Source organism: Aegilops tauschii, chromosome 4, assembly GCF_002575655.3.
Source record: "Aegilops tauschii subsp. strangulata cultivar AL8/78 chromosome 4, Aet v6.0, whole genome shotgun sequence".
In the NCBI taxonomy this organism is placed as follows: domain Eukaryota; kingdom Viridiplantae; phylum Streptophyta; class Magnoliopsida; order Poales; family Poaceae; genus Aegilops; species Aegilops tauschii.
Genome location: NC_053038.3, coordinates 274,369,153 through 274,441,241, shown reverse-complemented (window position 1 = coordinate 274,441,241; position 72,089 = coordinate 274,369,153). Strand labels below are relative to the sequence as shown.

The following is a 72,089-nucleotide window of genomic DNA, read 5'->3' as shown; positions in this document are numbered from 1 at the left end:
CAATCATCCACAGGCACTAACCTAAAGTTGCAAAGACCTTCAACATGAATGAAGGCTCAATATTCGTCTTCCGCTTCAGCAGTTTTCCAAATGAGATGCATCTCTCTATATACCGTCTATGATGCTAATTTCGAAAGGTTCTAGATGTTGCATGTGAAACTTGCTGTTGGTGCAGTTGTGTAATGGGGTAGCTGAGTGCTGAAGCTATATCATGTTGTACTCTGATGTATTTCACCTATGAAATCTTGCTTCCTTAATATGGAAATGGAATATATTATGTGCTTAATATGAATGTCAATTAGATTAGTAAATGAATTATTAATAATAGGGCAATTAGCCCGCTAATTGGCCAATTAGCTTGCTAATTGGGTTTTCCTATTGCAAACGGTTATTGAGAAAACACCATGGGTGATGACCTTAGGCAACGCACACAGTTTCTAGGAATAAACAGTGTTGGATCAATGAACAATCACACACGACATTCTGTTAAAAACTGTTTGCGTTACGCCACCGTGCGCAAACATTTTCCTTGGAGTGACTGTGTGGGATGTATATACGAACAAAAACGTTTAGCGGTGACTGGCTGTGTGGGATGTACTTGCGACCGGAAACAATTTCGCTGTATAATTGTATTTTTTTAGCTCTACTGTATGTATTTCCGTATTTGAGCGCTCGCCGGTCGCACACGACCTCATTTTGCCAAGCGTGTGTGCCAGGAGGGCATATCCCCGACGGTTTCTGGGTCGTGTGGGAAGGACCCCCCTATCGCCCACACTCACTAGGCGACGGTTCCAAATGCCGTCACGAAAAGGGGTTAAAAACCATTTGTATAGGACCGACGCGTACCAGTGTAAGGTTGTCACGTTATAACAGTACCATAATCACATTAGGTTGATCTCAAACTAATGTACTCCATCTTACTTTAGGCAGAACTAATGTAGAACTATAGACTTTATTCTTGCAAAGTACTCCCTCCATACTAAATCAGCGACACTTGATATGGGTAGTAAACTATGTTAACAAAAGATGTGAAAAACACGGATGCAACCAGTAAATAAATAAATGGATAAATAATCACAATTGGCACATGATATACATGTGTTAACAATGTATAGTTGCATCAGAGGAAAATACCCTCCACATTATAACTACAAACCAACAAAGGAGTATATTTAAGAGAAATAATTATTGTTAAAATGGCCATGCTCATACTGTGTCATGGGTTGAATACAAATTGAGAAGTCTTCCGCAAGCTCCATGTCTCAAGTTTTGAAAATGTGCAATTCTTTTTTTCTTTGGCAAGCAAAGAAATCGATGTCGTGCTACTCCATCCACCACAGCAACCCATTTAGAATACACAACGGACAACATCATGCCTTTCTCAACCTAGTTTGCCAGAAAATGGAGCGGATAAGATAAAGTTAGTAGCTGTAAGCCTGTAAGTTAAAAAAACAAACTGAACTATGTTCAATTGTGATGGACTTCATACGAGGCAAAGCACAGGCATACGCTAATATCTCAGAGCACTTGGATAAGCTAGTGTAGTCCACCATGGCATATTATCCTGTTATCCTGTTTATACACCCTCATATTCTTATCTTGAACCACTTGTAAGTTGGCAGAGATTGAAATTCACATATACACAGAATACGGTGGTTGTAGGTAAACATCATCATATCTATGCAATATTGCTTTTAAAGACCACTGCTCTGCGTCCTCTTTTTCTTATGTTTATCACAAGTTTTTAATTCCCTCTCTTGGTTTCTCATGGCATCTTACATTGACTTACGAAAGGAGCGTCGTGGGGTGTGGTTGCACGAAAGGAGACTCGTAGAAGCCCATCAGGTCCAATTTCACACCAGGCGTCCAAAATAGTCACCAGAGCAGCGGCCCAACAAGGAAACACTCGGTTTTAGCAAACACAATGATTCCAGGCGGGATTAAGAGTAAATCTGACGGCCGAAAACGCCCAAAACTGATGATCCAAAGGCTGAAAGTGCTAATAGCCTGAGAGGGTTGGAAAGGTGCTCAGTTTTAATGTATCTAAATATTCTTCTAGTATGTCTTACAATAGTTCGTGCAAAAATGTGTACTACATTATATCAGGTAAAATCATTTGTAAAATGAGCAAAGAGTGTCTAGTTCCATTGTAAAAGGTGGCTACTATTTTAATGGCCAAAAAACATGAGATTACAATGTAATGAAGCCAAAAAATAAAGAACTTAATGTAGCACACATCTTACATGAAAATATGAAATGAAAATGCAAAAAGTTACATAAATCAAGTAGCCAAGATGTGCAAGAAGCAATGAAATATTTTGGAGGTGAAGCCGAAATGAAATGGAAGTGAAAAGGCACCTCTCGACGGATCAGAACATAGATTATCTTCCATACATGCTAACTACTTACATGGATGATTCATAAGCATCGAAAATTTAAAGAAAGAAAAGCATACATGTAATATCCGCATATTCATGTAGTGCAGCTTCTTAAGAGCCTTCTTTCTAGGGTCGGAAGCTTCTGAAAAGCCTACGATTATCTAAATTTCCCATAAGTAGCAGACTTGAAATTTGCTTCAAAAATTCACAATTAAGAGTCTATAGTACAGCTCGAGCAACAAACCAGTGGTTCAGTATAGCGTCATGCAATAAGAGTACCCTTGCTGAAGATACAGTCAAACAAAAAGTAGTTTTCTTGAATCAATTGTCCAGTTTAGAGTTAACATATGTACTGCAATAACCAAGCATCAACTACAGCAGCTGAAGGTTTGTGAACAGATAACTTATAACTACACATGAGGAAGCAAATCTGCATGAACTCCCAGTGGGCACCGTCAAATTTTAAAGATTAAGTGATCATCTCCCAGCGAATACGTATAGAAAGAACACATCAGCTCCACCATAACTCAGTGCTCTGAATCTGTTTCAACCCTCCGGACTTGGTATTTAATTAACTAAGTACCACTTAAATTTATTCTTTGCCTACCATGAAGATTTGTACCTACTTGTAAACCTTCGTTGGCCTAACATGTAGAGAAACAAAAGAAAAAAATTGGGAGAAACTTAATAAACATCAATACCAGGGCAACTTGTTAACCAACTGAGAGAGACAAAGAGAGATATGAGGTTGTGAGATTCGATTCAAATTTCTTGAAGTCTCTAATATACTGACCACCTTCTGTTGACATCTAGTACAAAGGATCTATAAAAAAAGAAGTCAGATGTAGAATAAATTAGAAGTTGCACTTGAAGGAACCTATCTTTACAGCCATTCCAGACCCTCGAAGTGACGCACACCCTGAGCCCCTCCCAACCGAGAGGTCCCCAATTGAAACTGGTCAGATATCTGTACGTACCTCCGGCTGGTTGCTCGACATGGTGGATCTGGCGACGACACGCCCGAGAACTCCAGATATGGCTTGAAAACTCGGACACATGCTTCAGGGATGTAGTGCGCCACTGATGTGGGGATGGAGCTCATCGACGAAAAGAAAAAGATGCTCCCTGCTTCACCTTTAGGGAATACCAGAGAAAGAGGATAGCAGCGAGTAGGCGTAGACAGAGACGCCGCTCCCACGGGGCGGTTGAGGGGCTGCGAGATGAAGACATGGCGGCGGCACACCTAGGGTTGGCGAGGATAGGTCGTGTGCGAGAGTCAGAGAGACGAAAGGAGGGTCGTGGGTTGTGGTTGCACGGAAGGAGACTCGTAGAAGCCCATCAGACCCAATTTCACACCAGGCGTCCAAAATAGCCGCTGGAGCAGCAGCCCAGCAAGGAAACATTCGGTTTTAGTGAACACAATGATTCCAGGCGGGATTAAGAGTAAATCCGACGGCCGAAAACGCCCAAAACTAATGATTCAAAGGCTGAAAGTGCTAATAGCCTGAGAAGGCTGGAAAGGTGCTCAGTTTCAATGTATCTAAATTACTCTACATTCATGTCAATCCATTAGGACTATTTTGGTTCAAAGAAAAAACTGAAGGAAAAAACATAGCAATAGGAAATTTTTTCTATGGCACTCTACTATTCAATTATTCATGCATTTTGTTGAAAGGAATGGAGCAAAACATCCACCAGGACCTACTTTTCAAAATCCTATGCATGAAAACAAGACCAGGTGCATTAGTGCCAGAATAACATTCTAACTGTGCACGCTTTCATATAGTTTCACTTTTAATTTGGCCATGTTTCTTTGCATTCCTATGCTCTTCCAATTCCTGTGAACCAAACACCCAAGTTGACAGAAATCATGTGTTTACAAATGCTTTGTTTCCCACGTGCATTCCTATCCTATTTCAGTGTTTTTCCTATCCCTGCGTTTTTAGAATCCTGCAAGCCAAAGGAGCCCTTACAGAATTACTTCAGTTACAGGTAGGTGCTGAAGAAAACTTTGTGTGGTTTGTCCTGCTTCTGTCGCGACGTCGTCCACTTCACCTGAGCTGCTCCATCGACAGAAGCATCCACCGAACCAGACATCACAACTCCTGACCATCTTTCGCTGCCTCAGATCTCCTTCCCTACCGCCGACACCCACCGCAATGGCATCACCATCATCGACTCAGCAGATGAACTTGAGGAGTACACGAGTCCACAAGAGAGGTCGCACTCTTTTGTTTCTGCTTATATTATGCATTGCTTAATATTACCTGCTACTTTATTATCCTGTTCACCTCTTAGACTCCAAGTCAGGTCCAAATTAATGTTCAAACTTGAGTTTTAAAATTAGTTGTGGGGCACATATCGAGGCAGCAATGAATAGTATCGTTGTCTATTATCTGGTTCACCTAGAGTATGCCTATGTTGTTCATCTTGGGTGGGAAACAAATAGTAAAGCAATTATCATCTGTCTTTTTTACTAAATTAAAGCTATCATCAGCCTGCTATCATTATTTTTGGATCCATCCACTGGTTGTTACCATCACTCTAGATTTATGCATGCTCTCCTTACATAATCTCGCTATATTTTTTTCGTATGCATGTCAGATATTGTACACAGTCATGCTGAACATGTAGAGAAAAAGAGAAGAGTTTTGCGTGGCAATACAATGTCATGCAGACATCGCTCCATGGTGGGTACAATGGCAAACCCTCCCCCCCTTCCAAATTGTAATCCAGAGGAAGATATCTGTTTTGAGGCGGATTCAGACGTAGCTGACCACTCTTATTTACCCTCCAAGGTGTTTGCTCTAACTTAGCATGCTGATGTTAGTCATATCATGCATATGTTTCCTTGCAGTGCCTACTTTCGACATCATATGTGTCATCCACTCAGTTTAGACAGGTTTTGTAATGCCACCTGTTTAGTTTCTGTATCATATATGGGAATTATGCAGTCTCATCTCTTTCAGCCAGCCATAATATATGTGAAATATGCAATGCCATCCTGTTTAACCAGGCATCATATATTTGAATGATATCATGCCCATCCTTTTCTTCATTACATTTCAATTTGTCGACAATGTTTGTACATTAAACTACTCTTCTTGTGAATCAGCCATTTGAGTGGGTGATGGAAAAATCTAGAGTGAAAACAAGGTCTTCAGAGCAGACACTGCTACTTGTCGAAGCAGATCGCTTGCTAGGTCCCGATAGCTCCTCGGAGATGGATTCAGAGACAGATGACCAGTCCTATTCTCCCACCGAGGTGTATGCTCCAACTTGGCATGGTTATACTGCTCATATCATGCATATGGTGTCTTGCATTGCATAGTTTAGACATCATATACACAATATTCAACACCATGTTCTTAGTTCAGACATCATATATGTGAATGCCCTCTGCTTAGCATATAAATCACATATGTGAATTAAATCATGTGATCCTGATTACTTAGATAGCATGTATGTGAATTATGTCATGCGAACTTGTTTACTAAAGGCATCATATAATTATCTCATGCCATACTGTTTAGTTAGTCATCATATCTTTGAATTATGTCATGCTATGCTATCCAGTTTAGATAGACATCATATATGTGAAATTATGTCATGATATCCCTTTTAGTTAAACAATATACATGTCAACTATTTCATGCCCTCTTTTTTCCACACTATCTATTGCATCTGTCTCTCATACAATGTCTGTACATTCAACTATGTTTCCTATTTATCAGCCATTTGAATTGGAGCGGGTGATGGCAGTATCTAGCGGAGTAAAAACACGATCTTCAAATAAAATAGTGCTACCTTTTGGTGGAGATAGCACCCCGGTTGTACATGCACGAGAACCAGCCCTACCACACATAACCCATACTCTCGCACATTACCCCTACTGCGATGGACAGAGAACCAGCTTCACCCAATCTAACTCCAACCCCAGCAGATAGTAACCCAGTTCCTGTTGATACAGCACCATCTCCACCACAGAGCTCCCAAACAAGAGCAGTTTGTTAGGCAGCTCCAGTGCCCAAAGAGCCAGTACTACCACAGCGAACCCCAACTCCACCAGTTAGTACACCTATTCCTGTGGAGGAAGCACAACCAGCCATTCGTAGTTTAGCATCTATCGCATTTGATGTTGTTAAATCCTATGTGTGTATCTTCCCATCATGGAAATATTATACTGATGATGAAGGAAAATGCCAGTTGCAGGTGTTTTCCCAGGAGTTATGTTTAAGTAATGTTATTCATGGCAATGACTTTGCTTTGTCCCATACATTCTACCTTCATGATGGTTATAATACAACAAATTTTCCCATTTTTCTCTATAGAAAAGGACCGATTTGAAAACTCAGGATGAGGTAACCTGTGCTAATACCTCTGCTATCTTCAAGAATGCTTGGTGGCAGTATCGGAATTACCTGAAGAAAATGTACTTCACTGGCAAAGAAACTCATCAAATTCCCTTACGTTCTCCTGAACACATTTACTAGACGATGACTGGGAACGCCTTGTTCTGTACTGGTCCTGAACAAAGAATGTGGTAAGGTCTATAAGCTCATTTTTTATTTTTAAGTACTATATGCTTGCATCTTACTGTACTCTGTTCATGTAGAACAAGTGCTTAAACCTGAAGAACAGTTGTTCTCATTTAAGATTCCATTGCTATCGTGCATACTGCTTTGCTCTTGTATCACTGTATTTACTCATACAAACTTATTTTTAAATTGAAGGATTCAATCGAAACTCCAATGGCACAATAGGTATGTTTACGCATGTTTCTTTAACAGGTTTGCTCTTATAAATAACTCTGTTGATTTCAATTTCAATTGTGTATACAGTTGACTTCTCATATCATGCACACTACTAGCATCACAACAGAGCCAATAGTGTTGTTGTACATGTAGACCCGTGGTGCCCATCTGAAATCTTGTTGTGCCGTGTAGTTTCCAACGCTTTGTATTCTTTCAGTGCTGCTTTATCTTGAACTGATATGATTTGAACCGTGTCTCTATTTTGATTTGGTAAGACAATGCAGTGACCATAGGACATAGATATATGTTTGTATGATGCTTTTATAATGTACTACTTGGCAATAGAAGACTTGGTAGTTTAATCATGTCCACCTTACTAATGAACGGGTTCACCGAAATGAGTTTCATATACTAGTACATGCTAAACCTGTTATGTGTCTGCTTGTTTCTTCTTTTAGAGTGCTGACGGAATATTGGGGAAGAGTGCCTTATTAAGCAATGGTAAAGGAAGTAATGCAGATAAGGTTCAGGATAGTGAGACATCCTTGTTGCTCTCCAACAAAGCTGATAAAACAACTAAGGAAAACTATCTTGAAGACAGTGAGACAACCCCAAAGTCCTGTCTTCGTTTAGTGTTCGAGTTACTAGCCACTACCGCTGGCACAAGCTATTCAAACTCATTGTCTGAATCAGTTCGGTTTCTTGATTCTCAACTACAAGCTGAAAGACATCGATCAGCTATGCTGCGACAAGAAGCGGAAGGACTGCGGAAGTCCCTGGAGCATTCAGATGCATACTTTCTGGTGCAATAGCAAGCGTTGGAGGATTTTAGCGCCAAATAGGACAAAGCTAATAAGCTTGCTAAGCTTATTGCCAGCATGGTGGATACCCAGGATAACGTTTCTTGAACTCTTCTGAAGTTGTTTTAGTTATGGACTTGTTTTGCTGCCGCATTTATTTGTACTGGTGGCCAATTTAGACGGCCAGTGTATGTAATATGCTGCTTTGTTCCCTATATTTGCACTGGTGGCGAACTTTGATGCCCAGTGGATGTAATATGTGTAATAGCCGTAATAGCCTAGCGTTAGTTGCTTTCTTATTTATTTCCTTATTGTCTTGTTTAGTTATTTTCTTGTAGTCACTGCAGTTCTTTTTCCGCGTTTTTCTAGTGGCCACAATAACCTATTTTTTATAACTAGGCCACAATAACCATGGCAACACACGGACTGTTGTAACCATGGTCTTGCTACCTGCTGTAGTGACCATGGGCCTCCTACGGGCCGTAGGATCCATGGGCCTTCTACAGACCGTAGGATCCATGGGCCTTCTATAGGCCATATGATCCATGGGCCTTCTACGGGCCGTAGGATCCATGGGCCTTCCACGAGTCATCTAATCAATGGGCCTTCTATGGGCCGTAAAATCATTTCGCCAAACATGGGTTGTACTATTCGTGGACCAATAACGGTCTGCAAAATGGGTCGTAAATGGGCTAGAGTGGAAATCGTCTGTTTATGGCCCGACCATAACGGGTCGTTAATATGTCGTATTTGATGACACTATGAAAACAGCCCAACAGGTTAAGGGGCCGACTGTAACCATTGGCTGAATTTGGCCCACAAGCGGAACAGGTCAGTAACGAACCGTAACTAACCGAATTCTAGAAATGAGCCCAAGATTAAATGGGCTCTTAGAAGGCCCAAAGTTAACACTGGCTATTTCATCTCGGACCATTAATGGGTATAAAGTTCATTATGGGCCAATTTCATCTCGGACCTTTAATGGGCCCAGAGTTACAAAGGGCCTCCTATGGGCCGAAAGACGTCATGGGCCATACATGGGCCAGAAGTTACAACGGGCTGGAATCATATTGGGTGGCCCAGATGACGCTACTGGGCCAAATTCCTGTAGGCCGTGACGGGCCGTGAGTTAGCGGGCTGTAAATGGGCTATATGCAAATAGGCCATTAACAGGCTTTCCGTGGGTCGGCCCGCTACCTTTTGACCAAGTCAAACGGGCCAGCCTTTTCACTAGAATGGGCCTCTATTGGGGCCGTGCCACGTGTCGACGTATCATAGGTGCCTTCGGTCCAATGAGTGGATGACATCTGTCCCAACGGTGAGCCGACACGTGGTTCCTTTGGCCATTGAGAATTTTACATGTGGAAAATCCCCATTGATCCGGGCTATTAACGGGTTATCGGATCCAAACCGGAACCCTATAGCGTAACGGCGACCCGTTATGGTGGATGCCACGTGTTGGTCACCCTTGACAAACACTTCTATGACGCACGATTTATTGTCTTGGAAGTGGACACTTCCGTGATGATAATTTTGGTAATGTCATGGAACACTTCTACGATAGCACATGTATGACTATCTTGATTATGTCATAAAATTGTCATGGATGTACATGCATTACAGAAAACGTGACCTACTGTGACAAACATGTATCATCACAGAAGTGTATTTTTTGTAGTTGATGCCACTGTTGGGAAACGTTGAAGAAAACAAAAAAGTCGCCCTATGATCACCCAGGAACACTATGAAGATGCGATAAGCAGTTTGGATCAGATCGTTACCGACTCCGAGTTGCGACGGAAGAAGACGATTCGGTGTAGGTTGTACTTGGAGTCCCTCGAACCGTACATGAACGATCCCGCGAACCGCCAGTGAACAGTCCCTCGAATGGAAGACCGAAAGCGCGGCCTTTCTATGAGTTGCCAGCGTGCGGTCTTCAAGATCCGGCAGCGCCTCGCCATCTATAGCTAATCGTCGCCAGAGAATTAGAGAGAGGAGATTAGAACCACATTGGGCTTCTAATTATGATGATTACAAGATCTAGGTGTAGCTCTAATTGATCAACTATGACCAACTAGAACTAGAGAACTAGAGGAGGCTCCAAAACTTGTGTAGAGAATATGCAATGTTGAATGTTTAAGCAGCCTCAGCATGTATGTACGCATACACTGGCACAAGGATTCCTGAAGGAGAAGCTATCTATCTGAAGGCATGAAGATTTGCATGGCTGAAAAGCGAAGATGAAAAGAAGAGCCATCCAGTTATTCACCGAGAGACAATGCCCACGTGAAAAAAGCAATGACTTGAAAGATTCCTGAAGATTGAAGTTTGTCGGGGCACTATCTCTCGCTCTTATCCATACCCTAGAAGGACATGCATGCATCCTACCACGATAAAATAAAGAGGTGCATTCTCCCGGAAACCATCCAGAGAGCTGCTCTCTCGCCTATAAAAGGAGGCGTTTGCTGCGAAGAGAGACACCAGACGGAGAAGAACCACCATCCACCGATAGAGCAAAGAGCTGCGACCCAGCTAGCAAGCTCGTTGCTCAGTAGTAGTAGTACTAGTAGTTCTTCATCCTGCAATAAGAGCCACAATATCCAGAGCATTGTAAGGCTCAAGAAGGTAGTTAGAAGGTAATTTTCTTTAGCTTGTGTAATCCCTTCAGGGCCTCCCGAAAGGGAAAGCCATATGTAAATTATGTTGTGGCAATGATGTAGTTTCTTGGTTTCACTTGGTATTTTTATTTATGAATTTATGGGACGATTTCTTATGCTAGGGATCCTATAGGAGAAACCTCTGCGTGTGTAGTTCTTTGTGTAGCCCAGAGTGGCGTTTGAATGAGAACCTTGTGGCCGTAGAGAAGTGTTCCCTTCGAGTGGAACTGCCTGGGAAGACGATAGGAATTTACCCCGTAAATTTGCAATTAAAACTACTAAGTGAACGTAACTAGCTACATCTGATACAACATAATGAAAAATATGGTGAGTACTAAGTAGGATTTTACACCACTGCGCACACCGTCGGTCGAATTGTTGGCCTTGCCAGCCCATAATAGATCCTGCATCAAAAAAATCGAGTTAGAACATGAAGGTAATCACATTGAATTAAATATTACTATGAATAGTGAAGTGCTATTCCAAATAGTACATTAAATAGTAAACACTACTGTGAATAGTATCCTACCTAGTGAATAGTATATACTATTCAAGATAAAAAGCATACATGTCTATCACTTTCATCTAATCACATATTAAGCTATTGTAATTAATTAATTATTATATTGTTGGTATCAGGTCCAGCGTTTAATCATTGAAAGGTTAAAATATTTAAACTTGGAAGTTAGCGCAGGTAAAGTAATAAATACTAAGGAAAATCTAAATATAAGGTGTAGAGTAAATCCCTCTGAAGAGCATATCTGGCATACATCTCATAGCCAGTTAAATATAGTCGTCGATTTGATGTATAACTTTTACATGTCTTGAGGAAAAAGACAAAATAATCTAGACCAGAAATTTGAAAGTCTATTTAAGGAATACCAAAAACTTGCAGATAAGTATTCAAGGTTGAATAATAAAATTGATCTAGCTTTACATAAGCTAGAGGAAGCAAAAGCAAGACATAATACAGTTTGCAAGAATAACGATTATATTAAAGAGGAAGTGTTATCAATAGGCCATTACCTAAGTAAAGGCAAAGAGCCACTCCCACGCACTGAATCAAGACAAGATATACTTGAAATAAAGAAGTTGGTGCAAGAGGTTAAAACTTTGATTATCTCATAATTATATGACTGAATATACTCAAGCATTAAACGAAGTAGCAAACTATCTGTCACCTCCCATCGGATTCTCCGATCACGACTCCCCAAAAGAAGATTCCAAAGTAATAATAAGACAAAATAACACCATCCTCCATCTATTAATCCAGATTTTAGATAAACTAAATAGTGTTCAAAACAACAAAGAAATTGTGCTTTCATCATCTGGAATAGTTGCCTCTGCTAGAAATATTAATTCAAGAAAAATGGACATATCTAAAGGCTTCCTTAGAAGAGAAAAAAAACCTCCAATTAGTAAGGCAAATTCAAGACCTCTAGCCATGAAGCATAGATTATCATGCAAAGCTAATGATATTGATAGTATTGAAGAAGTTATAGATATACAAAGAGATCTAGAAAGATATCAGAAAGATACTCTAAGAAAAATAAAGCCGCTATGTTTGAGAGTAAAAGTGGGCTATACAGGATATCCAGAGAAGTAGAGTTAAGTGTGTTAACACATCCGGTAGATTTAAGAATTGTAAGCAAAAATATTGAAAATGAGCTAAAATATTGTGGTTATAAATATATTCATCAAGGTATGTATATCATAGGAGTCAAAGTTATGACAAGGAAGAAATTAGGTGCAAAGGTTCTAATAACGCTATTAGACAGAAGATGGGAATCAGTAGACAAAGCAGCATTAGGATTTTTGGAAGGAGACATGAATGAAAATAGATTAATAACCTATATAGCTCCAGACCTAATGATGCCTCTAAAAGAATTTATTGAAAAAATGAGTTTTGGTTTCCAAACTAAAGGGTACGAAGATTTTAAAGGAACAAACTTGTTAGTAAGTATAGAATTTATAGGAAGGCTCACTAATAGAAGTAGCTCCAGATATAGAGTGAATGTGAATGACGTAATTGATAGTATGCAATCAAAAGGTATTAAATTTATGAATCCTCTTAAAATTGGCTCTAAAGAAAGAGCGGGAGAAGAATGGAAGATAGGAGAATTAATAGAGAAAAAAGAATTAAGGCAACCTGAAAACTACATAAGCTATCAAAATTGTGAAGGAAGTAGTAGTATTCGATTTATGAACTATAAATCTGCATCAATAGAAGACTCTGAATCTTTGATGTCAGAATCAGAAATTAATGATGATAAGAATAAAGGTATATCTGAATGCATGGAAAAGGCTAATTTAGATGATGAAATAAATCATTGGGAAAAGAAACTAAAGCATATTGAATGGGAATATAGTCATTCTATGACAAATGATTGGCCTAAAATAAGAGAAAGAGAACTATTTATTATTAGAGAAATTGCAAGGTTAAAGAAACTAAAAAATGATAAAAAGTTTGCCACTAGTAGTTCAACCATGGAAGATAAAATTATAGCATCAGCAGAAAGAAAAGTAAATGCTAGTATTAATAAAAATGATATCATTAATAATAATAATAAAGATAAGAATATTGTTCAAAAACAAGAAGTTGTTAGTGAAGAAGAGCAATGGGATATCAATAATAAGTTATTATTAGAAAGGTATGAGGAGGAGGAGGAATTAATCAAAGAAATGTGGTTAGAAGATGAAAGATATGATGATTCAGAACAAAATAGTGATTATATAACTCACTAGATGATGTGGGACTGCATAATTTAGAGAATGCAATGGAAGACATGGAAGTAGAAAATAGTGGTAAAAGAAGAAGGGGATATGGGGAATCGTCTGTAAAAAGAGAAGGAGAAAGAGAGAGACCTACCAGGTCAGCTGGACAATGGCCTCCAGAAAAAGATGACTATCAACCTACGTATATCCCTGGACAATATAGATATATGGGTACTAAAAGAAGAGATTTTGAAAAACCAGTGCAATTTCAAAATTATAAGAATGATGACGCTATATTAAACCTAGCAACTCATGATCCAATAGATTGGTTGAATATAATCAGCATATGGAAAGGATTAATAGTACAAAAATATATACAAAATGAGTATAATATAGTCACTAAGGTAGAAGATATGTTAACATATCTTGAAACATATTTAGGAGAATCTGTAAAAGTTCTATGGAAACAATGGGTAGAGTCATACCCTAGTCAATATGAAGAACTAAAAAGGGCAGGAAGTAACCCAAATAACTTTGCGAATGTTATCTCAAATATGATCATAGCAGAAGATCCAGAATTAGGACATACCCCATTGCAAAATGAAAGATTAACAGAAATAGAAAAATTAACATTAACTAGCTGGAAAGGTATAAAGGACTTTTCCCAGCATTATTTGTATAATGCTACTACTGCTAACCAAGGTTTTAATGTAGGTGTAGTAGAAAGATGTTTTAATAAATTGCCCGATCCTCTAGGTTCCATAATATTTGAGGAGTATAAAAAATAAACAGGAGGAAATGTGGTAAATATATCCCAAGCCATAGCATTTGTTTTCAAACAACTTAGAAAGGTATGTACTAGTATTCAAGCCCAAAGATCTATGAAGAAATCATATTACAATTTTTGCAATAACATTGTCCAAATACCACTAACATATGTAGAAGAAAGGCATAGGAAAAACAAATAGTATAAGCCACAAAGGAGAGATGATAATTTTATAACAAAGAAAAGATGTTTCTTAAGAAGGTCAGACAATAGAGCCCCATTCTTGCATAAAAGAAATGTAAGAAGATATAATCCTAAGAAAACCTACGATAAAACATGCAGGTGTTTCATATGTAACTCTCCTGATCATCTAAGTAGAACTTGCCCTAATAAAGACCAGAAAAGATACTCTAGCAAATATGAACAGCAAGAGAGAGTGTTAATTATAGATAGCGTTAATGAGAATATATTAGTATGTGATGATGAAATAAAAGATGATGAGTCAATATATTCAATTATAGAAACAGATGAAGTAGAAAATGAGGCTCCAGAATGTGAATGAAGTGAAGATGAAATAGACCTAATAGATGAATTAGCCGGTTTAAAAATTGAAATGATGAACCAAGTAGATTGTGAACATGATTGGATTAGAGGAAAAGGTGATTATAACATAAAATGTGCTTTTTGTATATATTATCCAAGCCAAGATAATAGGTTCACATGTAGCTTGTGCTTAAAACAAGCCTCTACCTCATGTTTAAGAGCCAATAATCAAAAGTGGACACTGGAGATAGAACTGGAACCAGAAGAGCGAATATTATCCAGTAAGGCTAGAAATTTAGAGAATAGAATAAATAAGCTAGAAGCAGAGCTAGAAAAACTTAAAGATGAGTTAGAAAATAGTAAAGAGCAAAATAATAATGTTGCAAAAAACACGGAAATGAAAGAGCAAATGGTAACAGTAAGGGATAAAAAAGGAGACAAATTAATACAATTGAAAGATGCAATTACTAGTTTTGGAAACAAATATATTGTTCGATTACCATTCAAAGAAGTGCTAGGGATAAGAATCCCAGTTAGGATTGTTCTGAAGCCAAATATTTCATATAAAATACTGGCACTATTAGATACTGGTTGCACTAAGAACATCATCCATGATAAATATTTTATGAGATGTCCCGAAATAGTTGAAACTATAGATGATAATAAAGCTGAAGTATCAACCGATATGTCAGGAATAAAGAAGATCCATAATCAGCTAGCATATAATATTGAAGCTTACATAAATGGCACAAAATATATAATAGATGAAATTACAATAAGAGATTTGTCAGTAATAAATGATGACATGATAATAGGGTTAAGATTTTTGCAACAATGTTTACAAACCACAATCATACATGAAGAAGGGGTAACATTCGTCCCTTATCAAGATAATGTTCCATACATATCTGAAGTGCGAAAACAAAGAAAGTCCTTGCAAAATGTAGAAATATCTAATTTAGATGATGAATATAGCATAGGTCCATATCCCCTTTAATTCTGTAAAGACGAAGAACTTAGTGAGACCATAGAAGAATATCATATAGAAAATACATGTACAAAATGCATTGGGTTACAATCATTTTCGCAAATTGGTATAGAGATCTAAAAATGATATAGTAGCAGTAGCAGTAGCAGTAGTAGTCACACCGAGAGGGCCCTAAGAATATCTCTCCATCGTCGGAGGAGCAATCCCACTCTCGAGCTATCTAGTCCTAGTCATGCTTTACGATGAACCTGTAAGTTGTTGTTATGATCACCGTGTTATAGATGAAGTTTGAAAAATCACAAATCCCACCGTAAGGTAAGAAGTGACTACGATAGTCTCATGGTCTAAGGAAATAAAACACACGCTAACATTCCATATTATAATAGTTGACTTCTGACGATATAACCTTAAAGTATAACAAACAAGTTTGGGTCGATACAATATGATCGTTCTTCCTCTCAATGTTGTTTTAGGACCATCGTTACACTTAATGATATCCTAAAATCCGAAAAACATGATCACCAACAACACTTGCGCCCATCTTAGAGGCAAGACTAAGAACCTAATTTTATCGTTTGTCATTCTACAATGCATACGAGTTTTTCACTGAATCGCATATTGCAGGATCATAGCAGTTATAGCATAGAATATAAACTCTTAATTATGAACATGAAAATATAATAATACAATATTATTACCTCTAGGGCATATTTCCAACACATGTGTCCTAGAAAACACACCAACACGAGATTACAAAATACTCCCTCCATTTCTTTTTAGTCCGCATATAAGGTTTGGTCAAAGTCAAGCTTTGTAGAGGTTGACTAACTTAATATTAAAAAAATAAACATGAAATCAATATTATCAGATGCACCATGAAAAGTATTTTCATATTATATAGTTTTAGTATTGTAGATGTTCATATTTTTTATATAAATTAGGTCAAACTTCGTGTAGTTTGAGTTTGACCAAATCTTATATGCGGAGTAAAAAGAAAGGGAGGGAGTAATAACTACTTGTTCTGTTGTGGACTTGGTGGAGATATAATGGGCGCGCTTGCACTCTTCATGGCTTACATGGGAAACTAGCAGCGTCTTATTCAGGAGTTCTATCGAAGCATCTACAGCTGAACCTAGCTAATCTGCCCCCTAAACGTCTGCGGACGCGTTGACTACCAAAAATTGGCATGTTCTAAATACTAGAGCTATGGAGATTGTTCAGCCGCAACTGCCCTTTCCCTTGTATCTTTATCACCAAAGTAGCGGCCGAAGACGCAAAATGGATCAATCCGGATCTGCTCATTGCCGTCATTGGCTTCCTGCTTCTCCTCATGGGGGGCAGTCAGCCATGGCACGGACCGCCCCGCTTTGCTCCCTTGCGAGGGTGTGTATCGTCCTTCTTTGCTGCTTCTTGGGGATGTAGGCACGGGGGGCTTCATTGTTATTGTGTCCAAGGCGATGTGCGACATCACCTCTGCGGCCTCGACCTTTGGGGCTGCTTTGGCTTGTCATGCCACTTCCTCCCACGACGGGCATGCTGGTCCTTTGCACCAGTTGGGCCGTGGCGCATGCCGATGTTGAACTTCAGCTCAGACCCCGATGCCACGGGGGACAAGCCGCCACCAGCCATTAGTCGATGCATCCAGTGAGGCGACGGTCACATGCCTCGAGCCACCGACGTCGCCGGATCCAAGCGACATTTGCACAGACGCAATTGATTCACGCCGGTGCAACTCCGACTATGGAGGTGGGATTTCCTCCGAGACTGATGGTCAGCCAGCCAGACGGCTAAATCCTCATCCCCGCATGGGATGAGGTCGACGGGTCAGGAGATTTCATAATCAAATCTGTTGTTTGCCATGCAGAAGAAGGCCAAATAGGAGTTTGGGTGCAGAGTGAAGTAGAGTGGCTAGGGTTTGGTCTGGGATGATAGGGACAAACATATGCGGGGTCAAGGTGGGCCAGCAAGGGTTGTATCCGGCGTCCAAGCCTCCCCTATATCCGCCTTAGATATGGGCTGGATATGAAGAATGCCGGTCAGGCCCGACGTACAGGGCCAATAAGAGGGGTGCGGCTAAATCACAATTTCTTGACCGGATACTGACCGGGCCGTCCACCAGGATGTATAAGGGAGCCCGGCTGCAAATGCTCCGATGTAAGGGCTTTTTTTTAGAAACTCTAATGCAACTGCTTCACCAATGACGCAAATTATAACGGACCACTTCACCAATGAAGCAAATTAGGAAAACGCCTGGCCATGCTTCCAATCAGAGGCCTATGACAAGTTCAATATTATGCAAAAGTGAGCCCTCTCTTATTTTCAGATCACGACAGGAAAAAAAATCTGTTATGAAAAGCAGGTTCACATAATTTACAGATGGCCAATCCATAAATATTGCCCAAGGAGCATATAAAAAAAGTACAGGAAGAGCTCCTAAAATCCAGATTTGTTGAGCACAAGAACAAGGCCATGCATCTAAATGATGACTATCATTTGGAAGCAGTGGAAAACATTTACTCCCTCCGTCCCATAATGTAGGACGTTTTTCAACACTAGTTTAGTGTTGAATTGAATAGCGTCAGTAGGACGTTTTTCGACACTAGTTTAGTGTTGAATTGAATAGCGTCTTACATTACGGCACAGAGGGGTAGATCGGAAAGCTCATACTGTCCTAGTCCAACTTAAGCTTGACAATATATAAATATATATACACATACATGCTTGCCTCTGTTAATTAGCAGAAGCAAGTTCAATACAATGCCCCTCTTTCGGCCAATACATACTCCCTCCAAATTATCTTTACTCCTTACTCATCGCTTTTAGTACCACCTTCTCAGGTCCAGAAATGGTGAGTCCACGGTCCACCAGTCCCATGACACCCCGGGCTCCAAAATAATGACCAAGGTATATTTTATCTATCCAGCTTTAAGTTATCGCAGAGGTGGCCGAGTTCAGGCCTAGCCTCCATCCATGACGCAAATGTTACTTCGTGCAAGGATGTACAATGGACGTAGGACCTAAATGTTATCAGAAAGAAGTAACGCCTGCAGTTGCATTAGTTTAGAGTAAGAAAACTATTAAGGCCAACATTTTAAAACATGTACTCCAGTGTCAAAAAACGTCTTATATTTTAAGACAGAGGGAGTACTAGCTAAATATATTAAATTCAACGATGCATGTCTAGGATACGTTAAAAGTCAAAACAATGCAAACAAAAATAGCTTCCACACTAGTCAATTCCGAATTCCCCTGTCACAACTGCTACTTCTGCATGTTATTTAGTACTACCTCTGTTACTAAATATAAGACGTTCTTGCAGTTCAAAAACATCTTAGATTTAGTTACGGAGATAACACTTTGTATAATCTTCTTTTTGACCATGCAACACTTACTAACCAAACAGAAAGCTAGAACAGAGTCGAAAGTGATCATATTCTTGGATGTCATAAAATAGTACTCCCTCCGTCCTAAAAATAAGTGTCGCTGATTTAGTACAAAGTTAGTATAACTTTGTAGTAAATCGGCGACACTTATAAAATAACCTATTGGCATGAAGTAGGCAGTAGAAGCACCCACAAAACTTGCAGATACAACTTAAGTAACATCATAGTTTACTTTATATAACTGTGTGGTTTATGCAAATTATAATACCAAGTTATGGCGCAGATCACAATAAAGTACTTTAAAAAACACAAGCATTCCTTTCTACCACGACAATCAAGCCTCTTCCTGTCCTTGCCGTGGTAAGCTTCCCTAGCAGCGATCCCCCATGACACGAGGCCCTGGTCCATGGTGGGGACAAACGCCTGTAAGTTAGCCCATTGGAGGATGGAATTCCAAATTATATTGGTGACGGCGCAGCCGGCGAAGAGATGACTGCAGTCCTCAGGCACGAAACTGCACATGGCAAATTGCTTCTTATGAGGGAGACCTCTCTTGGCAAGGCGATTGGCCGTCCAGATTCTCTTGCGCGACACAAGCCAAAGGTGGAGCTTGCACTTGAGCGGGGCTTTAGCCTTCCAAATGGTCTCATCGAAGCTGCTCCTAGAGGAAGCGGCAAAGTGCGCAGCATAGACGGACATGACCAAGAAATTACCGCTAGGCTCCCACGATCATGACCAGTGTGCTCCGGGTGGAGATTAAACTGCAAACTCTTTCCCAGAGCTCGAGTAATTGAAGATAAGCACCGATGTTATGGTGCCCCTTATGTCTTTTAACCAAGCCGGATCAAGCAAGGCCTCGACACCTTTCTGCACGCTCTAGTAGAGGGGGTGATCAGGTCGACAATCTCCGGTGCGACCATGTCCAGGGAAACACCATTAAGCCACTTATCGCATCAGAAGTAGGTGTGTTCGCCGTTGCCAATCACAACCTTTGCTGCAGCATTGAACAGATCCTTTTCTTAAACCTCCAGTGAGGCGCTGTAGTAACGCCAAAGGAATGTCAGCGGTCATATGCAACCTCCACTCCCAGCGCAGATTGAAGGCTCTACACATGATTTACAGGTCAAGCATGCTGAGGCCACCAGCTCACTTTGGCCTACAGGCTACAGATCACCTTCCAACTGACCAAACAATGCCCACCCGCAAAGGCATCAGTTCCTTTCTGAAAGAAGACTCTACGAATCTTGTAGATAGCCTTGAAGACCCACGGTGGGGGGATCAACAGAGATAAGATGAAAGATGGGTGCAGCGGTGCGGTGAGCATGGCTTGCACAAGGATAAGACAACAGTTATGGGTGCAACTTATCTCTACTGCATAGCCCAAGGGGCAAATATATACTACACACGACTTGGAGTACAAGGATACATAGCCTAATAAATACTCCCTCCGTTCCTAAATACAAGTCTTTGTAGAGATTCCATGCGGACTACATTCTCACGCCCTAGGGACGGCAGGATCTCTCCGGCGACCGGAGTCTGGTAGAGGAGGCAGATCTAGGTCGGAGGCAGAGAAGGGTAGGTCGGAAGGTAGAAGACGATACAGAGAGGATAAGAGAGAACGAGAGGTTCAGAATAAATTTCATATCATCGATGCCTTGCTACAGTAGTCGAGCGTTGCTTATATACGCACGGCTCACTTACATGACTGGGACGGCCCATGGCCCACACTTACACACGATACCCTTGCGGCCCAACACTCGATTTGAATCACCCGCTCAGTTCCTCTGCTTTCTTCTTGGTGTTGATCTTCCTTGTCCTCTACTTGATGACTGTTGTAAGTGCGCTAGTACTGACAGTACCCTCCCTGGAGAGCCAGCTTGTCCCCATGCTGGTGCAGTCGGGTAGCGGTTGCAGAGCACTTGGTAGTCTTCCCATGTAGCCTCCGTTGCAGGAAACTTTGTCCACTTAACCAGTACCTGCTGATGAGCGGCATTCCCTTTCTTGACCAAGCGACTATCAATGATCTCCTCCGGTTGCATGGCTGGATCAGACAAGTCCAGTGGTGCTGGCAATGTACTGGAAACTGGAGTGTGGTCAGAGATGTGCTCCTTCAATTGAGAGACGTGGAAGACCGGGTGAACCATACTTCCACGCGGCAACTCCAGCCAGTAAGCTGCCTGTCCGATCTTTGTGAGAATCTTGAAGGGACCAAAGTATTTCATGGCCAGTTTAGGACAAGGACGATTGATCACTGACGATTGGGCATACGGTTGCAGCCGCAAATAGACCATCTCTCCTTCAGTAAACTGTCTGTCAGTCCGCTTACGATCCGCATACTGTTTGTATTTGCTCTGCGCTCTGGCTAACTGTTCCTTCAGTGCTGCTGTGTGTTCTGTATGTGTAGAAAGCCAATGCTGCACTTCAGTATTGTGAGACTGAGTTTGGCTGTACAGTTGTCCCACATGTGGCTCGTACCCATATAAAGCTTTATAGGGGGTGCATCCTAGAGAAGAATGGTAGGTGGTGTCGTACCAGAATTCTGCTTGAGGCAGCCAGGAGGCCCACTTGGTTGGTGAAGCATGCACAGCACATCTGAGATACATTTCTAGACATTGGTTTACTCTCTCTGTTTGCGAATCCGTTTGAGGATGATAGGCTGTGCTCATCTGCAACTCAGTGCCCCAGACTATGAACAATTCCTTTCAAAAAGCACTGGTGAATATCTTGTCTATCTGATACTATGAACAGAGGAAGCCCATGCAATCTGACCACTGTGTTGAGGAAAACTTTTGCTACTGATGCTGCTGTGAATGGATGTTTCAATGGCAAGAAATGACTTACTTTGGTAAAACGGTCAACTACCACCAAAATTGCATTGTAACCTTCTGATCTGGGTAAACCTTCAATAAAATCCATGCTGATAGCTTGCCAAGGGCCATCAGGCACTGGTAAAGGTTCTAACACACCAGGCATTCTGCAGTGTTCATGTTTTGCTTGCTGACAAATAGTGCATTGCTTCACAAAATTTTCAACATCTTTCTTGAGATCAGTCCAGCTAAATAGTTGTTTCACCTTGTGATAAGTAGATAGCATACCAGAGTGTCCCCCTATGGGAGAGGAGTGGAAAGCTTGGATTAGCTTGGTCTGCAAACCAGGATTAGCTCCCAGCCAGATTTTTCCTTCCTACTTAATGAGGCCTTGTAGCTGAAATCCAGGACAAGCTTGAGTGTCAATGGCCAATTTTGTAAGCATCTCTTGAGCAGCAGGATCCACAGTATAAGAGTTCAAGATCTCCTGGACCACACAGGTTTGCTGGTAGACAATGTTTGTACTGAAAACAGGTGTGCCACTCTAGACAAAGCATCTGCAGCTGTATTTTCCACACCCCTCTTGTACTGGATGGAGAAATCCAGTCCCACTAGCTTGGTCATTGCTTTCCTTTGCAGATCAGAAGTTAAGTTCTAATCTCCCAGGTGGCACAAACTCAGGTGGTCTGTTTTGATCACAAAGGGAGCTCTAGACAGGTAAGACATCCACCTGTCAATGGCCATCATGATAGCCAAAAACTCTTTCTCATAGATGGACACCTTCTGACTGTTCACCCCTATAGCTTTGTTGTAATAAGCTACAGGACGCCCTGCTTGTGTGAGTACTGCACCAATGCCAGTATTGCAAGCATTTGTCTCTATGGTGAAGGTTTTGGTGAAAACATGAAGTGCTAACACAGGTGTTGTGGTTATAGCTTGCTTGAGCAACTAAAAGGCTGTATCAGCTGTCTCTGACCATTGGAAGGACTGTTTTTTGAGCAGTGTAGTGAGTGGCTTGGCCAGTAAACCATAGTTTTGCACAAATTTTTTGTAGTATCCAGTGAGACCCAGAAAACCCCTCAGTTCAGTCACATTGGTCGGAGTTGGCCAGTGCAACATTGCAGCAGTTTTTGCAGGATCAGTACTTACTCCCTTGTCAGAAATTATGTGGCCCAAATACTCCATGGACTGTTGTGCAAAAGAGCACTTGCTTTCCTTTACAAACAACTGGTTTTCCTTCAGTATGTCAAATACTGATTGCAAGTGAGTGACATGTTCTTCCAAAGTTCCACTTAAAACCAAGATATCATCCATGAAAATTAACACAAACTTTCTGTTAGAGCCCTTGAATATGTAGTTCATGAAGCACTGCAAGGTAGCAGGAGCTGTTGACAGTCCAAATGGCACTACTTTGAACTGATACTGGCCATTGTGGGTTTAAGCTGTTTTAAATTCATCTGCTTCAGCCATTCTAATTTGGTGGTAACCTGACCTGAGGTCCGGTTTGGAAAACCATTTAGCTCCTACTAGTTCATCCAACAGCTCATCAATCACAAGCAGTGGAAATTTGTTTTTGATAGTTACCTCATTCAATCTCCTGTAATCCACACAAAATCTCCAGATGCCATCCTTTTTCTTGACTGACAACACAGGAGATGCAAAAGGGCTTAAACTGGGGGTAATGAGCCCTGCCAGTAGCATTTCAACTACTTGTCGCTCAGTTTCATCTTTTTACTGTGGTGAGTATCTGTAGGGCCTGCAGTTGACAGGAACTGCACCAGGTACTAGATGTATTTCATGATTAAAATCTCTTTGTGGAGGCAATGTTTTGGGATCACTGAAAGCAGCTTTGTTTGCTTGTAGAACTTGCTGAACTTCTTCAGGTATTTGGGACTGTGGACTAACCACAATATGATGTAACATAGCAGTTGCCCAGATGTCATTCCCTTTTTCCCATTTTCTCAATTGCTCCATAGAGACCTCCTTAATAGGTTCTGCTTTAGCAGGTAGTACTCCCTGCAATCTCACAGTTTGTTGCTGATATTCAAACTGAATCCACTTCCCAGCCCAGTGACACTACATCACTCCCCACTGTTCCAGCCAATCCATACCTAAGATGATATCATATCCTCCTAGAGGAAGCGCTTGCATGGCACTTGAAAAAATATGCCCTTGAATCCACCAAGTTAGCTTAGGCACAAACTTGGTACAGTCCACCAGACCTCCATTTGCTACTTTTACTTGCATGGGTTTCTGCATTTTTTGCGCAGGCACTGAAACTCTGTCCAAGAGTGCTTGATCCACAAAGGTGTGAGTACTACCAGAGTCAATGAGTATCAGCACCACCTGATTTCCTATTGGAGCTCTCAATTGTATGGCTTTAGGGTGTGAGGCCCCAGACAGAGTTGTGTCCGAGATTGTAGCACGTTCTTCCTGATAATTGTCCACTAGTGCATCCAACACAGCATCTGATATGAGTTCATGAGGGTCCACTAACTCTGCTGCTTTCAGTTGAGCTGCAGGAGCAGTTGGTGGTTTACATGCATGACCTGGCACATATTTCTCTCCACACCCATAACATAGTCCATTTGCACGCCGATACTCCTTCGGTTGCTTGGCTTTCCATAATTCACCAGGAACAAAATTCTGTCTGTTATCATTCCTTGGAACTGAATTTTTTTGATAGGTGGACTTTAGAGACTTCTGCTGATGCACCAGCCCCTCTTGCACTTTATCATACATAGCAGCCAACTGAACCGTTGCTGGAAGTTGCATTTCCACAACCAAGCGCAGTTCCTCCTTCAGCCCCATGACAAAGCGATTGACCAGGAAAGTGTTGCTGATGGCGGGCTCGTATAGCCTGATGTGATATACAAGTTGTTGAAACTGCTGCTTGTATTCCTCCACTGTGCCCCCTTCAATTCCTGCAGGACTGCTACACAAAATTGTTCCCATGTATGGTATGGTAAGCACTCTACTGCTTGAAAGCTTGGTACCAGTGCGCTTGTTGAACCGGTATGGGCCCCAGCCCATCTGTACCTATCTCTTAGGCCCAAGCCCATGAGAAATGTTGACCTAGAAGGGGAGCTCCTCCTCCTCTATTCTGTGTGAGCCGCCACACACCAAGAAAGACACAGCAGCTGCTGCTCCTGGTACGCTACTCCTCCAAGTTCAACATGGTATCAAAGCAGGCTGCAGCGGCAGCGGTGGCGCCGGTGGTGTAGTCCGGCGAGGAGGAGCTGCGGGGGCGAGCGGCGGCGAGCTAGGCACAGCGGCTGCGGCTGGTGGCGGAGTGCAGCGAGGCGGCGCGGCCGGCTCGGGAGAGGAGGTTGTTGTGCGCGCGTGCTGCTGGAGCTGCTGCGTGCTGGAGGTGCTGCTGCTGCTGCGTGAGGCAGCGAGAGAGAGATTTAGGGGAAGAGAGAAAAGGAAGGGCAGGTCACGCATCTCACCTGACACGGCAGCAACGCTGTCAGGTCCACCGCGAGAAGCTGCAGTTTGTCTCCAAGTCCCCTTCTGCTCTCGGCTGTTGATTGCTGCGGGTTGGTAAAGGAAGGAGAGGTGACGAACTGCTGCTGGTGAGAAGAGGAGTGCTACTGCTACTTGCAGGTGCTGAAAGTCCTGCTGTTTTTGGTCTGCTGCTGACTGAAAGGGAAAATGGCGGAGGAAGCACTGGCGGCTGCAATGGACAAGCTTGCGGACATCATGGCCGCAAAGATGGTGGCTGCCGGTGAGAAGGCACCTGCTGATGTGGGCTCGAGCGCTGTGCAGGCAGAGATGGTGCAGAAGATTGAGCTGGCTCCAAACGAGGTGAAGTTAGAAGGTGTAGAGAACTACCTGAGGTGGTCGAGGAGAGGTAAACTCATCCTCAGAACTAAGTCACTGGAAGACTATGCTCTTGGTGAGGTGAAGGAACCAGAAGACAAGAGGGGAGCTTCATGGAAGAAATGGAATGCCACGGACAGTTTGGTGTTGAATTGGCTGCTGAGTTCTCTATCCCCTTCTGTTGCTGCTTCGGTGGAGGACCTCCCTACTGCTGCTGAAGTATGGGCAGCGTTAGCTAGTATGTACTCAGGGAAGGGAAATGTCATGTTGGTCTCCAAAATTGAAGACACTGTGCATGATCTCACTCAAGGTGATAGGACTGTAATGATGTATGTTGAAGAGCTGAAACATCTTTCGGCTGATTTAGACTATCTTGCACCTCTTGTGTTGCCACATGCTGAGTGTGCAGTGATAGCTAGAAAGTGGGTTGAGGATAGGCGTGTCCTCAAGTTTCTGAAGGGGCTGGACTCCATGTTTGAGAATAGAAGGGCTATCTTAATGCAACAAGCTGAGTTGCCGTCACTAAGAGATGCCATTGCTGCTATAGCACAGGAAGAGACTAGACTGAAAGCTGTGGAGCGGTCAAAGGTGGCTTCCAGACCTGCTTATCACATAATGAATAGGCCTGAGACAAGAGACTGCCACAATTGTGGGCTGAAAGGGCATCTCAGTTACCAGTGCACAGCCCCACCGAAGAGAGACAACAAAGGCAGAGGAGGTTACAGAGGCAGCTACAGAGGAGATGGCAGGGGATACTATCGTGGAAGCAACAACAGGGGCAGAGGTGCTCCAAGTAACTATAACAACTACAATCGCTACCAAGGGGAGGCCAGAGCGAATGTATCTGTCATGAGTGAGGGTCAGTCCAGTTCTTCTCATAGTCAAGACATGAGAAATGAGCAGCAGGGTCAAGACAAGAGGAACGGACAGCAAGCAGAGACAGTGTTTGGTGACTTTGCTCATTTTGTGTACTCTGATGAAGGTAATGAAACTGCATCTGTTGCTGTTCATAGGGCTGGTGTAGATTGGGTTTTAGACTCAGGGGCATCGAAACATGTAACCGGCAACGTTAGAGAGTTTGAATGCTATCAACAGTACCCCCAATCGTACAATGGAACTATTCAAACTGCAGATGGTACTGCACAACCTATTAAGGGGGTTGGGGCAGTGCAATGTACTCCAAGTATTAAGTTGGAATCAGTTTTGCATGTTCCAGCTTTCCCAGTTAGTCTAGTGTCATTGAGTGCTTTGATTGATCAGATAGATTGTGACGTAACTCTTAACAAGTACCGCTGTTTGATTCAGGAGATGGGAACTGGGAGGAGGCTTGGGGCAGGAACCAGGCATAGAGGACTATGGTACATGGATCGCCAGGGGGATGTGAAGACTGCTGGCATGGCTCTTGCTGCGACTGCGACAGAGAAGGAAGCATTAGCTATGATCCACCATTGTAGGTTTGGACATGTTTCTTTTGAGAAAATGAAGAAAGCCTTCCCTGATGTAATGAATGGTTTAGATAAAACCAAGTTAAGATGTGAGGCATGTGAGTATGCTAAACACACTCGGATATCGTATGTGAGTAAGGGGCTCAGGAGTATAGTCCCATTTGTGCTTGTTCATTCAGATGTTTGGACGTGTCCATCAACCTCGATAAATGGAATGAAATATTTTGTCACCTTCATTGATTGCAATACTTGCATGACATGGATGTATCTAATGTGACATAAAGATGAGGTGTTTGAGTGTTTCAAGGACTTCTGTGCGTATGTTAAAACTCAATTCAAGGTGCAGGTTCAAATGATAAGGACCGACAATGGGACAGAATATGTCAACAGAAGGCTGGGAGAGTTCCTATCAGACCAAGGTATTCTGCATCAGACATCTTGCCCGGGCACTCCTCCCCAAAATGGCGTGGCAGAGCGGAAAAATCGGCATATCCTTGAGGTGGCGCGCTCAATCATGTACACTATGAATGTGCCAAAGTGTCTATGTGGTGAAGCCGTTCTGACTGCAACCTATCTGATCAATCGCACACCATCTATGATACTGGGTATGAAATCTCCTTGTGAACTCTTATTAGGAGAGAATAAATATAGTGTGCCACCAAAGGTGTTTGGATGTACTTGTTTTGTCAGGGATCATAGACCTGCTGTGAACAAGCTGGATCCTCGGGCGGTGAAGTGTATCTTTATTGGCTATCCTTCTGGACAGAGAGGGTATAAGTGCTGGAGTCCTTCTGATAGGCGCACTTTCGTGAGCATGGATGTGACATTCTGGGAATCTAATCCTTACTATGGGGAAAAAACTGACTTGAGCTCGTTGTTTGAATGTCTGGACCAGCCTGTGGTTGGTCCAGAGGGGGAGGTGGTGTTGCAACCTCAAGTATCTGAAGCAAGAGGGAGAGAACAAGGAAGAGGTCAGGAAGAGGTGATGCAGCAAGCAAGACCGCCAATGGTGGGCACTATACCCATGTTGCCGCTGTCTAGTGGAGAAGGTGAAACAGAAACGCATCAGGTTCAAGAGCAACCTGAGCAGCAGCAGGGCATAGCACAGAAGCCACTTAATGTCTACACCCGGCGAGCCAAGGCAAATGAACCCCAGGGGGAGCAAGCAGGAAATGAGAATGTGATGCAGGGGGAGTCACACATAGAACAGGAGGACTCATCCACGGAGATGCCAATTGCGTTGAGGAAGGGAACTAGGGCTGCGGCTGCCAAACCTGTCGAGAGATATGGGTTTGAACATAATATTGGGAATTATGTGAATTATGATGCTCTGCCGGCATCATATAAAGTGTTCATTGCTTCTCTTCAAGCGGTGGTTATTCCTTCAGATTGGAGAAATGCAAAGAAGGACTTTAAGTGGTGTGCTGCTATGCGAGAAGAACTAGAAGCATTGAGAAAACAGAGGACTTGGGAGTTAGCTGAGTTGCCAGCAGGAAAGAAAACAGTGGGCTGCAAATGGGTTTATTCTGTCAAACAGAATCCTGAAGGTAAGATTGAGAGATACAAAGCCAGACTAGTTGCAAGAGGATATAGTCAAACCTATGGGATAGACTATGACGAAACATTTGCTCCAGTAGCAAAAATGAACACTGTGAGGATATTAGTATCATGTGCAGCAAACTTTGGATGGCCTTTGCATCAATTAGATGTGAAAAATGCTTTCTTGCATGGAGAACTAAAAGAAGAAGTGTATATGGAAGTCCCCCCTGGATTGGACTCATCTAAAACTGAAGGCAAGGTGTGTAGATTGAAAAAGTCTTTGTATGGTCTGAAACAATCACCGAGAGCTTGGTTCGATAGATTCCGAAGGGCTATGTGTGAGATGGGATACAAACAATGCAATAAGGATCACACTGTCTTCTACCGGCATCAGAATAGGAAGATTGTCATCCTTGCAGTCTATGTAGATGATATAATCATAACTGGAGATGATGGGACGGAGATAGCAAGGTTAAAGGAGTGTCTTGGAAAGGCATTTGAAGTGAAGGATCTTGGTCAGATGAAGTATTTTCTGGGTATTGAGATTGCAAGATCTGCCAAAGGGATAGCCTTGTCCCAGCGCAAGCACACCTTGGATCTCCTCAGTGATATGGGAATGTTAGAGTGTCGAGCTGCTACTACCCCAATTGACCAAAACCATAAGGTAACAGCACAATCTGGAGATCTAGTGGATAAGGAGAAATACCAAAGACTGGTAGGGCGTTTACTATACTTGTGTCACACAAGGCCAGACATTGCCTATGCTGTGAGCATAGTGAGTAGGTATATGCATGAGCCCAGAAGTGGACATGTGGAGGCAGCACACAGAATTCTGAAGTATTTGAAGGGAACACCAGGAAGAGGACTGTGGTTCGAAGGGAATGGCCACTTGGTAGTTGATGGGTATAGTGATGCAAACTGGGCAAGTTGCCTGGATGATCGTCGATCAACATCTGGGTATTGTGTGTTTGTGGGAGGTAACTTAGTTTCATGGAGAAGCAAGAAGCAGCCAGTTGTATCAAAATCAACAGCAGAAGCAGAATATAGAGCCATGTCTCAGGGGTTAAGTGAGATGTTGTGGGTGAGAAACCTTCTAAGTGAATTGAAATTGCTAAGAGAAGGACCTCTGAATGTCTGGTGTGACAATAGGTCTGCTATATGCATAGCTAACAACCCAGTGCAACATGACAGAACTAAGCATATAGAGATTGATCGATTCTTCATCAAAGAGAAGCTTGATGCTGGGATTATAAAGATTGAGTATGTGCACACAGGCCAACAGATAGCAGACTGCTTGACAAAAGGTTTGGCAGCAAAGGAATGCAACCTAGCTTGCGACAAGATGGGAATGATAGATATCTACCACCCATCTTGAGGGGGAGTGTTGAACCGGTATGGGCCCCGGCCCATCTGTACCTATCTCTTAGGCCCAAGCCCATGAGAAATGTTGACCTAGAAGGGGAGCTCCTCCTCCTCTGTTCTGTGTGAGCCGCCACACACCAAGAAAGACACAGCAGCTGCTGCTCCTGGTACGCTACTCCTCCAAGTTCAACAACGCTGCATTGTCAGTTAAGTACAGAGACGCAGATGTAACTCTGAAGTTGTCCGGAATGTGATACAGGCGAAAAAATGCTTCACACTTGTCAAGCCAAATTCAGACATCAGTGCCATCGAATCAAGGGAAATCCATTTTTGGCATCCACTGCCGCCTGCCTGACTGTTCATCTGCTCCATGAGGTGCGGTGAGATCTATTGGTGGTGGTGGATTTTGTACCAGAGAAAAACGCAGGGGCACCCAAGGTGGAAGACCCGGCATGGCGCCTAGTATGCCGTCCGACACCTTTGATGTTGTGGGGGATGAACTCTCTCCAATTCCTGGATGCATCGGTTGCTTCCCCAGCTGTGCGGCACGCGCCTGTTCCTGCTGAACCTTTCCAGTGTGTCACACGAGAGATTTACCTTCACCTGAACCTGGTCGAGACGAGCGGACTGCTCTGTGAGCTTGGCGTCGAGAGCCTCGAGCTGTGCACAGATGCCATCGACGACCGTGAGCTTGCTCTGCGCCGCGCGCAGCTCGGCGAACTCCTGTAACATCCGCTCCTGTAGCACCTCCATCTCGTCCGCGAGGAAGCGCGTCTGCAGGTTCGGCTTGATTGTCGTCGTGGTCGCGATTCGTTCCCAAATCAACCCACCTCAGGTCGGGAATTATGCAGATCAACCCGAGGGGATCCACGACCGTCGCCTCGGATTTGCTGGGTACAATTCGGGAAAAAAATTGGGCGCGAGCGGAGCGACGGCTCTGATACCAGATTGTCACGCCCTAGGGACGGCTGGATCTCTCCGGCGACCGGAGTCTGGTAGAGGACGCGGATCTAGGTCGGAGGCAGAGAGGGAAGGTCGGAAGGTAGAAGACGATACAGATAGGATAAGAGAGAACGAGAGGTTCAGAATAAATTTCATATCATCAATGCCTTGCTACAGTAGTCGACCATTGCTTATATATGCACGACTCACTTACATGACTGGGCCGCCCATGGCCCACACTTACACACACTACCCTTGCGGCCCAACACTCGATTTGAATCACCCGCTCATTTCCTCTGCTTTCTTCTTGGCACTGATCTTCCTTGTCCTCTGCTTGATGACTGCTGTAAGTGCTTTAGTACTGACATACATACGAAGCAAAATGAGAGGATCTACATTCTAAAATATGTCTATATACATCCGTATGTAGTTCTTATTCAAATCTCTGAAAATACTTGTATTTAGGAACGGAGGGAGTATATAGTACACAAGACTTGGGGTACAAGGAAGGAAACATAGCCTAATAAGGACTCCTAGACTAATACTAATACTCCTTAAATTATGTCCTGACAGTTTCCTCGTAGCATGAAGAGTCTAATAACCGGTTGAGTTAAGCCAAAGGGGATAAATAACAAAGATGTCGCATCAGAGGAAGACACCGCATCGGTAGAAGATACAAGAGAAGATGGGTTGTCAAAAGAAAATGGTACATCAAGAGAATGAAACATTGTGCAAAAAAATCATAGCCCAAGAAAACCGGCGGCGAAAGAAGCTCGACGGCAAGAGAATGGGTGTAGATCGACAATCCAAAAGGAGGCCACAAAAATCCTATAGAAAGGACAAGGACAAAAGGCTGACGGATAAAGGTATGGTGGACTCGCATGACATGAGAAACACGAAAAAGAGCAACAGACTTGGTGGACGCAGCGAAAATATAGAAAACTAGATAGCACATACTAGACATAGATGCAATGGCAGCGAAAGAAAAATCATAGAGACGAAGGCCAAAACCAAGTAGAGCTCTTGTGTTGTGCTCCTAACTGTGAAGAGGGTGGTCTCTCTGAGCTAAAAGAGTCAGCAGCAAGACCGATAGAACCTATTGATTTAGAACCCGAAGTTGTGCTGAGTCAAGGACAAATTTCTGAAGTTGTTATGCGCGCCTGGCGTAGATGTCGCTTCTTCAAGAACCAATCAGGCTCGAGGTGACCATCCTTCTAGTAGCCACAATGAGTACGAGAGCGATCCTCGCCACCACGAGGAGTGGAGTGGTGGAGCACTGGAGCGGGAAAAAACGGTATAGCAGACGGCGTAGAAAGAGCTCAAGCACAGAGGGAACATCAAGTAAACCTGCTCCACAAAGGCGAGTCTCCTCCGCCCGTATCTGATGAAATACAGCCACGAGCAAACAACTCAGCACGCCATGGCTCAAACTCCTTATGAAGCTGAGACAAGAACTCGTAGACACGATGAAACTCCAAGTCTGACCACACAGCCTGGAACCACTGGCAAGTACGACAACCAGCAGTGAAGAGAGTCAAGTCAGCGCTAGATAGCAGAACTCTATGCGTAGGAATCATCAACAGTGGAGTCACCCTGCTGAAGAGCATGCTCCTGGCAAACCACAAACAGGTATAACGCATCACCAAAGGGCTAATAGCGCTGGCAAAAACATGTCCACATCTCAAAGACGGTAGCGAGGCCCATAAACTAGGAAAACTGAGGGAGAACACTGGAAGTGGGGACAGCCACAGCACAAGCATCGGCATCAAACCACTGTAAGCAGACAGAGCATGCCGGTAAGAGGGAAGAGCCTCCTCACAGGCCAAGACCTACTGCTCATAAGCATGATCTGCAGTCTCATCAGCAAGCTTAGCAGCGTCCTTAGCAGCTTGAGGAGCATCCGCAGCAAGAGCCTGTGGTGTTGGCGGAGTAGGAGCCACAGGAAGAACTGGATGCGGCGGATAGGAGACCTCACCAGAAACTAATGCCATGCATATGAATGTGAAAGAAGGCAACGAACTCGGTGTAGTTAGTACAATCACAAATAACCGAGCAACGAGGAATGACAGACATAGCCTGATGACATAGGAGTTGTACCTGCTTTTTTATATAATCTTTTTTTATAACACCAAGCAATCGATTCAGGCCAAACTAATGAGAGGAAGCAGCGACCCAAGCGAGAAGGCCTGATCCAGCCGAACGAGACCCAGCCGAGTCAACCTGGCCAAACAAGCAAGCCGAATGAGCAAGGAAGCCCCAAACGAGATGCCTCCAACGCCATGAAATCAGGCAAGAGGCGCTGAAATCCGCACGAAGTCAGGCAAATACGGGCATCTAGCAAGTGACGGCGGACGGGCGGGATCTGGCAGGGGACGGTGTACACGGACAGAAATCGGGAGGGATCCAAGCAGAATCCGGCGACGCAGAGTTGAATGGGGAGGTGGGGCGGCGGCGACCTTCAGGGCAGCGGGATCTGGCATGGGAGAGTTGACTAGGGCGGCGACGACCTTCCAAGCAAAGGGATCCGGCGTGGCAGAGTTGACTGGGGCGGCGGCAACCTTCAGGGCGGCGGGATCCGGCATGGTAAAGTTGACCAGCAGCGACAACCTTCAGGACAGCCGGATCCGGCGGGAAGTTAGTGGGGCGCAGCACAATCCGTCATTACGAGCAGACAGGAGCAGCGGTTGTTGACCAAACGTGGAGGTTGCTCAGATGAGATGAGCAAAACGCGAACATGCGAGTAGAGAAAAGCAGAGACGACCGGCGAATAGAAAGCAACAGCGGTGCAAGATTGGATAGGGGAAGCACGAGTTGCGTGTGCTAAAAGAAATACCTAGGCTCCAACAGAATGTTATGGATGCAACTCATCTCTATTGCATAGCCCAAGGGGCAAATATATAGTACGCAAGACTTGGGGTACAAGGAAGGAAACATAGCATGATAAGGACTTCTAGACTAGTACTAATACTCATTAGCAACAACCACCCTGGGTGAGAAAACCCGTCCGCCATGCTGCCAATTTGTTCCTGATAATATCAATTAACTTCTGGAGTTCTTCCTTGCATACTTTCTTGAGACTCAACGGGAGACCAAGATACTTGACGAGCAAAGGGCAGATTTTGCAACACACGATGTCACTAATTTCCTTGGCACGATGGGAGACAAAGAACTCTTGCTCATATTACATCGGAGGCCGGAGGCCCTACCAAACATATCAAGAAGGTAATTAACGGCATAAGCCTTGATGAGCACAATCACATCATCAACATATAAATAGTCTCTCAGGACGCAATAACCCAGATGAGATAGGAGACCCTCCTACTCGGCCTTGTCGAACAAAGCATGCAAATCATCACCAGGACTCAATTTTTGCTCTGGGATAATTCCTTCCAGAACATCTCTTTGATCTTACCGATTGCCTCCTAACAATGTGGGAGATCTTTGGTTGTTAGGCCGATGCGCTCGGTGACAACGACCTGAGCCCGCTGATCCGCCATGAGCCTAGCGGCCCAGCCATCTGCTGATTAGCGATATGAGAACTCTTTTGAGAGGGGGTAGCATCGATCAGCTCTGCTCTTCCTTTTCCTTTGTACGTCAGGCGAGGGCAAGATGGGTTGTTGAGCCTCGCGCAGGGCTCACATGGAGTAAACGACCAGAGCCTGCACTACCCTGGGATGGCGCTGTCCCGTCCCACAGAACCAGGGCCGCAAGCGGCCTCATATTGTGCATTCGAGGTGGACCTCAGGCAATCATCGATCTGTAGACCTAGGCCCACCAGCAACGACCCCCTGGTTAATGACACCTACATGAACGGAGGCATGGGCCTCAGCCTCACCCATAGCCGCACCGAAGGATAGATTATTTAACAAATCAAATCCTGACTGCATGGCAAAGACAGGCGGAAGTGTGGTCCCACTAACATGACCTCATTAAGCAAAGCACAGTCACTAGCCAAGGGCTCAGCTAGCGACATGCTCACCTCAGGATACCAATAGCCTAGGATCTTCAAAGCTAGAGCCAAAGGTCATAGAATCCGAGGGGGCGGACGGCGCACCATTAATGGTTTTACCATGAACCGTTAGCAGCAAACTTGTTGTCCCCTCCTTATCTGAGAAAGCTAAGCAGAATCACATTTGACACTGCAGATGACCTGACTAATAGTCCCTCTGGACGAGGGCGGCCTGCCTCCGCCAACTTGAATAACCACTACCCTAAGTCCAAGAGAATGGAACAGTGGTCAGAGATAACAGTGGAGAGACAACGAAGCGACAACGAAGCGAGCGGCTGGGGTGCAGCTCCTCCCAATCCACCATGCAATACACGCAGTCAAGCTTTACCAAAGTGGGAGCAGCATGCTCGTTGGACCCCGTGTAGCATCAACCAGTTCTTTGAGCTCACATTCATTTAGGAAGTGATGGAATCTTCCAATCAAGGCAGGGTGGAGGTTGTCATTGCTCGTCTTGTTGCGGTAGATCATGTTAAAGTCTCAGCTGACAACCAAAAGGCCTGGCCGGATGGCTAGCAACTCGCATCTCATCAAGCAAAGCGATCATGTCCTCATCCTCCTGCAGCCCATAGACACAAGTCAACCACCAACGGTCCCCAAACAAGCAGGGATACGTGTGCACGATGGAGCGAGCAACCAGCATGACCAGGGCAATGGCAGGATCGACCTGCGTGCTAGGCACCTCCGACCCCGCAATGGCAGGGATCAGCGTGTGGTCCTTCTAGGGTCCCCACAGCATCCCCTGCGGACGTGGCGAGCTTGTAGTACCCCTTTCCCCGCCACTTTCCCCTACCCCACTTCCTTCGGCCTTTTCCCTTTTTTACTGAGGTCGAGTCCACTGGCGGAGGCGGCGATATCTTCCATGACGCCACCTATCTCAACCAGGACTAGCCTAATCAATCATTGGAGGTGCCCGGAGCGAAGGCAACGCCGCCGCAGGTCGACGACAGCGAATCCAGTCTCCCTAGCGTGTACTTGAAGCACCTCGTGACCAACCAAAGTCTGACCGCATGCACATCGCCATTGCTAACGCCTCCCAAATCTGCATGCGGCGAACAACGGTAATCAACCATCTGGGCCACATGGATAAACAGCGAGACGACATGGGTCTTGATGTTCAGCGGCATGACGGGCTCAAACAGCCCGCCAATGACAGATCATCCGATTGCACCACGTAGAAGTCCTCCCTGGTGATCCTAGTTGCATGCAGACACCAGCCGATGAGCCAAAAAACTGCCATGTCGGCTTTGTCGTACAGTCGGCGATGCAGTGGTTAGGGTCCATATAGAGCAGGCACGGTCTATCAAAGGCGGGGTGGCGACCTTCACTCGTCACCGCCAACCTGCACTTGCTACCGCGACGACCACCATCTCAACGCTTGCTCTTGGGCTGCTCCACACCCATGTCTTCATCCTCGTTTGGGTCATCCAACTCATCAAAGCCATTGTCAGAGTCCACCACGTGACCCTCCGAGCGAGGGCCCTAACACGCACACTGAGACTCGGCAACCTCCAGCGCCATGGCCTTCCCGTTAACGACACCGTGCTACGAGCGCCGCGAATCTTCATTAGACGAGTCCAAGCTGCCGCCCCAACGATCCTCATGGACGCGCTGTTGTTCAGGGCTACCGCTGGACAAGTGGTCCATGGCTACATAAAGGGGAGCTCGGAAGTGGGGTTTGGGAAGGGGAGTGACCCTCAGGGCCAAAGTGGCGGTCGGCGGGAGGTGGACATCAGCAACAGAGTGGCCAACGTGGGAGGGAGGGTAAGGTTTGGTCTCATGCGCTCACTCTTGCCTTCAAAACGAGTTCTCTTCACTCTCAAGGCCATAAGGTTTGGCATGAGTGCAAATGATCACTTGCATTATTTCAAAAATAGCACCAAAGCATTTTTCTAATGCCAAACGCGTCAGGTGACTCCAGCCATGGATAGTCAACTAAGCTTGTTGCCACTAGCCCAATTAGTACAGAAGGTAAAATGTTGCTAGTGGATATCTAATGGCAATACTCTTGGCACATAGGAGCACCGTGTGGCGGCAAATTCGAAAATATATTCCACTCTAAAGTGCAAGCCCTTGTATAGTGTATTGGTGTATCACTAACCGCAACAGTGTCATTTACAAACAAAATAAATCATCAATTCAATGGTTCTCTTTTGAAGGAAAATGATTTCTTGTACTTATTCTTAGAAGAAAAATCATTTGTACCTTGTCTAACATAAATGACCATTTGTACCTGAATAGAACCTCCTTGATCTTGCCAGTGATATGTTGCAAATTGTAAACAACCACTGTTTCACATGGCAGTCAATTGGGTGTTCTCAGTGGCATTTCTAAAATTAGTTGCTTCATTGTTGTATGGACCATTTTTTCCTAATTTTAATAGCAATGTCAAGTGTCACAAAGTAAGGAAACACTCAATGTCCTATTACGCTTCCTTAAGGTATCCACAGAGCAAAATGGAATACATGTACTGTCAATGCTATACCAAGCGATAATACCTATGAAATAATACTTTACTGATGTTTAGTGACGCTCAAAAATAAACTTCAGTGATGTGAGGTAAGTTAATATATTTTTTATAATCAGATAAAACAAAAGCATGCACTTCGTCTTGAATATATTATATCAAGTATGAAGAACTTAAGATGTTAGGAATAAAAGAGTGTCATGTGACAGAAAACCCCTCGAGTTAAATCAAATTATACATACCTCAAAGCTTTAGTCCCCATATCCATGAGATATGACCGTGCCTCATCATCATCATCATCATGTGAACAATCTCGCAATGCCTTCCTGTATTGCAAAATATCCTCCCGCAAATCCCCAGCACCAACACATCTTCATAGGAGATATCAGTACTTAAAAAAATGCTGAGCCATCATAACATGGGGTACATCAACTGCTAACTTAGTAACTTTCCAGGTACTGCACAACTACAATTTAAAAAATTCATATTGAAGCGTAGCTTAAGTAAACGCCACATCTTATGCTATAATACCTGTCAATAACTTTGTCAACCTCTTCTTTGCTTTTAGGACCATGTATCAGTGCTCTAGTAAGGTTTAGTATGTCACGGTAGTCCCCCTGCCTGAGGGCTATGTCAGTGAAGGTTTTCACAGATACACTTTTTGTAAGAGAACTTGATACGAAGTGTGTTTCTGCTGTTTGTTCCATGACAAACTTTGCATCTGCACCAAGTCTCAGGCATGTAATGGCCATTGCATAAGCAACACCACCATATCCCGTGTGTGAAATAAAGAGATAGTACCTAGAAGATCTGTAAAGAAGCAATAGTGATTCTTATGTCCCGCGGTTGAGCAACAGAAGTCATCAAGTTATATGAATTTTTGGATAAGGGTACATACTCATTGATTGATGACTGTATTGAATCAACATCAGCAGCTAATGCTTCTCTTTCCCTGGTCAGAGGTATCCTTTTGTAGTCAATACAATACCCCTGATCCCTCAATGTGCTGTACACTTCAGCCGGTGTCATTACGTCCTCCAGATCTATGTGCTCCCAATAACCTAATACACTGCATTGATTTGTGGCTGTGTTAAATTCTTCTTGATGCAGAAGCAGCCGACCTTCTAGCTGTTTAACTTCAGAAAGTATATCCTCCTTCAGCCTTGCCTCTATGTTCTCTACCTGCATACGATAGAATTTAAGGATTGCCAAAAGAAAACGAACGGGCGAATATTGGAGGAGCTACTCACCATTGGGCCACTTATGCCCACATGCTTCAGTGTATCAACAGGTTGATCTAATTCTCTCAAAACAAACGGTGTTCCCTTGATGTAAACTACCACTTCCTCCCTAAGATCCGTGATGACCACCTTCTGAATAATGTCTCTTCCAGTTGTATCCTTACAGCCCAAATACGACAGAACTTCTCTAGCTCCATCAACAGTTGGTGTTGCCATGCTATACACAGGGTATCCATCCACCTGAGGTTGACATGGTTAAAATTCAGTATTTTTAGAATATAAGTAGCCATATATTTCTAAAATGAACTTAGCGAACAAATAAAGCGTGCTGATAATGTAAAGAGAGGTCGGGGTAGACCCAACTTGACATGCGAGGAGTCCATAAAGAGAGATCTGAAGGACTAGAATATCACCAAAGAACTAGCCATGGACAAGGGTGCGTGGAAGTTAGCTATCCACATGCCAGAACCATGACTTGGTTTCGAAATCTTATGGGTTCCATTTCTAGCCTACCCCAACTTGTTCGGGACTGAAAGGCTTTGTTGTTATTGTTGTTGTTCTATATTGACCAAACGAGACAGATGATGTATAGCCATCATTATTAGTATTACTCCCTCCGTCCCAAAATAAGTGACTCGACTTATTAGTGACACTGACTATCATTTGAAATATGGTGATTCCAACATAAGCAATATGCGCAAAAAAAAAAAGCATTGTCTTAAGGGGTCTGTTATAGTTATAGTTATAGAAGTTCAAGTTACGTTGTTGCCAAGACCTATGGCAGAAATGAACATAACTTTTAGGGAATTCTTCTCAGAAAGTGGAAGTAGCATTAACACAAGTGATGGCTATTAGCAAAACTAGTAGCCTTCTCCACCAAGCATGCATACAACCTTTTACTTCACCCGAGTTGCATGAGAGAGTCAAACGAGAGGATGCGTAGATTACGAGGGATATTAATTACAACTAGCCGTCACCCGAGTTAGATCAGCCAATCATGTTTAGCGGCAAACTCTACACCTCTACTTCACTAAGGAGCAGTGGCTCACCCGGATGAAGGAAAGGCAGGGCGGAGAGGGAACCTCCGGGACTCCCTAAGCCGAGCAGTGGGTGGTGATGCCCCATGGCGTGCAAAAGAAAATAAGCAACATGCCCGCTGCCAAGAGGGCACCTAGGATGACGAGCATGAGAGATGCCGCAACTACAGCGCCTTGAGCATTGGGCAAAGGACTGCCGCAAATCCAGGTAAGGCAAGGGCACACCTCACCCAAGCCCATGAGGACGACGAGGGCATGCAACAGGAAGGGCCACGGGCAAAGGCATTCCTCGAAACTACGGACGATCGAGCATCTGGAGGGGTGGTACCTCAATATAGAGCCAACCAATCACATGACAGGCCACGGGAGGTCTTCTCCAAGCTCGATCACTCTGCGGTTGGCTCCGTCACGTTCGGGGATGGCTTGGTTGTGAGCGTCCAAGGCTGCAGCTCGGTCGCTTTCATTGACAAGTTGGGCGCGCACAAAGTCTTAATGGGTGTCTACTACATTCCTCTGCTCCGCAACAACATCATGAGCTTGGGGAAGCTGGACGAGAATGGCGCCGCCATCCACATCAACCAAGGAATCCCTTGCATCTAAGACACGGAGAAGCATCACCTTGTCATGGTGCCACACATACACAACCGGCTATATGTGGTGCACTTCAACATCGCTTACCATGTGTACCTCGTTGCACGCTGCAACTCCTTCGCGACACTAAGGCCCATGTCTCACCACAAGATGGCACTTGGGAGCTTGAGGATGACCAACTCTGCGATGCCTGCATCACCACCAAGCATCGACGAACACCTTTCGCTAAGAGGGCGAACTTCACGGCTGAAGGGCAACTTGACCTCTGCATGGTGACACGTGTCTGAAACACTCATGCCCACAACCCATGGGTCATCACTATTTCTTGTTGTTGGTTGATGACTGCACCCGCCACATGTGGTGAGCTTCAACGTCGCTCATCATGTGTGTCTTGCTGCACGCCACGACTGCTTCAACGCATCGCGGCACATGTCTCGCGACAAGATGGTGCGTGTGTTGCCGAAGCTCGAGCATGTGGACCAACTCTACGATGTTTACATCACCATAAACACCAGCAAACTCCTTCCCCCAAGAAGGCAAAATTCACGGTTGAGGATGCCTCGACCTTGTCAATGGTGACATATAAAGACCAACGCAACCCACGTGGCTGTCACTATTTCTTGCAGTTGGTTGATGACTGCACCAACTACATGTGGGTGTTCCTCCTAGCAGAGACGATGTGGCTACCTCAATTTACCGCGTCCTGGCCAGACCGAGAGCAATAGGGCAAGCCCCCAGACCGTCTCTTTAGATCTAGGGTTAGCAAAGCATAAACTAAAAAATTGAGAGAGCTTTGCTCATCTATCCTCCCCTAGTGGAATCAAGACCTCCCTGGTGGAGAAGACTCCGAGGAGTTAAAGACCACCTCCAGGTGAAGGCTTCCATGAAGCACAAGACCCCGTTCTCTTAGGATTTGAGACGAACTATCTACTCTTGTCTTACCTGTTTCCTTTGGAGTTGTTGGATCAATTGGACCTCTTTGTGTAGATTTTGGTTATATAATGTGTGTGTTGGCTAGAGGATCTTATGTTCCCCTTGTGATTGCTTGTCATTTCACCTTAGTTCCTGAGGTCTTCATGTTCTTCCCTACTCCACCTCCAGTTCGTGAAGATCAGGCACACTAGCCATAACCCGGTGCATCACTTGTGCCTTCTACTTTATTAGCTAGTATAGTATAAGTCGGCTTAGCCTTTCTTAGTCTGTAAGACAGTATGAATGCTGACATCTAGGTGGTCAATTAGACTTGCCTGTACTGGTAGCTGCTAGAGCTGCATTGTTGGTTTAGCAACCGACTTGCCTATGTACTACATATAAACCTCAGCTTCAGAAAATAGCACTGCTGTGTTCAGCCCCAGCTCACTATCTCCTCAAGTCTGTAATTTCATGTGCCTATGTAACACTCTTTTTGTATTTCAGATCCACTTTGAGTAGTATATTCAGGTGGGGAAACTCTAGTCTCAATCCCCACCCCACCGGTGATTCCTAAAAAACAAAAGGGTTTGCGGTCCTAATAGAGCACTGCACATGGTGTGAACTAGTAAGATAAATTTTACAATAGAAGCCTGAATTCTTACACTAAGTTTAGCTACCCTTATGGGTCAGAATGTTTGAATAACATAGAAGGTTTAACTCACAGAAATAAATAAGGATAATAATGATAGAACTGTATATACATCTAGCGAGCAAATATGGAGTTCACATTGGTTAGTTGCACAGTTAGATACCTTGATAACATGTGGTGTACCACGGAAGTTCATGCTGCTTGACCTTCTCTGCCCAGGAAAAAAATACATTTTGAGTATGGATCCCTTTCCCAGAACAGAACCATTACGGGCTTTCACGATGGCTTCCATCGTTACATCACTTTGCAGAGGTTGACATGTTGCTTTATGCTCATCCTGCAGATGGCAAATAGTTTTTAGTAACATCATGCCTCCAAAGTGCCCAAATGAAGCTTTGGAGAGAAGAGAAAGATATTTACAGGTACAGTGAAAAAACGCCCAGGTCGCAGTCTTATGCTCCATTTCATGGTTTGGATCTCCGGACGCTGTTGCAGCCAATTTTTAAATGAGATCTTTGTTTCTCCTTGCCCGCAGAAACCATCAAATGCTTCACTCCCGAGGTATGCCGAGAATGCAATTAATTTCAGGTACCTCTCCAAATATTCAGCACCACGATTTAATGCGACTCTCCTAACTCTTGGCTCCATATTTTGTTGACTAATCACCTTTGTGTATTGCAAAACAGCTTGGCGGATGTTCTGCAAAGCTGAACACTTGTCAATAACAGTATCTAAAATCTGTCTACACTCAATCCCATTGTCAAATAGCCTTGTAATCTTTCGCAACAGAAGGATGTCATTAATGTCAAATCTAGGGTGTAGCTCTGTCAAAGTGTGAGGTTTCCATGATTCTGAATTCAAGTGACCATTGTGGTCCATTGTTTCTTCTCCGCTTGAGTAATCGGCATCAATTGTATCTTCATGATTATTTTGGATGGCTGGCATTCCAATAGGTCTGCCGTGATTGATTCGAAGTCTGAGCAGGCAAGCAATCACAGTGCCAGTAGTTGTTCTGCCCCTGCCCATCTATAAGACCACAATGTTAAAATCTAAGGTTTTGAAGCCTATGATATGAAGAGCCAATACTTTTCTCAAACAACAAGTATAGAATTCTTGCCCAGAAAAGAGATAAGTTGTAGTACCTGGCAGTTGAATACAAGAGCAGCATCCTTGCAAGCAGCTGCGACATTAAAGGCTACCGTATCAAAATCTGAACTTTTGGGGGCCTTACCATCGGTAATGGGCACTCGTGCATATTTGATTGGAAGGCCTTCAGAGTCCAAACATTTGTATACCTCCAGTGGAGTCAGAACAGCTTCATTATTGACATTTTCCCATGCATCAAAGATCTCACCATTGTCGGTTTCATGAATAACCATTATTGCCCCATCATACCGTTCTGCTTCTCGTAAAATATCCTCCTTCAACCGAGCTTCCATACGCTCAACTCTATCACGACCGATCCCCTGATATCAGTGCATTTATCTGATTTAGACCACTAAATGTTCCTCACGGAAAGTACAGGATAGCATATCACATATCACATTCAATGAAAATGTTACTATACTAGACTAATAATTAGTTTAGGTGTGATTAGAATGCTGAGATACAGTCTGAGTCTTGAGGGACAGGTCAGCCTAGAGAAGGCTATGCAAGATGTGAGAGCTGATCAACCCAATGTGAACCAAGCCCCACAAGCCACAACAAGTAGTTTATTCAAGTACTGAACATGTTTAGACATTATAATTGACAAGTTCACATTTTAATGGTCTGAATAAATGAGCAGATTTTTTTTCAGACAAATAGTATCAGCACAAGGCCTTTGGACACCCGACAGCACCTTCAACCTCAGTACTCGTACAAAAGCATATGCAGAAATAAAGGTAACTTAGTTGTGGATTCAAATTAATCATCACGTTAAGTGCTATAACTTGTGCGGTTAGTGCACGTTACTATTCAGAGAGAGAAAATGAAGTTGGAGAAGCAATGCATGGAAATTGCATATAAAATTGTCATATGAAGTTATTTTGTTTATACTAACACTAAAAATCATAGCACCAACTATCTGCCATAAATCCATAGAGGCAACTGGAAATGGAACATACCGTGTACTCCAGCATATTCTTGTACGGTCTTTCTACTTCTCGTAGCACAAAAGGCTTTCCATGTATATAAATGACGGGCTCTTCTCTCATATTATGCCAGAGTATCGGCCGATTTCCCTTGCTTGTACTAACTCGCTGAATAACAGCCCGAATGCCATCAACAGTAGGATTTGCAACACCATAGACTGAAAACCCCGGAATTTCCCGGAAATTAGGTGCACCCTCAACTCTTTCAGGCAAATTAAGATTGTGACACCCTGGACAGTGATCACTTTTTAAAACAGTTTGACGTCCAAGAACTTCTCCATTCCTCATGGCAGCAACAACATCCATCTCATGTGGGCGCCCATCAGCAGATTCAATAATTTTTGGAAGAGTGGGTTTTGAGCTTGAATAACCAAGAGCGCCCATTGGATCTCTCCTCAGCAGCCTGAATATATTGAAATATGAAATGACTTTCAGGTTATGTCAAATAATGCAACAAGAACCCATAAACAGAAAATTAAACACTTTTTGCTGGTACTATTATAAATAGTATTTTTAATATGGTGTTCTCGAGTATTAACTGTGCAACAGAAAGCGTCCTTACTAATCTATACCAATATAAAAAGACCCAAAGGGGCAGATCCAATTAATCTCGGCCATCAAATCATGTCAATCCAACGACCTAGAGTGCTTCAATGTCAAGTGCTCAACACATTTAGCGTACAGTTAATTTCATGTCAAATATAGTGCTAATCACATAATAACATGCAAATAATATCCTACTTAATATCCGCATGCACTTAATATACTTCTAAATTAACGTGCATTGCACGTACACATTGACTAGTGTTTTACAGTGAGAGATAAAGTACACAGATTGGCGGCATGCGGATAGTTTATCATGGCAATATAGACTTGTTTGTTCTTCCTTCTATGTCACATTAGTAATGACCCATGTGAACAAAACACAAAAGTTGCATTGTGAGCTAGGGCTAACTGCAATGAATGCTCCTATGGAATTCTGAAATGCTCTTAAACTGAAGTGCAAAGATGTTACAGAAGCGGCTACGGGCCCTAAATTATTAATTTATTATCAGTGAGCTGGGGATGATCACTAATGTAACGTTATAATGGATCATATTGATATATGATCCAGTGTTCAGGATATCGGTAACTGGTACCATATTGGTCGCGTGCTCAGTAGAGATAAATAGGCGAATTTTCCAGTTAATCACTGATAAATTAGTTAATCGGCCGATAAATCAGTTAATCAGCTATTCGATGACCCACCAAGTAGTGACTAACTGACCGAGATGCCGATTAACTAGCCGATATTTGGAACAATTATGATTACAATTTTATGCTGAAAGCTGGAACCTGACCCGTTTCGGTTTTTGCAACAAAACCAACAGTTCATTTTTTTAGCACAAAACTGGACCAGAATTGAATTAGCACATTTCATTTTATTTTAACACTTTGATAAGTAGAATATAACCATCAAGGAATGTGGCGCCAATCATGCATGCAATTGCGGCAGATTGGTGGTGGGCTGGGGTAGGTAATCTACATGGAAACTGGAGAAACCAGTTAACCAAGCAGTTACCGTTTAGTAATTCCAAGCCCTGGTAAGAAACTAAATAGTTCCATTTAATTCTGACAATAAAGATAATTCTTCAAATATAGGCCATGGACTAAAGAAGCACAGAATTTGAATGGCAAATTACAGTTGTGGTAATTATTCAGATACTCCCTCCGTCTGAAAAACCTTGTCCCTCAAATGGATGTATCTAGTGCTAGATACATCCATTTGAGGGACAAGCTTGGGACAAGCTTTTTCGGACAGAGGGAGTACATGTCATGACCTAAAGAATTACTGAGCTGCAAAATACAAATCGCGCCTGTGGTCTGATGGTCACCCTTGTGGATACAAGAACATCTTACATTATGGGACGGAGGGAGTATATACTAGTTTGTTTTTTCCTCTAACATTCTTGCTAGGATTTATGTCTCGAGTTAGATCAATATGGTGTTTGGCAGACATTAGTGTGTTTAAGATATCATATGACTTACACGGGAGAAGCTGCGAGAATGAGTGGGAAGGTGGGGATATAACAAAGCATCTGTGAAATGCCAGAAGGGTGTACAAGATGTTAACCTTTTTACCTGTACCTATTAATTTTGTTAGAGTTATATTAGCGATGTCTTTTGACCTTTTGCATTCTAGTCTCTTGGCATCCTCTTGTAGCCTTTTGGCATCCTCATGTATGTGTATATATGCTGGCTTTGGCCTCTCAATAATATCAGTTGCATATTTCCTAACATGGTATTAGAGCTTAGGGTTTTTTCCCGCACGCGCAACTCGTGCTCTCGATCCAATTTTGCGCCGCCATTGTTTTCTTCACCGGCCGCTGCTGCACCTCCCTTCCCCGTTGGACGCCGGTGCTCTCCTCTCCCGGCTATCCGCTCCTTCTCTCCCCACCAGCTGCTGCTCCTGTCTCGTCAACGCCAGCAGACCCAAGTTACCGGTCTGTGGATTCTTCACGGCTTCCCTGCACGTCCAGATCGTGCGCCGCCCAGCTCAAAGATCGCCAGCTCTCGTCGAAGTTTGGCCGCTGGCACCGGTTCCCGCCCAGGCTGCCGTCCGCGGCGCCCGGTTCCCCCAAGATCAGCCGCCGGCTTCCGGTTCCACCGCAGGCTTCGTCCAGATCGTGTGCCGCTGAGATCGCCGGCTCTCCTCCAAATTTGGCCGCCGGCCACCTGTTCCCGCCCAGGCTGTCGTCCGCGGCGCCTGGTTCCCGCCCAAGATTGGCCGCCGGCTGCCGGTTTCCGTGCTCCACCACCGCAGGCTTGCGTGCGTTGACTGCGTCAGGGTCCCGTGATCCATGTTGTGTGTGCGTGCCTGCTAAATCGTTAGATCGGCAGGCGTGCGTGCTATTCTCCAGGCCCGTGCTAGATCGGCTTGCTTAGGCCGCTGGTGGGCCTGCTGGCTTTGGCCTCTCAATAATATCAGTTGCATATTTCCTAACAAATTTCACTTGATGTAAATCACAAACTGGGTTACCAAAATTCAACAAGTTGTAGTTATGTATTTATTCAAAATGGCAATGCTGCATAAAACTCATTAAATATAGCAGGGTGATGGAGCTGTGTTCAGTTATTAAACTTGAGTGTCTGGCCTTCATTCTTAATTGATGCCAATTAACCATTGGCATTCATTCTTATAGCAAGACAATAACTTGAGGAAAAAATGCATGTAAACTGACATGGCATTAACTGTTTGATAGGAGACATAGTTGCTACATGACTCGACACTCAAGCACCAATGTCTTGAACATGGGGACTGCCTAGTAGAAATGTCAGCGCAACCTAGCAATCATTCCAAATAAACTACAAAAGAAAACAATTACAAAGAAAAAATGCACTAAAGTAAGCAGATAGCAGTTCTTTGAATATCCACATTCAGCCTACTATTCAATGAAGTGGAACAACAAGGAGGGTAAAAAATTAAGACTTGTCTTGTGTCTCAAAGGAAACAAAGTTTGGGCCAGATACACTCTTACAAGCTATGAACTGTTGGCATTCGTATGCGAAAGTACCATGGCTCACCTTCGAAGAATGCTGTACAGTTCAGGTCTTGCTCTCATCCAATCAGAAAAATTAACTCCTGAAGATGTTGCTTGGTGAGCAGAGCTCACCGAATGTACATAGACAGCAAAACATATGAGGAAGTAATAACGTTCCAAGTACTCCACAAAGAAGGAAAGTGATGCCTCCCGTTTCATCTCATCAGGTTGCCGAAGAGTGCTATTGCGGTAGGTTGCAATAGCTTCTCTCAGGTTCTGTTCACAAGGACAGCAAGCACAAACATGAAACAATTTGATAAGGTTGCTTGAATTGAGTTATCAGGACATAAAACGGCATACCTGCATAGAGTCACATTTGTCAATAACTTTGTCCACCTGTCTTTTGCCTTCAACACCACCCTGCATAAATATCAGACACAAAGTCACTACTGAGAGAAACTAAGTTAAAAGGAGAACAGTTTAACATATTCAGATTATTGCCTCCAGAACTCGGACTAAGCTCCTAATGACAGCATATTCTCCTCTGAGAATTGCTTCTTCTGAGCTAGGACTGTAGTCATCTACATCATTTCCAGCATAGAAAACCTTCCCAATTGAACTTGTCCTTGGGATACCTGCAGCAGAAAGCACCGCACACGTTAAATATCTGAAAATCCAAGTATAGGCGTAAACTATAAGCGCATAATGTGATAACCATATAGTCAGACAAGTATGCATCAAGCAGGCTTTCAGTTGCCATCAGTATATAAATACTAAATAATCTCGTGAAAATTCAAAACACTTGACAATCATATAATTGTGCACGTGGAGCATTATATTTCTTGACTAGTTCTATATAACAAACTGGTAACAACGGTGCTCACCTGAAGCTCCTATCCGATTTAGGTAAACCAACGTAGATATGACCATGCCGGTAGTAGTCCGTCCCCTCCCCATTTGACAATTAAATACAATTTCAGTCTCCATATCAACTTGAGAGATTCGATGTACCTGTTAGACACATCAAAGGAAATTTAATTCTATGTAACATACTTTCCAATCTCAGTATTTTTATTATTGCAATAGCTGATTGTCTGCAGAGAATGCAATCCCTGCTAAATGTGTTTCCTACTAACTGTGTCAAAATAGTTGAAAGTTAAAGCATATAGAAATAGTGTGACTAACACACAGATCTCGTGGTAGACAGGCAACCTGGACGAGTGAAGGTTCAATTTTACAGCAAATATAGTGCAGACATTGGGACGAGAAGTTAGGTGGAGAACCTAACGGCGGCACATAAAACTAACCAGGTTATCAAAATCCCCTTCCTTCGGAGCTTTTTCATCAGTTATAGGAACACGCTCGTAATCAACAAGGTATCCTTGATGTTGTAACTCCTCATAGACCTGCAGATGAATTAAGTTTTCTCAAAAATACCAAGGAGAGGTAAGAGGCATGTTCTAAATCATCAACCATGGAGTTACCTCAAGTGGAGTCTTAACTGTATCAGATATCACTGACTCCCACTGGTCCACCATCTGACCATTCGGCAGCTCATCAGTAACTAGGATCTTATTCCCATATCTGCACCATCAAATATTGCATTATAAAAATCTGCTCGAAGTAAACAGGGAAGTAGTTTATCTTGCTAGTAATGTACCTTGAAGCTTCCTGAAGAATATCTTCTTTCAAACGAAACTCCATCTGCTCGACTCTCTCCCGGTTGATTCCCTATATTATATTAGCAAAAGTCAAGGATTAATATTAGTTAGAAGGAAAATAAAATGGAAGCTATATGGACATCAACAAGGTATCTTCGATGGGATGGCTCAACTGTATAGCCTACATGTAACTGGAAATACCCAAATCGACAGGAATCCCTAAGAAGCTATAGTTAACACCTCTGCACCAAAACGTCACAATCTCTTTAAACAAAGCAATAGCATTGGTATAAGGACATTTGTGTCATAACTTCCACTGTGGAAGTTTACCAGGACAACTATCTCCAATATAAGACATTAATGAGATTGTAACATAACAGTAAATTTGGTAAACCATAAATTATCAGAAAATGCACGCAAAATAATTATCAAAGTCAGGTGTCGAAGCAAACCGTATATTCAAGGTTTGAGAAGGGTCTTTCGGCATCTCGTAGAACAAAAGGGCGACCATTGATATAGATAACCTGTGTAATATTAGTGGAAAAACACATATTACTAGATGTGATAACAAAAGACATAACATATGAGTTAGAGCATACATGGTATATAATATAACCTGTTCAAGAGACACTCCACTGAAATTTCAAATTTAAGCAAAATGCTGCTAAAACCACAACAAATTTTGAAAAGTACATATGGTTTAGACATGTGTCTCAGATAAACCAAAAAATTGAAGTCAAAGGCCTCTATAGAGACATGATTAATGGAACATATAGATTTTGTATAGATATTAAACATATAACAGAAAATTAGCTTCTATCATATGTATAGACATTAGATAACATGTTTAATGTTCGTGGAAAGACCACTTCCCTGCCACTCTCTATTTATTTGCATCTATTCAGTGAGAGTTGCAACTTGATATTCTGGTCAGCTGAGCATCCATTATTTGCTCATTGTAAATTTCCATAGTTTTCAAAGTGATAAGCATTGTGTTTTGCATATTTTGCACAAAGACTCTAATATGGTAATTAGCTATCTTACTGGTTCCTCCCGAAGACTATGCCATAGAACTCGGGTTTGCTTTCCCTTCTTTTGTGCCCCAATGTGATTTAGCACATTCACAATTCCTTCCATTGTCGGCATTGCAACACCGTGAACACGCAGTGATCCTGCCTGAAAAAAAAACGGTGATAATGAGTACTCCCTCCGTTCCTAAATATTTGTCTTTCTAGAGGTTTCAAATGGTGACTACATACGGAACAAAATGAGTGAATCTACACTCTAAAATATGTCTATATACATCCGTATGTGGTGACCATTTGAAATCTCTAGAAAGACAAATATTTAGGAACGGAGGGAGTAGATGACATGACACCTTTGTAAAACATCAAGACCGGACATATGGAATAGATTTGAAGGATGCTGAAAACCTAGGCATCACGTTGAATTCACAGAATCCCGTCAAAAAGGAAGCTAGATTATTGCAAAACTCAGAGGTACATTTACAAATGCATTTTGTACGAAGGCACAGCAGTTAACACCCAAAAGCACAAAAACACTGTTTGAAACTCAAAGCCTACATTGTGCTGAGATACGTACGTAACAAACAGACAGCTAAGAAAGCATGACAACGCTAAAAAGCAGGTCCTTTGGGGTTTTTTTTTTTTTGTTTGGGGGGGGGGGGGGGGGGGGGGGTCGCTCAGAAAACAGAGCCAACCAACCACGCTCCCAAATTGGCACGATTTTCTCGAAAACTCGGGGAATGAGGCCAGGAAATCGTACAATTCAGAGGAGGTTGAGACGTAACCTGCCGGTAATTGGGCGCGCCGTCGATGTGCGGGGTGAGGCGCTTGTTCTGGCAGCCGGGGAAGTGGTCACTCTTGAGGATGGTCTTCTTCCCGAGCACGGAGCCGCCCCTGCTGCTGATGACCTGCTCTCCCACCGCCTGCACGTCGTCCATCTCACCCACCTCCATCCTGTCCTCCACGAATCCTCCTCCTCTGACGGTGGACCGGCTTGTAAGGCACCGACAGGGCGGCGAGGCGCGTGATGCGGATACGGGGTAAGAGGAGGAAGGGAGAACGCGGCGGAGGGAAGAGAAGGATGGGGGCAGAGGAGGCAAGGAACCAGTAGGCGAGAAGAAAGACGATGCGATAGGGGGAGGGGGGACGAACAGAAAAGAGGGGAGGTCGGGTGGGAAGGCCGGCAGGCTAGGGAGCACGTCTTCGAATCAAAATTCTTCTTCCTATCCATAAACTGCGGTTAATCCACAACTATGCATCGGCCAGAAAGAAAGAAAAAAAACAGAATTGAAAAGCTCATTGGGGAAGATGGAGTGGAGGTGAAAGGAGAGGATGGTTTGAAGGCCCTTATTACTAATCATTTTTTAATCTGTTTGCCCCTATGGCAGACCTCAATTTTAACCAGGCGTTACAAGCAGTTGAACCAAAAGTGACATCTCAAATGAATGACTTGTTGAGAAGAGAGTACACAGCAGAGGAGGTGAAACGAGCTCTAGATGAAATGGGAGACCTCAAGGCCCCTGGTGCGGATGGTATGCCAGCTATATTCTATAAGAGGTTTTGGAGTACGGTGGGTGATGTTGTGACACAGGAGATGTTACATGTGTTGCGTGGCGGCAGTATACCGGAGGGATGGAATGAAACAATTGTTGTGTTAATCCCAAAGGTTCGGAATCCTGATCGTATCAAAGATCTACGCCCTATTAGCCTGTGCAACGTGGTGTACAAACTTGTGTCCAAGGTTATTGCTAACCGGCTCAAATACATATTGGATGAAATCATCTCAGCAAACCAGAGTGCATTTGTACCAGGTCGGTTAATCTCTGACAACACTATACTTGCCTACGAGATGACCCATTTCATGAGGAGAAAGAGAAGAGGCAAAGATGTGTACATGGCGCTCAAACTTGATATGAGTAAAGCTTACGCACCGGGTGGAATGGTCGTTCCTTGAGGGCATTATGAAGAAGATGGGTTTTATTGATGAGTTTGTGCAGCTATGAAGTGTGTCAAGACTGTCTTGTATCGGTTCAGAGTGAATGGAGATATCTCAGATGTGGTTGTGCCGGGGCGAGGGTTGAGGCAGGGGGATTCTATTTCCCCGTATCTTTTCCTACTGTGCGCGGAAGGATTATCAGCTATGCTCAATAAAGCAAATGATGCGGATCAACTCAAAGGAATAAAGCTTGCACCAACAGCTCCAAGAATTAATCATCTGCTTTTTGCGGATGACTCGCTATTAGTTGTGGAGGCGTCCACACATGGAGCTCAAACAATCAATGCTATTTTACAAATGTATGAAGAGTGCTCGGGCCAGATGATTAATCAGGATAAATCTTCAGTCATGTTCAGTGCGAACGCAAGTCAGAGTTTCAAAAATTTAATTATGCAGGAGCTACAACTTGGATGTGAAACTAGTGGGGGAAAGTATCTTGGATTGCCAACCTATATTGGAAAATCGAAGAAGAAATGCTTTGCTTATCTGGAGGATAAAATTATCGAGAGGTTGCAGGGAGGGAGGATCGTTGTTTGTCTATGGCGGGGAAGGAGATTTATGTAAAGGCTGTGGCTCAGGCAATTCCCACATATGCGATGGCGTGTTTCGACCTAACAAAATCCTTGTGTGATGAGATTAGTCAATTGATATGCCACTACTAGTGGAACAGGCAGAACGAGGAAAATAAGATGCATTGGGTCGGTTGGGAAAAAATAAAGATGTTGTAAGTGCATCTAGTGCCACCCCTAGTTGGTTTTGGAGTATTGACGACAAACCTAGTTGATGGACTAATGTGTTTGTGAGAATTGCAGGATAACACAGGTAGTAGTCCCTCATTGATTCGGTTTACCTACCGGAGATGACCCCTAAAAATGTATGAAGACATTGAAGACAATGGTGGTATGTGAAGTTATTCACATCGAAGACTATGACAAGAGAAGACATTGCGCGAAGACTATGGAGCGCGAAGACTTAGGTGTTTCGTTGTTTCATTTTCTTCTTTGTTGAGTCATAGGAACCACCGTACTGTTAAGTGGGATCCCAGTGAACAAAGTTAGAGTGACTGAAGTGATGCTCAACCAAAATCCTATGTCTTCGAGCGAAGACAATGAGAGCAAATCTTATCTAGAGCCGGATGAGTCAGCTTTACTTGCAGCCCAAGTCAAGCTGCCACGTGTGTTTGAAATCTGACTGTTGGAACACGTGTCAGTTCCTTAGTGACCCAGGGTCATTTCGGACAAATCAGGTCGGGTTGCCTAGTGGCTATAAATAGCCCACCCCCTACACCATAAATTGGTGGCTGCTCAAAGTTAGTGCATGGCTTTTGTCGTTTGAGAGCAACCCACCTCCGAAGCTTTTGAGAGAGAGAAATCCTTGCGAGGACAAAGCCCAAATACCCAGAGCCAAAGAGTGTTAGGCATCACTGAAGTCTTTCTGTCCGCGTGACCTGAAGACTTGTTACACTTGAGGACTATGAATCCTTCAGCCGGTTAGGCATCACGTTCTGAGCATCCAAGAGTCATTGTGGATCGCCGGTGAACGAAGTCTGTGAAGGTTTGGAAGTCTACCTTGAAGACTTGCCAAAGTGATTGGGCGAGGACTGTGTGTCCTTAGCTCAAGGGGAATAAGGTGAAGACGCGGTCTTCTGAGTTGAATCTCAGCCTCCCTAACCAGACGTACAGTTGTCACAACAACTGGAACTGGTCCAACAAATTCTGTGTCCCCAACAAGTGACTGGTTCTATCCTCTCCCTCTCCTTACTTACAGTTTGTCTTTGAGAAGTCATTGCCTGCTTGCACTACCTGTTTGACTTCACTGTGTGACTACTATCATTGTTTGGCTTCATACTATCTTCCATCCTGATCTTTACTACCTAGCTGCTATTAGTCTACGTGCTTTCACTTCATTGCATACTTGATTATGGCTTGCTTAGTGTAGTCTACCTTCCACTGCATATCAATAGGTTCATTTCTATTGTTTGTCTTCAAAACTCTCGTGTTTTGAAGACTTTCATAAAAATCGCCTATTCACCCCCCCCTCTAGTCGATAACTAGCACTTTCAATTGGTATCAGAGCAAGGTACTCCCTTGTTCTGTGTGATTCGGTTTAACCACCTGGAGTTTTAGCTATGTCGACTGCAGGGATAATCAAAGTCTCCGCTGCTTGCCCCGTCTTCGATGGAACTGAATATCCCTACTGGAAGAATAAGATGTGCATGCATCTTGAAGCCATTGATGTCGACCTCTGGTATGTCATCAAGAATGGCATTCCCAAGACTGGTGAAGGTGTCACCCCTGCTGATGTCAAGAAGTTCATTCAACTGGATTATACTGCCAAGAACATCATCTGTGGTCATCTGACCAAAGGACAGTATGGCCATGTGAGTGCTCTGGAAACGTCGAAGCTAGTCTGGGACTGGCTCTCCAAGGTCAACAAAGGCGTCTCAACCCAGAGAGATCAAAGGATCAGTGTTCTTCACAACCTCTTCAACCGCTTCAAGAGAAACGACAATGAGAATGTCCAGCTCACGTTTGATCGCCTCACTGACATCACAAATGAGCTTCGTGCTCTCGGCGCCACTGAGATCACCAAGCATGAAATCGTCAAGACACTCCTGAGATCACTTGACAGCTCGTTCGACACCCTTGCCCTGATGATACAAGAACGCCCTGACTTCAAGGCACTCGATCCGTCTGACATACTTGAGAGGCTAAACACACATGAGTTCCAGCTATCTGAGAAAAGAGATATCTATGGTCCCAACTATGGCCGAACTCGTGCTTTGAAGGCAAAAGTTGTTTCCTCATCTGAAGAAGAATCTGACTGCAGTTCTGATGATCCTGAAGACATTGGAAAGGAACTTGCTATGCTTGTGAAGAAGTTCCAGAAGTTCACTAAGAAGAAGGGCTTCAAAAAGTCTCCACGATCCAGCTCAAGAAATGATGAAGCTTCCACTCATGACTACAAGAAGAGAACATGTCACAAGTGCAAGAAACCTGGACACTACATCTCTGAGCGTCCATAGTGGGACAATGAGAACAACAAGAAGAAGAAGAGCAAGGATATGATTCTGATGACAAGAAGAAGAAGAAATCCTCAAAGTCTTCTTCCAAGGCTTCATCTCATAAGAAGAGCTCATCTGGCAAGGCTCGTGCTTTTGTTGGCAAGGAGATGGATTCAGAGGAGTCTTCTTCTGAGGAGGCGGAGGTGGAGTCTGAGGAGGAGTCCGACCCTGGCGTTGCAAGTCTGGCTCTAGCTACAGCCTACGTTGCCAAGTCCATCTTCAACACTGAAGACAATGGCCCCGTCACCAACGCTGATGCTAATGACAAGGACGACTTTGCTCCCACCTACTGCTTCATGGCACGTGGTGCCAAGGTAAAATCACGCGATGCTTACTTTCAAACATCAAGTGAAGATGACTCTGATTGTGAATCCAAACCCAGCTACAAAACACTTGCTAAAATTACAACTGAACAACAGAAAGCTATGGAACATACTCAAAAACTGTTAGACAAAAGCGATGACCTGTTGGACGCGGAAATGACCCGTTCTCAGTCCTTAATTGAAGACATAAAAAATCTTCATGTTAAGTACCAGGAACTTGAAAGTCGTCATGAAACGCTCTCAACCACTCATGAAAAGCTTCCATATGATTATCTTCAAAGGAAGCAAGAGCTTGAGAAATTGAGAACGGCTCATGAAGATCTTCAAAAAGAGAATGAGTCACTTCGCGCTCAACAGATCAGTCCCGCTCAGGAAGGTTTTGAACCACCATGTCTAAAATGCCTTGAGCGTGATAACGCTACTTCTGTTACTGAATGTTCTACTGCTGCCACTGTTGCAATATCTTCAACTGTTGATGTGGTGACTAACCCCTCTGCTGAGGATACCACTACTATTGCTGATGAAAATGTTAGTTTGAAGACATTGCTTGAAACAGGGATGTACAAAAGTCTCAAAGGGCATCAGACACTGTGCGATGTCCTCAAAAAGCAGATTCTGAACCGAAACCCTAGGAAAGAGGGTGTTGGGTTCGAGAGGAAAATGAATGTTGATGGCTCCTACTAGAAGCCTGAGCAGTATCCCAAAACCACATGGGTTGCTGCAAAGGGACCTTCAGTGGATCCATCCCTTATCTGGCTTCACTTGTGCTAACCCTATTATCATTGATGAATCCTTTGATGCAAACTATAAACTGTTTAAGAATCAGAATGGTGAAGTGTTTGCCAGGTATATTGGTACTAACTACAGGAATGGACCACCTATGAAGAAGATCTGGGTTCCCAAAAGTTGTCTTGAGAATCTTCCTATGAATGTCATCATGACACCGCCTGGGAAGAAGACAAATCCCAAACCAAAGGCTTCATATGGTCCAAAGGCTTCACACAGACAGAGGACTCACCTGAGTCACCCTAACGCCAATGTTTTGCAGGGAAATCATACTCAGACTTATGAATATGAGCGTGTTTCTTCAAACCGCTATGTTCATAAAACTAAGAACTTTTCTGCTTATTCATATGAGTACTATTCACCTCCTGCAAGGCTATTTGCTAGGGCTTCAAAGCCGAAGTTCTTAGCTGCTGCACTTAGACTTATTGCTTCTAAGCCACCCCTGAAGATGTGGGTGGTTAAGAAGAATTAACTTTCTTTTGCAGGGAAAGGTCTCCAGCCGGAAATCAAAGGCGTCTGATGCTAATGCTGGGGACCTAAAACATCTTGTAGGGCGCAAGATCAAATGCCCAAATGGTCTTACTATGTATTTTGTTCCTGAATCGCTTGCCAGTCATCCTATCAGTCCTAATCTTGATCTGAGCTTTGATAATCCTCTTGTGCGTCAAATGTTTATGCTTCACAATACTCTTGGTGAAGCCTATCCCCCTAACTGTACTGTAGGGTATGACACCTCATGCTTCAGAATGGATTATGGACAGCGGATGCACTAATCATATGACTGGTGATCGAAGTCTTCTCATGGACTCAACCTTCCGACCATCTGAAAAGAGTCACATCACATTTGCTGACACTGGTAAAAGCAAGGTATTGGGTCTAGGTAGAGTTGCAATCTCAAAGGATCAGCACATGGATAAAGTGATGCTTGTTGAATCCCTTAGTTTCAACTTAATGTCTGTCTCAATGCTTTGTGACTTGAACATGATTGTGATATTTGGAAAATATCGTTGCCTTGTACTAATGGAATCTGACAAGTCTCTAGTCTTTGAAGGGTACCGGAAAGATGATATGTATATGGTAGATTTCTCAGTAGGACCACAGCTTGCAGTATGTCTTCTAGCAAAAGCGTCAGAGTGCTGGCTCTGGCATCGGAGGCTAGGGCATGCTGGCATGAGGAACTTACACACTCTCGCAAAGAAGAAGCATGTCATAGGCATCGAGGGCGTCAAGTTCAAGAAGGATCACTTGTGCGGTGCCTGCGAAGCTGGAAAGATGACTAGGACCAAGCATCCCTCGAAGACAATCATGACGACATTTCAACCCTTCGAGCTGCTACACATGGACTTATTTGGCCCTACTCACTACTCTACTCTCACTACTACTGCTTGTCTCTATGCCTTCGTCATTGTTGATGATTATTCCAGATATACATGGGTGCATATAATTCTCTACAAGACTGAAGTGCAGGATGTCTTCAGACGTTTCACCAACCGTGCCATGAACAATTATGGCGTCAAGATCAAGCATATCAGAAGTGACAACGGCACAGAGTTCAAGAACACCGGCCTCGATCTTTACCTGGATACATTGGGCATCACTCATGAGTTCTCAGCTCCGTACACACCTCAGCAGAATGGCATCGTGGAGCGCAAGAACAGAACGCTCATTGAGATGGCACAGACAATGCTTGATGAATAGAAGACTCCAAGAAAGTTCTGGCCTGAAGCTATTGCTATTGCATGCCATGTCATCAACCGTGTTTATCTTCACAAGCTTCTGAAGAAAACATCCCGTGAACTCCTCACTGGTAAGAAGCCAAATGTCAGTTACTTCAGAGTATTTGGTGCTAGGTGCTGGATCAAGGATCCACATCACACTTCAAAATTTGCACCAAAAGCACATGAAGGTTTTATGCTTGGTTACGGAAAGGATTCGCACTCCTACAGAGTCTTCAACCTCTTTCGCTATAAAGTGGTTGAAACTGTGGATGTGCGGTTCGATGAGACTAACGGCTCGCGAAGAGAGCACCTGCCAGATGTGCTAGATGAAGTTCCACCTAGTGAATCCATCAAGCTAATGGGAACTGGAGAAATCATACCGTCTGAAGCACAGCCTGAACAGGAACTTATCATTTCTGCACCTAATCAACCTGAAGACAATGCTCAGCCCGAAGACAACCCTGCTAACGATGACAATGATCAACAAGAGCAAAATCTTCGTCCGGTTCATCCTCGTGTTGCAAATGAAGTACAGATTGAGAAGATAATTGATAGCATCAATGCGCCCGGTCCACTCACTCGTTCAAGAGCAACACAGCTAGCAAATTTCTGTGGGCACTTTGCATTTGTCTCAATATCTGAACCCAAGAAAGTTGATGAAGCCTTCATGGAACCTGAATGGATTCAAGCTATGCAAGAAGAGCTTCAATAGTTCAAGCTGAACAATGTCTGGAACTTGTCAAGCATCCTGACCCTCGCAAGCACAACATAATAGGCACAAAATGGATATATCACAACAAGCAAGATGAGCATGGTCAAGTTGTCAGAAACAAGGCTCGCCTTGTTGCTCAAGGATACACTCAAGTTGAGGGGATTGACTTCGATGAAACATTTGCTCCCGTGGCTAGGCTTGAAGCTATTCGCATAATACTAGCCTATGCAAATCATCACAACATCCTGCTGTATCAAATGGATGTGAAGAGTGCATTTCTCAACGGAAAAGATTGAAGAAGAAGTGTATGTTGCACAACCTCCTGGCTTTGAAGATCCAAAACATCCTGATATGGTGTACAAGCTAAACAAGGCATTGTATGGCCTCAAACAAGCCCCTCGCGCTTGGTATGATACACTCAAAGACTTCCTGAAGAGCAAAGGCTTCAAACCTGGTTCCCTGGATCCCACACTCTTCACGAAGACATATGATGGTGAACTGTTTATGTGCCAAATATACGTGGATGACATTATCTTCGGCTGCACCAACCAGAAATACAGTGATGAATTTGGACACATGATGCAAGAGCAATATCAAATGTCAATGATGGGTGAGCTGAAGTTCTTCCTTGGTCTTCAAATCCGTCAACAAAGCAATGGCATCTTCATATCTCAAGAGAAATATCTCAAAGATTGCTTGAAGAAGTTTGGAATGCAAGACTGCAAAGGTTACACGACGCCAATGCCAACCAAGAGTCATCTGGGTCCTGACGCCAATGGTAAAGAGTTCGATCAAAAGGTATACCGCTCCATGATTGGTTCTTTACTTTATTTATGTGCATCTAGGCCAGATATTATGCTTAGTTTTTGCATGTGTGCTCGATTCCAAGCGGCACCAAAGGAATCGCATCACTTAGCTGTGAAGCGAATTCTTCGATATTTGGCTTACACCCCAACATTAGGATTATGGTATCCAAAGGGCTCAGAGTTTGATCCAGTTGGATTTTCGGATGCTGACTATGCTGGTGACAAGGTGGATCGCAAGTCTACATCAGGCACATGTCACTTTCTGGGACGATCACTTGTCTGTTGGTTTTCAAAGAAGCAGAACTGTGTATCACTCTCCACTGCTGAATCTGAATACATTGCTGCTGGATCTTGCTGCGCTCAGCTTCTATGGATGAAGCAAACACTCAAGGACTATGGCATCCATCTGAAACAAGTACCACTCTACTGCGACAACGAAAGCGCCATCAAGATTGCCAACAAACCCAGTTCAGCACTCGAAGACAAAGCACATTGAAATTCGTCATCACTTTCTCAGAGATCATGTTATGAAGGAAGATATTGACATCATTCACGTCAACACTGAAGAGCAATTGGCAGATATCTTCACAAAGCCCTTGGATGAGAAAAGGTTTTGCAAGTTGCGGTGTGAGCTAAATATCTTGGAATCCTCGAATGTCCTGTGATCAGGCACACATCCTAACACTTATGCATGTTGATGACTTAGATGTGCAACACATGAAGTAAAGTATATCTTCAATCAATGAAGACTTACACTCTAAGTGTGAATACATTAACGCGGAATTTGACTTCGGAGCGCCACGATAATTGTGCGCCGTGTCTGGGTCTAATACTTCCTATACGGTGGGTAACGCCACCACCAAATATTTGTTTGAAGTGTTTCTCCTGGCGTTACATTTGTTATGTCTTCGCATTTGGTTTGTCTTCAATATCAACATGACTTCATGTTTATCTTCACAATGTTGATTTGGTATTATTCTGATATATACATATATTAGTGTTCTGTCCTCTATAGCATTCACTTATAGCTATGTCTTCTCGTTTGAATCTTTTGAACTATGTGATCGGACCCTAACCTCTCTATGCTTTCTACCTCGAACTCTATCTATCCAAATCATATGCATTCTGTTGGAACTGTCGAATGTCTTCTCTGCGTCCTTGTCAGTAGAAGATACAGAGACAAACATTAAATCTGTTTTAAATGCTCAATTCTTATTGCCTGAAACCCGGAGAAGCCGGAACGACCACCCGACAGTCCAGGCGTGCATGGGAACATGGGACAACTCCCAATGTGTTGCATGTTCGCCATGTGTCCCTCAGATGTGAACCGCCAGGGGTACCTGCGTAATTGCGCTGTGCCGTCCCTCTCCCTATAAATGGACATCCCATCGCAGTCAAAACACTTCTTCGACCTCTCCACCTCAACAAACCATAGCGCCACTGCTAGCTCACGATGACGCCGGCGACGAAGCGCTTAGCTGTCGCAACCTCACCGATGCCGTCTTCACACCGACCGCGGACATCGACTTCTCCGCCGCCGCCGTAGGTGTCCTCCGTCTCCAAGTTAGGGCACGGAAGATCGAACTGCTCGGCCTCATCTTCTACTCCGTCTAGCAGTTCATCGTGTGGTAAATTAAAACTCTCTTTTTACCGTCTTTTTGATCCTAAAGATTCATCCTTTCTACCAAAAGTAGTTTCTGCCTCCACAAATTTGGATCTATCCTGTTCTGCATCTCATATGATGCCAAGTATATTCACTTATGCTTCACACGTGGTTAGATTCCTCACTTGTACTTATTCTTGAATTCATACAAATCTGGAACCAACTCTCAACATATAAGTGAATGTCTTTGCGCTATGAGGTCAATGTCTTCTAAACTGATTTATCTTCAAAATCTTCTGAGAATGCATATGACCTCTTCCCCTTCCCTCGCATCTCTAATGCTGTCACAGGTACATGTCCGTGGGAGAATCCCTTGGTTCTCATAGTCTGCATTCATTTGCAGAATTCTTACAGCATCATATCAACTCTCCCGAAGCCAGTTCCTGTCTGACCAGCAGACGGAAGCCTTTGACAGTGTTGAAGCCATTCAGTCTGAACTTCATGGCAACAGATAAGTCAGCAAGGAAGGGTGGCAGACAGCGCCATGGGAATACATCGAAGGATTTGCCACCAGATCTCTATGAGCTGTACAAGACAGATCCAGAGGAAGACTACAATCAGCGCAAAACACGAATCCAATGGATTCGAAGATATTGGGCAGAACAATGGTACAGGTACAGGTTCGTGACCTAGGAATATGCTGAGAAGAATGCCATCAAGCGACCCTGGGGAGACATCTTGTACAAAAATCTTCCACCAAGATCCAGAGCTGAAGCCATTGATCAAGGCTTCTACCCTTGCATGGTCCGTGGACCGCAGCTTGCTGATGCCGACCCATCTTCATTGCTATGGTGTCGTGACGACAATCTGTTTAAGCGCAACTTTTAGTTTGCCAAGAACTCGGCCAAAGAGAACAATAAGTCATGGGGATTAGACTTCAATCCTGGTCCCTTTGCTCCTCGTGTCGATGGCACACGCGAAGCTGAACCCAATCTTGTTGGGCCCTTCTACAATCTAGAAGGTCTCATCACTCATATCTTGGTTCAAGGGACTGCCATGGATCAAACTGCAGACGACGCTGATTCTGACGAAGCGCCTGCACCACCGAAGCCTAAAAAGCTGAAGAATCCCAAGGCTTCGAAGCCATCCCTTGCACCAAAAGCTTCGCGAGCGAAGCCTCTGGCCACTGCTCCTCCTGCACCAAGTGTGCAGTCAGAAGATCTCTCACGCATCTCCAAGTCTGAGAAGAAGAAAAAGAAGCCCATGCACACCACTGGTTCAGCTCTGACCCCTGCTGCTGTTCTGAGGAATGAGAACGACGCCATTGATCTGTCGAGTGACGACGATCTTGCTGATGACGCTCTTGAACTGCTGATAAAGAGAAAGCAAGAGGCAGAAATCTTCAATGATTTGCCTCTCTTTGACATGGAAGTGTTAAACAATTTCATTGATGAGTGGTTTGATACCCCCAATCTCAGCTTTGATGATCTACAACTTCCCGTCGACCTAAGCGTCTCCTTTCATGGCACCATTGCTCCTGAGCTGGCTCTTGCTCAGAAAATTGTTGAGCTGAAGCACAAGATCGACTATGAAAAGGCTCAGTTCAAGAAGCACATGGCCAAGCTCAGCGTAACAGACGTCCAGAACTTCAAGGTCATGCTGCATGAGCTCAAGGAAGCGTTTCACAAGAAACGTGAAGAAGCCAAAGGTTCTCGAGAGCGAATGAAGCTTCTGGCTGCAAAGTGTGTTCAAGCTTACAATGAAGCTGAGAAGCGCAAGGCACTTGGGCGTCCTGGCATCAACCCTAAGATGGCTGCCAAGCAGAAGAAGCCTACTGTGGACCAAGCTGAACCATCCTGGCGGGAAGAACCTCGCATTGTCTTCCCCGCTAGTATGACAGGCGTGAAGCCTAAGGTCCCCACAGTGGCTTCAGAGCTTCAGAAGACAAGGGCAGCTGAAGCCAAAGCCAGAAAGCGCAAGACCAAGAACACCACTGAGGATGCTCCACCCACCAAGAAGCGCAAGACCAAGAAGAAAGATCGGGCTGCTCCCACAGAGCCCCTTGTCGTCGAGCCAATTTATGTTGCTCGTCCTGCTTCTGCACAACAAGAATGTCATTTGATAGTTCATGAGCCTGCTTCCCCAGAGGCTCCTGAAGCTGAAGACATTCCAGCTGTTGACCCCACCTCAACTTAAGACATTGGTCCACACGACAATGTAGAAGATGATGAAGTCCTTCCTCAGATCGAGCATAATGTGGTATCATCGCCTGTTCTTACGAACAGCGAACTCATCAGCATTGGTCGTCCTTTGACGCCAATTGCTCAGGATGACTCATGGGCTGATCACCCACAAAACTCACCCCGTGAAGAAGAAACACCAACTACTCCCCCAACTCAAGTCACCGCTCCGGTGCTTGAAGATGATGACTTTGAGGCCCAACCTACTCCATCTCGACAAGCATTGCCAGCTCTCCGCAGGCTTCTTAAGGGACCAAGGCCTCAAGTCACTTTGTCGAGTGTTCCAGAAGGAGAAGAGCGCCAATCGGTATCACGCCAAGTATTTCCTGAAGCCTGTCCAACTGTGAACAACTCTGAGTCTGAAGCCAATGCGATTGAAGTTATTCCGGCTGCATCAGCCGATGACCAAGAAGAACCAAGAGTTGAAGAAGATCGTGTTGCTACACCCCCAACCAACCCTGAAGTTGTTCTCGAGGAGAACGTGTCCGACCCTCTAGCTACTCAAGTGGAGGTTAACAATACTGAGGCGGGCACCAACGCCAACACTGAAGCCAATGACATTGTCATGGCTGAAGCCAATGTGGCGCCTGCAGTTAATGTGGTGCCTGAAGTGATTGCACCTGAAGCCAATGCTGCACCTGAAGCAAATCTGCAGCCTGAAGTTAATGCCAATGCCATTGCTCCAGTACCGCCTCCAAGGGCACACACTATCGAGCAAGCATACAATTATGGTCAGCTGGTCACTGTCAGATGGCCCATTCTGGTTCCTCCTCCTGCTGCTGGTCCGCAATTTGACTATCATGTCGAGCACATGCCTCAGGTCCAGAAGCCAAAGCCAAGACAGCCCAGGTTTCCAGGTACTGCCACTTCACCAGGGTACTTCAATGCAAATGGCTTCATTGCGCACAACACTTTCTTTGATAGCGCCAAGAACCCCTATTCCAAGCCAAGGATTTCATCTGATCGGTTCTGGAGCTATCAGCAGCACAACTACTACTCATGTGTTCTCTATGATCAAGGGCGCATCTTCCCTCATATGTGTCTTGACTGTGAAGCCATTGCTGGATTGCCATGCCTTGAAGAAGCCCTTGACTGCTTCCGTGATGCTGGATTGCTGAATTTTGTAACTGATAAGGAGCATTGGAATGAAGAGCTTCTGCTGCAATTCTATGCCACCCTCCACATTCGCGGCTACAACAGGGATCCGAAGACATGGGTCCTTGAGTGGATGACATGCAACGTACACCATGAAGCTAAATCTCTTGACATCATTGAGCTCACTGGTCTGCCCACTCCAGGTGAACTATATGAACCTAGTTGTCAGCTTCACCGCAATGCATTGGAGAGCATCTTTCAGAAGCCAGAGCCCAACATGAGCCAAATTCTGAGCATGATGAAGCATCTGCCACATGACGCTGATTACCCAAAGGATTTCTTTGTTGAAGACCTAGAGTATCTGCCCCACACTATTTATCATATCATCAGGCGCACTCTATGGCCTGTCAAAGGACATTCTTCAGCAGCGAAACTTGAAGGAGCAATGAAGACTTTGGTCTTTTATATCTTCAACGGCATCAGCTTCAATGCTCAAGACTTCTTTATCAGGCAGTTGGCTGCATCAGGCTCTGATCTCTTTGGACTGAAGTTGTACGCTCCATGGGTTATGCGCCTCATCAAGCTTCATTCAGCTGTCAACTATCAGCCCTCTGCTCGCAACCATCTGATCTTTCTGCCAGAGGTTGATATGTCAGTTGAAGCCATATACCCGAGCCTGCCAAGGAGCCTGTTTGTCTTCACAATGCTGATCACCAAAGCTTCACACAGCCCATTGAAGGAGTCCAGGCCGTCACTCGTGTTTATCCTTTGGCTGGCAATACACGCTTACCACACCGTGCTCAAACGGAAGCCACTGAAAGCACTATTGCTCAAAGGCCTCGGAAGCGATCTCGTGTTCTCAATGACCGAGAGCTTCTCGTTGCCCTGCATCAGAAACAGGATAAGCATCACTACTGGCTAAAGCGGCAGATGCAAAGCCTCTTGGTGGACGTCAATCGCATCCGCAATCTTGCCACCAAGAATGCCTTTGTTACACATGAAACCTGTCGGAGGTCATGGAAGAGTTTGACATTGCTGAGTGCTGAAGCATATCTTCAAGACGATGGCTTCACTGAAAGATTCAAGTTTGACTCCACTCCTCCAAGGAATGTTGTCTTGCGTCGAACTCCCTCTCTTGAAGACTCTGATTATTCCTCCTCAGCAGCAACGATGAATGCCAGAGTCATAGATGATCAAGATGATGCTACCTCACCACCTCCAACTTCAGCGCGTATCGACACTGCACCAAGTTCTTTTGCACCGCCAAACCCCGACGCCGACCCTGCAGCTTCTCCTACTCCTTCTGGGAACGAGTAGAGGCTCTATGTCTTCAAACCTTTTTGGTCCTTACTGACAAAAGGGGGAGAAGCATATGAGTGTTGGGGAACGTAGTAATTTCAAAAAAATTCCTACGCACACGCAAGATCATGGTGATGCATAGCAACGAGAGGGGAGAGTGTTGTCCACGTACCCTCGTAGACCGACAGCGGAAGCGTTATCACAACGCGGTTGATCTAGTCGTACGTCTTCACGATCCGACCGATCAAGTACCGAACGTACGGCACCTCCGAGTTCTACACACGTTCAGCTCGATGACGTCCCTCGAACTTCGATCCAGCCGAGTGTTGAGGGAGAGTTTCGTCAGCACGACGGCGTGGTGACGATGATGATGTTCCACCGACGCAGGGCTTCGCCTAAGCTCCGCGACGGTATTATCGAGGTGTAATCTGGTGGAGGGGGGCACCGCACACGGCTAAAATATCGTATATCAAGTGTGTCCATGAGGTGCCCCCTGCCCCTGTATATAAAGGAGCAAGGGAGGAGGAGGCCGGCCCTAGGAGGGGGCGCACCAAGTGTGGAGTCCTACTAGGACTCCCTAGTCCTAGTAGGATTCCACCTCCCATATGGAATAGGAAAAGAGGAAGGGAAAAAGAGAAGGAAGGAAGGGGGCGCCCCCCTTCCCTAGTCCAATTCGGACCAGACCAAGGGGAGGGGTGCGGCCACCCTTGAGGCCCTTTTCCTTCTTTCCCGTATGGCCCAATAAGGCCCAATACGTATTCCCGTAACTCTCCAGTACTCCGAAAAATACCCGAATCACTCGGAACCTTTCTGAAGTCCGAATATAGTTGTCCAATATATCGATCTTTACGACTCGACCATTTCGAGACTCCTCGTCATGTCCCCGATCTCATCCGGGACTCCGATCTCCTTCGGTACATCAACATACATAAACTCATAATAAAACTGTCATCGTAACTTTAAGCGTGCGGACCCTACGGGTTCGAGAACTATGTAGACATGACCGAGACACGTCTCCGGTCAATAACCAATAGCGGGACCTGGATGCCCATATTGGCTCCCACATATTCTACGAAGATCTTTATCGGTCAGACCGCATAACAACATATGTTGTTCCCTTTGTCACCGGTATGTTACTTGCCCAAGATTTGATCGTCGGTATCTCGATACCTAGTTCAATCTCGTTACCGGCAAGTCTCTTTACTCGTTCCGTAACACATCATCCCGCAACTAACTCATTAGTCACAATGCTTGCAAGGCTAGTGATGTGCATTACCGAGTGGGCCCAGAGATACCTCTCCGACAATCGGAGTGACAAATCCTAATCTCGAAATACGCCAACCCAACAAGTACCTTTGGAGACACCTGTAGAGCACCTTTATAATCTCCCATTTACGTTGTGACGTTTGGTAGCACACAAAGTGTTCCTCCGGTAAACGGGAGTTGCATAATCTCATAGTCATAGAAACATGTATAAGTCATGAAGAAAGCAATAGCAACATACTAAACGGTCGGGTGCTAAGCTAACGGAATGGGTCAAGTCAATCACGTCATTCTCCTAATGAGGTGATCTCGTTAATCAAATGACAACTCATGTCTATGGCTAGGAAACATAACCATCTTTGATTAACGAGCTAGTCAAGTAGAGGCATACTAGTGACACTCTGTTTGTCTATGTATTCACACATGTATTATGTTTCCGGTTAATACAATTCTAGCATGAATAATAAACATTTATCATGATATAAGGAAATATATAATACTTTATTATTGCCTCTAGGGCATATTTCCTTCAATGAGTTGATAGTCTTCAAGCGGGTCCATATGGGCGGTTGCTTTATATTTTGCCTAGTGTTTACAACTCTCGCTTTTGATACATTTGGTTCTTTGAGTTGTAACACTTAAACTTGATGGTCGTCTGCTACTTGTTTGCTATTCTGTGATGCGATGATAAATTCCGCACGTGCGATGATAAATCCCGCACGAAGTCATATTGCAGACGTCCATTTTTCATTATGCATGTCATTATCTTCGTTATATCAAATCATGCATGATGAATTGTCTTCATAAGTTGAAGAGGATCTCCACAAGTACAACCTGCCATGTGCATTTGCATTCCAAAAGCAAATTACTTATATGCACATCTTCAGGGGGAACCTTTTGCTACTTATGAGGACAATACCTAAAATCCTTTACAATTTCACATACTTTTATCCCCGTTGAAAACTTCAACCAGTTTGTCATCAATCACCAAAAAGGGGGAGATTGTAAGTGCATCTAGTGCCACCCCTAGTTGGTTTTGGAGTATTGACGACAAACCTGGTTGAGGGACTAATGTGTTTGTGAGAATTGCAGGATAACACAGGTAGTAGTCCCTCATTGATTTGGTTTACCTACCGGAGATGATCCCTAAAAATGTATGAAGACATTGAAGACAATGGTGGTATGTGAAGATATTCACATTGAAGACTATGACAAGAGAAGACATTGCGTGAAGACTATGGAGCGCGAAGACTTAGGTGTTTCGTTGTTTCCTTTTCTTCTTTGTTGAGTCATAGGAACCACCGTACTGTTAAGTGGGGTCCCAGTGAACAAAGTCAGAGTGACTGAAGTGATGCTCAACCAAAATCCTATGTCTTCGAGTGAAGACAATGAGAGCAAATCTTATCCAGAGCCAGATGAGTCAGCTTTACTTGCAGCCCAAGTCAAGCTGCCGCGTGTGTTTGAAATTTGTCCGTTGGAACACGTGTCAGTTCCTTAGTGACCCAGGGTCATTTCAGACAAATCAGGTCGGGTTGCCTAGTGGCTATAAATAGCCCACCCCCTACACAATAAATTGGTGGCTGCTCAGAGTTAGTGCACGACTTTTGTCGTTTGAGAGCAACCCACCTCCGAAGCTTTTGAGAGAGAGAAATCCTTGCGAGGACAAAGCCCAAACACCCACAGCCAAAGAGTGTTAGGCATCACTGAAGTCTTTCTGTCCGCGTGACCTGAAGACTTGTTACACTTGAGGACTGTGAATCCTCCAGCCGGTTAGGCGTCACGTTCTGAGCATCCAAGAGTCATTGTGGATCACTGGTGAACGAAGTCTGTGAAGGTTTGGAAGTCTACCTTGAAGACATACCAGAGTGATTGGGTGAGGACTGGGTGTCCTTAGCTCAAGGGGAATAAGGTGAAGACGCGGTCTTCTGAGTTGAATCTCAGCCTCCCTAACCAGACGTACAGTTGTCACAGCAACTGGAACTGGTCCAACAAATCCTGTGTCCTCAACAAGTGACTGGTTCTATCCTCTCCCTCTCCTTACTTACAGTTTGTCTTCGAGAAGTCATTGCCTGCTTGCACTACCTGTTTGACTTCACTGTGTGACTACTATCATTGTTTGGCTTCATACTATCTTCCATCCTGATCTTTACTACCTAGCTGCTATTAGTCTACGTGCTTTCACTTCATTGCATACTTGACTATGGCTTGCTTAGTGTAGTCTACCTTCCGCTGCATATCAATTGGTTCATTTCTATTGTTTGTCTTCAAAACTCTCATGTTTTGAAGACTTTCATAAAAATCGCCTATTCACCCCCCTCTAGTCGATAACTAGCACTTTCAGATGTCCAAGGACGAAGGGGGTCTTGGTTTTCGTGACCTGCACTCTTTTAACATGGCAATGCTTGCCAAGCAGGGTTGGCGTCTGATCCAAGCACCAGACTCCCTCTGTGCACAAGTTTTGCGAGCAAAGTATTTCTCACATGGTAACGTTCTTGCTGCTGAACCCATAAATGGAATGAGCTATGTATGGTGAAGTATCCTGAAGGGCATTGATCTGCTTAAGGAGGGGATGGTCTGGAGAATCGGGGACGGAACAGATGTCCGGATTTGGGAAGATCCTTGGATTCCAAGGGGAGTGACTTGTCGGCCCTCTAACCCTCGAGGACAAAGTTTATTTACCAGGGTTTGTGAATTAATTGATCCTTTCACCGGAACCTGGGATCAAACTCTCGTGGAAGACTGTTTTCACCAAGATGACGTGCCATACATTCTGAGCATCCCTGTCAATGATCAGGCCAGAGATTTTTTAGCTTGGCACCTCGACAGTAAAGGCATTTTCTCAGTTAAGTCTGCATATAAGGCGCATGTCGCAATGTTGAAGAGAGAGGCTAACAGGCAAAGGGCGGAAAGCTCATCTAATAATGAATGGTATGCTGAGCTATTTAAGTCAATATGGAAGCAAAAGTGTCCCGCAAAGGTGCATCATTTCTTATGGAGACTTGCTCATAATAGTCACCAATTATACATGAACATTAGTAGGAAGGGTATTGAGCTTGACACGCGGTGTGCCGTCTGTGGTCGTCTGTTTGAAGATGGGGGGCATTTATTTCTGAACTGTAAAATGGTGAAACCATGCTAGCGAGCACTGCAGTTGGAGGAGGTGAGATTGCATCTTGCACAACTTGTCTCGGCAAAGGATGTAGTGCATGCTATTACCCGACTGCCTGAGGTACAGAGAATGCCCACTGTTGCTCTCTTTTGGTCTTGGTGGCATGGAAGAAATCGTGGAAACCATGGTGAACGCAGAGCAACGACAGAGGAAATCCAATATTCTGTACGCTTTCATGTAAATGAGTGGAAGGATTTTTTAAATAAAGAGCCAGCCGATCAGATGACCATGCACCAAACTTTGAAGCCACCACCATCAGATACTGTTAAAATAAATATTGATGGCGCCTACAAAGATCAATCTGGCAATGGGGGTTGGGGGTTAATCTGCAGAGATGCTTCATGTGATGTCTATTTTGCTGCAGCTGGCTCATCTCAATTTTTATCGAGCGCTCTACATGCAGAAACAACGGCCTTGCTGAATGTGATAGCCCTTGCTGACCAAATGGGGGTGGGAAGAGTTCATTTTGAGACTGATTGCCTCGTTCTTCGGCAAGCCGTGTCATCGGATGCCTATGATATGTCTCCTCTGGGTCAGGTGTTTCAAGATATCAAGCTAAAGCTTGCCACAGAATTTCTTCAGTCTATTTTAGTGCACACACCACGTGAAAGTAACAAGCCAGCACATGTGTTGGCGGCTTTTGGTGCGGGATTACCAGTTGGTTCTTCGAGTCACTAGATTTCAAACTATCCTGATGATGTAACCTGTGCTGTTACTAGCGATTTAGCCGTGTATTAATGGAATACGAGTGTTCCATGTCAAAAAAAACTGCGGTTAATCTATGCTGTCAAAAAAACTGCGGTTGATCTATAACACGCATACGAACACTTCACCGTGTAACACTATACATATACATAAGACACTCGAAATCCAAAATCCCACACGCTAGAGGGGAACCCGTCAGGGCGTGCAGTGGCTATGGTTGTCCTAGGTTGACCTAATCGTCCCTAGGGCCTTAAGGTCTGCTCACATCAAACACGAAGAACAACAAAAAATAAGGAAGAACAAAATGAGGGGAAAGGGAGAAAGGCAAAGATAAAAAGGATAGATTGGTTGATCGATTGTGGTGGCGTCTGTTTGGGCCGAAGCTACTGATTCTCATATTTTAGGCATTCCAAAATTATAATCTCAAACGAACACATCAAATTCCCTAGAATCGATTCTAGAAAATAAACTACCAGGCAAGCCAAGCTGGAAACAACGGTTTTGGTGATTCTGGTCGATCAGCACTTTCTCATAAAAGAAAACTATTTATATTGAGCCCTTCATTGTTTCTAGTAAAAGTTGCAACAAAACTGCCACCCCAACCCCCATCCGAGTGAACCATCCCATCCACTCCTCTCTCGTCTCTCCTAAGCTATTGCTCTAATCGCTAGCGCCTCTCACCCCACACGTCTTCGTTGTTCGCCCGTCCTCCAGTAGTGACTTAGTTCTCCTATCTAAACCAAGATGTTGCTGCAACCAAGGGAGAAGGTTGATCCCTCTAGGGCCCGCCTTTGTCGGTGCTTACCTCCCTTTGCAAGCCACCTGGTGTAGAGTGGAATCCTAGATTCAAGATCTTTCCACTCTTGGAGGTGGGGAGAAGAACAAGGAAGAACTCAAAAGAAAAGAAACACTCAACAAGTCCAAATCACTCATCCACTAAGATAGTACACATAAGTCCACAAGTATACAAGATCAAGCCAAGGGAAAAGTAATAGGTAGAGTTCTTCCCAAATTCATAGGAGATGAGCCTTGGAGGTAGATAGATATTCCCTAAAGTAGGGGCCTTGCACCCATGAGATGGATTTTCCCTTGAAGGGGCCTTGTATCCACCGACGAATCTTCTCCAATGGAGTGGTAGATGAGCAAACCTCTCTAGTTCTTAGTTCA

At 44.1% G+C, this 72,089-nt stretch overlaps 2 protein-coding genes and 1 long non-coding RNA gene across 7 annotated transcripts; 1 reads left to right on the top strand and 2 right to left on the bottom strand.

The window, feature by feature from the left end:
• Positions 1-1,051: 1,051 nt before the first annotated feature.
• Positions 1,052-3,715, bottom strand: LOC109757723 (uncharacterized). The gene is made up of 4 exons (XR_012181964.1): positions 3,356-3,715; positions 2,456-3,201; positions 1,780-2,007; positions 1,052-1,386 (listed from the first exon to the last, which is right to left on the bottom strand). It is a non-coding gene; the product is annotated as an uncharacterized lncRNA (long non-coding RNA).
• An 11,626-nt stretch (positions 3,716-15,341) lies between these two features.
• Positions 15,342-51,403, bottom strand: LOC109757724 (uncharacterized). Of its 5 annotated transcripts, XM_040387134.3 has the most exons (20): positions 50,929-51,385; positions 50,163-50,294; positions 49,571-49,642; positions 49,118-49,188; positions 48,942-49,041; positions 48,765-48,863; positions 48,342-48,468; positions 47,959-48,092; positions 47,818-47,877; positions 47,501-47,733; positions 43,910-44,339; positions 42,947-43,270; positions 42,225-42,830; positions 41,968-42,141; positions 38,625-38,855; positions 38,273-38,556; positions 37,906-38,184; positions 37,617-37,745; positions 32,999-33,121; positions 18,274-18,645 (listed from the first exon to the last, which is right to left on the bottom strand). In XM_040387134.3, the coding sequence occupies exons 1-19, from the start codon at positions 51,094-51,096 to the stop codon at positions 33,043-33,045; spliced, it is 3,732 nt and encodes a 1,243-aa protein (XP_040243068.1). In that variant the 5' UTR covers positions 51,097-51,385; the 3' UTR covers positions 18,274-18,645; positions 32,999-33,042. The 5 variants fall into 5 exon arrangements, with proteins under 5 accessions (XP_020172143.1, XP_020172141.1, XP_040243068.1 ...); XM_020316554.4 differs by lacking the exons at positions 18,274-18,645; positions 32,999-33,121 and adding an exon at positions 15,342-15,612; XM_020316552.4 differs by lacking the exon at positions 32,999-33,121 and having other exon boundaries at positions 17,893-18,645; positions 50,929-51,403.
• Positions 25,297-27,106, top strand: LOC141021290 (uncharacterized). The gene is made up of 2 exons (XM_073496556.1): positions 25,297-26,595; positions 26,919-27,106. The coding sequence occupies exons 1-2, from the start codon at positions 25,446-25,448 to the stop codon at positions 26,960-26,962; spliced, it is 1,194 nt and encodes a 397-aa protein (XP_073352657.1). The 5' UTR covers positions 25,297-25,445; the 3' UTR covers positions 26,963-27,106.
• Positions 51,404-72,089: the final 20,686 nt, after the last annotated feature.

What these genes read in the sequence shown, in the direction of transcription:
- LOC109757724 (XM_020316552.4), bottom strand. Translation starts at nt 51,096, where the DNA reads ATGGAGGTGGGTGAGATGGACGACGTGCAGGCGGTGGGAGAGCAGGTC. An exon ending in GCGCGCCCAATTACCGGCAG is followed by an intron (nt 50,295 to 50,928) that starts GTTACGTCTCAA and finishes TTTTTTTTTCAG; the next exon opens with GCAGGATCACTGCGTGTTCA. An exon ending in CTGTACAGCATTCTTCGAAG is followed by an intron (nt 44,340 to 47,500) that starts GTGAGCCATGGT and finishes CAATATATTCAG; the next exon opens with GCTGCTGAGGAGAGATCCAA.
- LOC141021290 (XM_073496556.1), top strand. Translation starts at nt 25,446, where the DNA reads ATGGCGGAGGAAGCACTGGCGGCTGCAATGGACAAGCTTGCGGACATC. An exon ending in TTTTGTGTACTCTGATGAAG is followed by an intron (nt 26,596 to 26,918) that starts GTAATGAAACTG and finishes TGTTTGATTCAG; the next exon opens with GAGATGGGAACTGGGAGGAG.